Source organism: Macrotis lagotis, chromosome X (assembly GCF_037893015.1).
Source record: "Macrotis lagotis isolate mMagLag1 chromosome X, bilby.v1.9.chrom.fasta, whole genome shotgun sequence".
Taxonomy (NCBI): domain Eukaryota; kingdom Metazoa; phylum Chordata; class Mammalia; order Peramelemorphia; family Peramelidae; genus Macrotis; species Macrotis lagotis.
In genome coordinates this window covers 151596163-151668251 of record NC_133666.1, presented here as the reverse complement: position 1 = coordinate 151668251, position 72089 = coordinate 151596163, and the positions used below count along the sequence as shown (strand labels likewise).

The window sequence follows — 72089 nt, the reverse complement described above, 5'->3', positions numbered from 1 at the left end:
CCTTGGGCAAGTCACTTAACCTCATTGCCTTGCAAACAAAAAACAAAACAATAAAAACTATATTAAGACTTTGGGGCTGCTTTATTGAAAGAACAAGCCACAAATGCCAATGCCTGACCTTCTATGAGAAAGTACTTTCTAGGGTATGAACCATTTTAAGAATAATTATCAAATTGAGTATGTTTTGTGATTGGGTACCTAGCTATATCCCTATTCATTACCAGGAATCACTTGAGTATTTTTAAAACTAGGAAGGAGGAAATAATTAAGATAAAACCAAGGAATGACTCAACCAAGTTGGACTAGCACTTGTTTTCTACACCCTGACTGCAAACCTTATGTGAGATTTTTCATTTACAGTTTCTAATATCATATGAAAGGGAATCAAACATTAACTTGATTCCTCCTTCTTCTTTAAGCTTACACTGGGGAGAAGAATACTTATGCCACACATTCTACCTGTGCCCCATCCCATCCCAGGGTGACATGCATAGTCTGAAATAACTTATTCCTATGGAAAAATTAACTCTTATAGTGACCGTTTTCACCTAACTCCACAGTAGTTAAGAAGACTTTGTTGTATGAATGCCTTGATTCTGGAATTGTGAAATCTGACTGTGGCAAGGATGTGTGAGAATTAGTCTTGGACAAGAGAATTACCGAGTGATTTTTAAGATTTTTTCTTTGCTCTCCCCTTATCTCGCTGGCTCTAAAAGGCTATGTCACTGTGACTTTACTTTCCCATTACCTTTCATGTTATCTGGATTCCAACCCTGATTTCCAAGGTTTTGAGCGATAAAGTCTTATCTTGCTAGGGCTTAGGTCTCCATTCCATTTCCCAACAAACCCATAATCCTTTTTTTTTTATGATAGTCTCTAGTTCACTGAAAATTGTTGGTTCTCCAGATTTTGAGAGGTAAGATTTTGAATGATCTTCCTGGAACCTAGATCTCCTGGCTTCTTGCATTTCCTTTCCATGGTCTCAAATGAATATTGCATTCCATAAACAAGCACATTTTCAATATACCTTAATGTGTTGTTTCTCCTCATTAAAATGTAGGTTCCTTAAGGTCAATGATAATCTGGTTTATTTGTATTTACAAATGGGGCCTGGCACTTAGTACATGATTGAAAAATGTTCTTCCATGCCGACTTTCCTTTTTATCAGAGTTTTGTGGACTCAGGAATAAGTGCATGGGCATGGTATGACTTACAGTTGACATTCTACCAATCTTCAGGAGAACCAAGTATGAGATAGTGCAGTGCAGTTTACCTCCTAGAAAAGAATACCTGGGTTCAAGTTTCAACTCTGACTCATACTGGCTTGTATAACCCTGGGCAAGTCACTTAATTCTCCAATGTTTCCTCTCAATAGAGTTCCATATACATAAATGTCAGATATATATATATATATATATATATATATATATATATATATATATATATATATACGTGTGTGTGTGTGTGTGTGTGTGTGTGTGTGTGTACATATGCCTGTATTTTATACACAGTCTGTATATTATATACATATTTATGTATCAGGCCAATGATCTGATAACTCAAAAGTATCAATATTAGACAATATAGACACAGAAGGGATCTTAGGCTTCACCTAATACAACTCCCTCTTTTTTCCATAAAAGAAAAATTTGATGTGCAAAAGTACATTGATTTGCCTAAGGCATAGTAGTCATGTTACTTTTTTTCTCCTCACTGGCAGACTTACTTTTCTAGTTATTTTTCTCTTGGGCTCATTCTCTACTAAGATGAGCTTATTTTTCCTGAGCATATACCTACTAAAGCAGGAAAGTAACAATCCCCAACCCAATAGCTATTCAGGGAAACCTAGGAATTAAAAGTAAATGACAAGTAATACTATGACAAGTAATATTTCCAGAGGCTATTTTTCCATGCAGAGTGATGAACTTGGAACTGATGACCTTTCAGATTCTATAATTCTACCAAATGGGTTAACTGTCATTCTAAAACACACTCACATTGATGCATGTGTATATACACATTATCTATCTATCATTTATCTATCTATCTATCTATCTATCTATCTATCTATCTATCTATCTATCTATCTATCTATCTATCTATCATCTATTTATCTAAATATTTTCTAACAAGGAAATTCCCTTATATATATATATTCCTATACATAAAATGTTTCCCATATTACAGCCCTATGGAATCATGAATGTAAGTAGTATTATGTCCATTTTCTAGATGACTACACTAAAACTCAGAAAAATAAAAATAAACTAACCATGTGAACAATGCTAACATAACAAATATATGTCAGAGGTAGAATTTCAATCTGAATCTCCTGATTTCAAGTTCATAACAGTTTTCCTTATGTAACCTTTGTGATGTCAAACAGTAAAAAAATAAGGCATTATTTTGATGAGGATTTTAAATTGCATTATTGAAATTCTCTTTTTTTCAAATATTGAAAACAACTTGTGGGCCTATAGACTTTGAGAGTTGTATTCATTTCATTTCCATTAAAAGATCTCTTTGCTCTGGACCTCATCTATGCACTTTAATACTGAAGAAGGATGGGGAGAAGTACTAGGCACCCATATTTCACATTCTTTTGCTTGTTAAAGTCTTACTCCAGGAACAAATTATTAAAAAATGCACAATGTAGCTCATGTTCCAAAGAGGTGAGTAATAAAGGAACTCAGTGTCAAATATAAATCAATTGTAACAAAATATTTATTTCCTACATAAAAAAGAAATATTGATGGACCAAAAAAGAGTTACAGTATGCTTTGACAGAACAACTTGAAACAGGATTTGGTAACTTAATTTATATGTCCTGCAATATTTTCTTAGGATATTGATACTTGAATTTCTTTAGAACATAATGCAGTTGAACACTTCACAATTCATCTCAATTCTACATGATTGAAACAATTTTGATCAGTGTTTTTGGTGAAAAATGGGAAAGGGGGGAGGCTAGGTGGCAAAGTGGATAGAGCACTGGCCCTGGAGTCAGGAGTACCTGAGTTCAAATCTGGCCTCAGACACTTAATAATTGTCTAACCATGTGACCTTGAGCAAGCTACTTAACCCCATTTGCCTTGCAAAAACCTAAAAAAAATGGGAAAGGATTGAAATAATTTTTAAGTTTGTGATACTGTTCTCTAAAAGTATTCTATTAATTGCAGAGTACACTTTGGTTAAAATTGACTGGGAAGTAGAATGAAAAAGAGCCAGGAATTCCAGGTCTCTTGAACTCATATGGTTGCCTTCAAACCTGCATACATCAATTTGGGGGATAGATACCCCTTTTCCTAAGAAAAGGAAAGAAGAAACACAAAAGAAGCATCCTAAAACTCAAGTTCAGTATTGTCTAGAAAAGATGTGCTTTAGCTGCTCTGTGTTTACTCCCATTTGAAGAACAGGATGAGAGAAAAGGGCAACTTGCCCTTTCCCCTACTTTTTTCAGAGAACCATTTGAAATAATTTGAAATAATTCCAAAGCTGGAAGAGAGAATAATTAAAATGGGGTTGTTTCTCTTTACAACTCTTCCATACTGAACCACAGTCACAGTTTGTGCAATAATAAAGTGCCCAGTTCTAGAGTGCTGAGTTGGTACTTGTAATTGGCCCAGAATCAAGATCAACTTTTACACATATTCTTCCTCATTATACATTACATTTCTCTTCTATTTTTTCCAGAAAACTTTTATGGTTTCTTTATAAGATACAGATTTAGGAAGTGAACAGTAGTTTATAAGGATACTCTTGAGAAAAGGATTTGAATTTCAGGATCATGGTTTATAGCAGCTACATGGTGAGGATGGGATTTACTAAAAAGAATATTTTTAGGCAATGGGTTAAGTGACTTGCCCAAGGTCACACAGCTAGGCAATTATTAAGTGTTTAGGGCTGGATTTGAACTCAGGTCCTCCTGATTCCAGGGTCAGTGCTCTACCCATTGTGCCACCTAGCTGCACCAACAAGTTTTTTTTTTCATGTTTCATGGTCTGTTTATTATTTTAAAATCATGGTGGGCGGTATTCTCTCACTGTCTGATCCAACAAAGAAGGGTAAAGGAGAAAACTATTTTTAATATATTCACTGAGGTAGATATCATGGAAAGTAATCATGGTATAGAAATAAGAAAAACAGTTGAGATGCCTAGAATTTAAAAAAAATTCCAAATAAAAAAATAATAAAAGAACCTCCTTACCCCAGCCCATCATCATTTCTTGGAGTGTGATAGTATTTCGTCATAATCCTATACCACACCTTATTCAGCTGTTCCTCAATTGATGAGCATCTCTTTCATTTCCAATTTTTGATCACCATAAAAAGAGTCGTTAAAAATATTTTTTTGTCCATATAGGTCATTCTCCTTTTTCTCCTTCTTTAGGAAAGTAGTGGTATTGCTGAGTCAAAGAATATGTAGTTTTAGGCCTAGCTCAAAAATGTTTTCCAGTATGGTTGGAGCAGTTGACTATCAAATAGTAGTTAATCAGTTTACCTATTTTTCCTCTTCTCTTCTAGAATTTATCATTTCTAGTATGTATGAGGTGGTACCTAAAAGTTGTTTGAATTTGTATTCCTCAAATCAATAGTGATTTAAGCATTTTTTTTCATATGACTATAGATAGATTTGATTTCTTCTTCTGAAAACTGCCTATTTACATCCTTTGACCATTTATTTATTGGGGAATGGTTCTTATTTTTTATACATTTGTATCAATTGCATTCTCAGTATATTTTTGGGAAATGAGGTTTTATCAGAGGAACTTCCTGTAAAAACTTTTGATATTACTTTATTGTCTGATTTTTTTAAAGCAAAATAAAGTTTTCATGATTATCTCTTTTAATTGGACTTATTTTGCTTTTGGCTTATCTGAGGCTATGATTGTTACCCCTGATTTTTTTTTCTTCAGCTGAAGCATATTAGATTAGAAGCATATTTTAACTCTGTTTTTTTTCTCTTTCAAGTTGTATCTCTTGTAATCAAAATATCATTGGATTCTGGTTTTTAATCCATTCTGCTATATTCCTTACTTTTTATGGATGAGTTCATCCCCTTCACATTCAGTTATATTTCCCACCATTCCATTATCTTCTATTCCCTCTTTCCTCTCTCGCCCTTCTTAAAACTCTATTTTGCTTTTAATCATTGCTTCCATAAATATTCATTCTCCTTTATTTCAGTCTGATATTCTCTTATACTCTTCCCCTCCTATTTCCCTATTGAGTAAATTACATTTTTATTCACAACTGAGTATGAATAAATACCCTTCCCTCAGTGAACCAATTCTTGTGAGAATGAGGTTCAAGCATTGCTCTCCACTTGCCCCATTTTCTCCATTGTTTAAACTCTTTCTTGCACTCCTTTTTTTATGTGAGAAAAAATTTTCTATTCTATATTTTCCTTTCCATTTCTCTAAATATATCCCTCTTTTTTCACCTCTTCATTTTTTTTTAGATCATTCCATCTCATTGACTCACACCCATGTCTTCTATGGAAATTCCTTTTTTTACTCCCATAATAATGATAAGGGTCTTCAGTTACAAGTATGGGGGTAGCTAGGTGACACAGTAGATAGAGCATCAACCCTGGAGTCATAGGATCCAAGTTCAAAGCCAACCTCTGACACTTAATAATGACCTAATTTGTATGTGACTTTTGGCAAGTTGTTATGACACACATAACAATGGTCACATAACCATTATCTTGCAAAAACAAACAAAAAGAGTTACATGTATCTTTCCCTATATAGGAATGTAAATAATTTAGCTTTACAAGTTCTTATTATTTTTTCCTATTTTCTTTTTTTTTGTACTTCTCCTGAGTCTTGTATTTGAATGTCAAATTTTCTATTCAACTCTGTTCTTTTCATCAGAAATCCTTGAAAGTCCTGTATTTCCTTAAATAGCCACTTTCCCCCCCTGAAGCATTACACTATTTTGCTGGGTATGTGAGTCTAGGTTATAATCCTAGCTCCTATATCCTTCTGGAATATCATTTTACATTATGTTTCTTTAACAGAAAATATACTAAATCTTGAATGATCCCTGATATTTAAATTATTTTCTTCTGGCTATTTGAAGTATTTTCTCTGTGATTTGGGATTACTGGAATTTGACTCTAATATTCCTGGGAATTTTCATCTTGGGGTCACTTTTAGGAGGAGATTAGTGTATTCTTTCTATTTCTATTTTACCTTTTGGATCTAAGATATCATGGCAGTTTTCCTTAATAATTTCCTGAAATCTGATGTCTAGGCTCTTTTTTTTGATCATGACTTTCAAGTAGTCCAATAATTCTTTTTTCTAATTTATTTATTTATTTGTTTGTTTGTTTATTTGTTTATTTACTTTTTTAATGACTCCAAACATTTTTTCCCACCCACATGCAAAGATAGTTTTCAGCATTCATCCTTCTGTAGACTTTTGAGTTTCACATTTTCTACCAACCTCCTTTTCCACCCAAAACAGCAAACTATCTTATATAGGTTGTACATGTACAATGGTGTTTAACATATTACATATTAGTCATGTTTTAAAAGAAGAGTTAGAACTAAGAGAAAAACATGAGAAAGAAAGTAAAAATATAAAAGAAGTTTTAAAAAGTGAACATAGTATTTTTTGCTCTGCATTCAGAATTCATAGTTTTTTCTCTCAACAGGTCAGTCAGAATTTTCCTTTGAGCTCTGAATTGTTGAGAGTAGTTATCTCCATCATAATTGATCATCTTACAATACTGCTATTAGTGTATACAATGTTCTCCTCATTCTTCTCACTTCACTCAGTACCAGTTCATGCAAATCTTTATATGCTTTTCTGAAGTCAGACTACTCAAGATTTCTTACAGAACATGAAAATCCATAATAGTCTTAGCTTGTTCAGCCATTTTCCAATTGATGGACATCCTTTCAACTTCCAAATTCTCTACCACTACAAAAATAACTGTTATAAGTTCAATATTTTTAAAACTTCTCTCCTCATTTTCTTTTCTATTGTTTTTTTACATTTATTTACATTTATTTTTTTATTCTAATTTTGTACAAATTTTTTTTTACATTAATAAAATATTCTTGTTTACGAGTAAACAAAATACCCCTCCTCCCCCATGAATATAGATAGACTTGCTTGGGCGAAAAAAGGAAAGGGGAGAGAAAAAAATTAAAATAAAAAAAATAATAGTAATAATTGTAGATATGGCCAGGTGGCACAATGGACGAGGCACTAGCCCTGGAGCCACGAGCACCCAAGTCCATTTCCAGCCTTGTAAAACCACCAATCACCCAGCCGTTTGACATGCAAGCCACCCGATCCCCACTGCCCTGCAAAAACCAAAAAAAAAGAAAGAAAAAAAGACCCCAAATAAAATAAAATAGTAATAATAGTAGGTGTGGCTGGGTGGCAGAAAGAGCATTGGCCCTTGAGCCAGGAGCACCTGGGTTCAAATCCGGCCCCAGACACCCAATGATCACCCTGCTATGTGGCCCCAGGCAGGCCACCCAGCCCCATTTGCCCTGCACCCTCCCCCAAATAATAATAACAAAAAATGTGCTTGAGTCTTTGTTCCAACACCAACAATTCTGTCATGGGTGGATCTCATTCTTTATGATAAGTCCATCACAAAAGTTATTTTGTTATTTTTCCAGCGTTGCCATTGCTGATTGCAACTCCCTCTCTTATTTCTCCACTACCATGGACTCTATTTTTCTCTCTCCTTTCACTCTGAATCTGCTTTAGGGTAGCTGAGTGGCGCAGCAGACAGATCCCTGGTCCTCGGGCCAAGAAGCCTTGAGCCCCCATACCACCCCTTAGGACCAGAATCCACCTGGCCCTGTGGTCTTGGGCAGGCCTTCCAATCCCAGCCACTTGCAAGAAGTAAGAAAGAAAATGTGTTATAACTGGCCACTCTCCCCCCATGGTCCATCCTCTCCTCCTTTATTCACATCCCCACCCCCTTCCCCCTGCTCCCCGCTCCTTCTTACTCCAGATGTCTATACCCCATTGAGTATATATGCTGTTTCCTCTCCTAGCCATCTCTGATGAGAGCAAAGGTTCCCTCATTCCCCCTTGCCTCCCTACTTCCATATCATTGCAATAGCTCATTGTAATAAAAAAAATCTTATGTGAAATATCTTGGACTATTTCCCCCCGCCCCTCCTTTTTCTTTCTCCCATTCCATTTCCCTTTTTTTCTATTGACTCCATTTTTACACCATATTTTATCTTCGAATTCAGCTTTCTCCTGTGCTTCAACTATAAAAGCCCTCTCTACCTGCTCTATTAACAGAGAAGGTTCATATGAGTATTATCAGTGTCATTTTTCTATGCAAGAATACATGTAGTTCAGCCTCATTAAGTCCCTCATATTTCTCCCCTCTCCTCCAATCTCCATGCTTCACCTGAGTCCTGCGTCTGAAGATCAAACCTTCTGTTCAGCTCTGGCCATTCCAAAAGGAACATTTGAAATTCCCCTGGTTCATTGAAAGTCCATCTTTTTCCCTGGAAGAAGACATTCAGCCTTGCTGGGTAGTTCATTCTTGGCTGTATTCTAAGCTCTTTTGCCTTCTGGTATATTGTATTCCAAGCCCTACAAGCTTCCAATGTAGCTGCTGGTAAGTCCTGTGTGATCCTGACTGCAGCTCCTTGATATTTGAACTGTGTCCTTCTGGCTGCTTGTAATATTTTCTCTTTGACTTGGGAGTTCTGGAACTTGGCTATAATATTCCTAGGGGTTGGTTTTTTTAGGATCTCTTTCTTGGGGGGATCGGTGGATTCTCTCCATTTCTATTTTGCCCTCTGCTTCTAGAATATCAGGGCAATTTTCCTGTAGTAATTCTTTGAAAATGACGTCAAGGCTCTCTTCCTGATCATGACTTTCAGGTATTCCAATAATTTTTAAATTATCTTTCCTAAGTTTGTTTTCCATATCAGTTGTTTTTTCAATGAGATATTTCACATTTTCTTCTAATTTTTCATTTTTTTTGGTTTTGAGGTATTGATTCCTGATTTCTGGTAAATTCAATTTCCCTGAATTCTATTCTTTGTCTGAAGGATTTGTTCTCCTCAGAGTTTTCTTATCTCTTTTTCCATCTGGCCAATTTTGCTTTTTAAAGCATTCTTCTCCTCAATAACTTTTTTGAACTGTTTTATCCATTTGACCTAAGCTGGTTTTTAGCATGCTATTTTCTTCAGCATTTTTTTGGATTTCCTTGACTAAGCTGCTGACTTCATTTTCATGTTTTTCCTGCATCTCTCTCCTTTCTTTTCCCAGTTTGTCTTCCAACTCCCTCATTTGATTTTCAAAGTCTTTTTTGAGCTCTATCATAGCCTGAGCCCAATTTCTGTTTTTCTTGGAGTCTTTAGATGCAGGAGCTTGTGCTTCCTCATCTTCAGACTGAGTATTTTGGTCCTTCTTGGGCTCATTTGCAAAATATTTCTCAATAGTCTTTTTGTTTCTCTGCTTGCTCATTTTCCCATCCTGGGCCTGGTTTGGGGTGTTTCTTGAGCTTTTGGGACACTCCCACAAGGGTCTCAGTGTGTGAGGCTCTGTCCTCCCTCCTGGTCTGTGAATGACTATAAGCACCCCCCTCTGCCACAGGGCTGAGGTGGGGGGGGGGCCCTGATGTTCTATGGGGGCGCCTAGACTAAGATCAGGATCTGAATGTGGTCAGAGCCCCAGAGTCCTGTTCCAGGGGCAGAGGACAGAGCTCTGCAGTCTCTCTCTCTCTTCACTCCCCTCCCTCAGCTCAATGGGCTCATGCCCTGGGGGCTCCTGCTTACCAGCTCCTCCTGCTTCTGTTTCCTGGATCAGGGCTGGGGAAAGACCATGCTGCTTGCTGTGTGCCCTGAGGGCTGGGCTCCATGTGCTCGCTCTGGCAGAGGTCCCCAGCTGTTCCCCCACTTTGTGCCCGGTGCTCCTCGGGGTGCAGCTCAGGAGACGCCCCCGCTGCTGTGAGCTGAGACTCCCAGCGCTCTGGGGCTGCCTCCGGGAGGCGGCTGAATTTCTTTTGCTCTGGCAGGCCACCCCTCTGGCAGGCTGTCCCTCCGACCCCAGGGACTTTTCCAGGTTACCTTGAGTAGGAGAACTGCCTCACTGGGTCCCTTTGTGGGTTCTGTCTCTCGAAAGTTTAGTTAGAGTCCTTAGCTGATGAATTTTATCAGAGAGCTCCTAAGACTGGATCCCTTCTTGTGGCCATCTTGGCTCCGCCCCCCTTTTCTATTGTTAAAACACTTCCTTGCACTCCTTTTTTTTTTCAGTGAGAAAAATTTCCCTCTTCTGCATATTCCTTTCCATTTCTCCAAATACATCCTTCTTTCTCACCTCTCCTCAATCTATCTTCCAGGTATGTTGTTTTTCTCATTAGATGTTTCATATTTTTGATTTTTTTTATTCCTTTTGACTTGATTTTTATTGTTCTTAATGTCTCAAGGAACTATTCACTTCTATTTGCCTAATTCTAGTTCTTAAGGAATCATTTTTTTCCTCCAAATTTTTGTACCTTCTTTTCCATTAGATTTATTCTGCTTTTTAAAGGAGTTCCTTTCTTCTTTCTAAGGAGTTCATTGGGTCAGTTTTTTGTGCTAATATTTTTTTTTAGGTTTTTTTGTAAAGCAAATGGGGTTAAGTGGCTTGCCACACAGCTAGGTGTCTGAGACCAGATTTGAACCCAGGTACTCCTGACTCCAGGGCCGGTGCTGCTTTATCCACTACTCCACCTAGCTGCCCCTGTGCTAATATTTTCTTCAATATTTTTTTGTGGTTGGTTCCTTGGTGTCTTTTGTAATTGAAGAGGACAAAAATGATAGAACTATGTTGGGGTTATATGCCTTTTGCCTGACTATGACTGATCAGAACAATATGAACTATGAAGGTTGTTCAACAGGTTAAGCATAAAGAGTTCACCTGAACATGTGACATGCATCTCACATTTATTTTGAGCTATTGCAATTCTCATTTGCTCAAGGGGCCTAGCACCTTCTTTGTGCAAGCATGAGTCGTTCTTTACCAGTATTTCCCATGTGTCACAATCAACTCCAAAGTTCTTCAGAGAGATTTTGAGAGTGTCCTTCTAGCTCTTCTTCTGACCTATATGTGAGTGTTTTTTCTTTGTTTTTGAATTATATTTTATTTATTTTGAGTTTTACAATTTTCCCCTAATCTTACTTCCCTCCCTCCCCCACAGAAGGCAATTTGCCAGACTTTAAATTTTTCCATGTTGTACTTTGATCCAAATTGAATATGATGAGAGAGAAATCATATCCTTAAGGAAGAAACATAAATTATAAAAGATAGCAAGATCAGACAATAAGATATCAGTTTTTTTCCTAAATTAAAGTTAATAGTCTTTGGTCTTTGTTCAAACTCCATGATTCTTTCTCTGGATACAGATGGTATTCTCCATTGCAGATACCCTCAAATTGTACCTGATTGTTGCACTGGTGGAATGAGCAAGTCCATCAAGGTTGATCATTGCCCCTATGTTGCTGTTGGGGTGTACAATGTTTTACTGGTTCTTCTCATCTCACTCAGCATCAGTTCATGCAAATCCCTCCAGGCTTCCCTGAATTCCCATCCCTTCTGGTTTCTGATAGAACAATAGTGTTCTATGACATACATATACCACAGTTTGCTAAACCATTCCCTAAGTGAAGGACATTTACCTGGTTTCCAATTCTTTGCCCACAAAGAGGGCTGCTATGAATATTTTGTACAAGTGATATTTTCCCCTTTTTCATCATCTCTTCAGGGTATAGACCCAGTAGTGGTATTGCTGGATCAAAGGGTATGAATATTTTTATTGCCTTTTGGGTGTAGTTCCAAAAATTCTCTCCAGAAAGGTTGGATGAGTTCACAGCTCCACTAACAATGTAATAGTGTCCCAGATTTCCCACAACCCTTCCAACAATGGTCATTGTCCTTTCTTCTATATGACCAGTCTGAGAGGTGTGAGGTGGTACCTCAGAGAAGCTTTAATTTGCATTTCTCTAATAAGTAATGATTTAGAACAATTTGTCATATGACTAAGGATAGCTTTGATCTCCTCATCTGTAAATTGCCTTTGCATATCCTTTGACCATTTGTCAATTGGAGAATGGCTTTTTTTTCTGTAAAATTTGACTCAGTTCTCTGTATATTTTAGAAAGGAGTCCTTTATCAGAAGCATTAGTTGTAAAGATTGTTTCCCAGTTTACTACACTTCTTTTGATCTTGGTTACAGTGGTTTTGTCTGTGCAAACGCTTTTTGATTTAATGTAATCAAAATCATCTGGTTTATTTTTAGTGAGGTTCTCCATCTCTTCCTTAGTCATACACTGCTTCCCTTTCCATAGATCTGACAGGTAAACTACTCCTTGATCTCCTAGTTTGCTTATAATATTGTTTTTTATGTCTAAATCCTGTATCCATTTGGATCTTATCTTGGTAAAGGGTATGAGGTGTTGGTTTAATCCAAGTTTCTTCCATACTAACTTCCAATTTTCCCAGCAGTTTTTATCAAAGAGAGAGTTTTTATTCCAATAGCTGGACTCTTTGGGTTTATCAAACAGCAGATTACTATAATCATTTCCTGCTATTGCCCCTAGTCTATTCCACTGGTCCACCACTCTATTTCTTAGCCAGTACCAGACAGTTTTGATGACTGATGCTTTATAATATAATTTTAGATCAGGTAGGGCTAAGCCACTTTCTTTTGTACTTTTTTTCATTGAATCCCTAGACATTCTTGACTTTTTATTTCTCTGTATGAATTTATTTACAACTTTTCCTATCTCATTAAAGTAATTTTTTTTGAATTTTGATTGGTAGGGCACTAAACAGGTAGTTTAATTTTGGTAGAATTGTCATTTTTATTATATTAGCTCTACCCATCCATGAGCAGTTGATGTTTGCCGCTTATTTAAATCTGATTTTATTTGTGTGAGAAGTGTTTTGTAATTGTTTTCAAAAAGTTTCTGAGTCTACCTTGGCAAATAGACTCCCAGGTATGTTATATTGTCTGAGCTTACTTTGAATAGGATTTCTCTTTCTAGCTCTTCCTGCTGTATCTTGTTAGTTATATTGAGTTGAGCTGAGTATTTATGAGGGTTTATTTTATATCCTGCAACTTTGCTCAAATTGCTAATTGTTTCCAGTATTTTTTAGAATGATTTCTTGGGATTGAGAGTGTTTTCCTTATGTGTGTTCTCCATAAAATATTTTAGTCAAGTGTATGGTTCTCAATTGAACAACCTTGCCTTCCATTGGAATTGAATTCTCTTCAATAGAATTTGAATACTTGACAATTTAGTTTGAGAAAGGATTTCAGGGTCTAGTACCTTATCTTGTAGGGTGACATTCAGAATCTTACTAAGATAATTGAAAGGGAGCAAATGGAAAAGGAGGTACAAAAATTCATTGAAGAAAAGAGCTTCCTACAAAGCAAAATTGTCCAAATGGAAAAAAATCCACAAAAACTCACTAAAGAAAATAAAGATTTGGCTCTATAGATCTTTAGTTTGGTAGGCAGTCTGATATCTCTTCTGTCATACATTTTCCTTCAGAGTCTTACAAACACTGACTTAGCTCTGGCAATGCATATGTCAACCTCATTAACTATATATGTATTCTGCCAAGGTAAATTAACTCATCCACAGTATTCAGAATTTCTCCATCCACATATGGATGGTTTAGTGTTGGCTGGCGGAGAACCTGTTTTCTTGGTGTTAATTGTCAGGTCAAAATTAGCACACGTTATAAAGAATCAATTCATATTCTGATGCATTTAAGCCTCAGAGTTTGCAATGAGTTCACAATCATCTGCAAATAAAAAGTTGTATATCAACTCTTCCTCTATTTTGATGTTAGCTTGTAGTCTTTTCAAGTTAAATAATTAATTATCAGTTTGGAAGTCGACCTTGATGTTATTTTTGTCCTTGTTGAAGACAGTTGACAACATTACTGAAAATATCATGCTAAAGAGCCTGGGAACATGTAGATAGCCCTGCTTCACTCTCTTGATGACTGGGAAAGTAAAAAGACATTGTCTATTATCCAGAATCTGTACAATAATGTCATTGTGTAACTGGTATCCAATACTGATGAACTCCTAGCCACCAAATTTTGCCAAGATCTTCCACCAGCTCCAATGACTGACAATATCAAAGGTTTTCATCAGATTGATAAAAATTGCATACAAACCACTGTTCTGCTCTTAGCATTTCTCCTGGAGTCATTGGGCAGCAAATACTCTATTGACTGTTCCCCAGACTTTCTGAAGTCACACTAGCTCTTGGGTAGATGATCATTTTTCAGGTGAGGAATCAGGTTATTAAGGCAGACTGACAAGAATTTTGTCATGACTAGGAGAGAAACTTCTTTTGATTGTGAGAAGAAAATCTATTTTCTGTTCCTTTAAAGTGATTAGACAATGGACAAAAATTTGAACTTCTGGGGGAGATATAATATTCTTGCCATATAACTCATAAGTTTTCAGGAAGCTTTTTGCATGAGCAGTAGAACATAAATTTCATTGAAAAGCAAAGGCAGTTCATTTAGTCAAAAGGAATATCTTGATTTTTCTCCCTTTCTGAAATTGTCTAATTAAATAACAATTTGGGAAAATGTGAAGATCAAGAACAAATGCCTGAATTTCCTAAGCAATGAGATTCAAGGAAAACTAAAAGTGCACTAATTTTGTGCATAGGAAGAGAGAGATTTTGCTTTTGAAATCAGAGCCTTTGAGTTGTGATAGCAGTTGATTCTCATCATCTTTATGATCCTGGGCAAATCATTTTACCTCATTCTGTCTGAGTTATAGGATGAGAAAACAGGAGAAAATGATCTCAAGTTTTTTCCAGTTCTAAATCTGTGATCCTTTGAATTCCTCTATTCTCAGACTTCTTAGAAGACATTCTTAAACATGTAAATTTCATATGGGAAGTTATAATAGTAGAAAAATGTAGGTATAAAAGACTGAGAATGGGAAAGGGTGTTGATGACAAGTAAAGGAAATTATTATTATTGTTGCTTATATCAGAAGTTCTTAATAATTCCATCATGATCAACAAGCTGACTTTGAAGACTTGGGTTAATATCTAAAGCAGCTGTACATTCCCTCTTCCTTGTAATTTGTTGGAGTGGTGCAATGGGAATGAGTGCTGGGTTTGGAGCTAGAGAACCTGGTTCAAATTCCAGATTTGCTATTTGTTGTGACATCAATTACTATTCAAGTTCTTTTCACTGTTTACCCTTCTGTAAAATGAGGAAGATAAAGTAGTTGACTTCCAAAATACCTTTCAAATCTGTAACCCTGAAATTCTGGGTTGCATAGAGACTATAAATTGTTAACTTGCACTGTCAGCATCACCCTTAATATTCTTCTTTGTCCACCATACTCTCCAATTCCCTTCCATATTTTTTAATATGGAAATTTAAAACAATATCAACAACTTCATGAGGAAAAGCTCAGGGACCTATGCCTTAGATACAAATATGCATAAAATGCATGACCAATTCAGCACCATATGCCTTACATTATACAAAGTTGAAATCTCTACAATGAAGATCTATTTTTAAAATATCCACATATACACAGAGTTATATAAAATCATTTTAATGTATTTGATATAGAAATTATAGTTAAGCAAAGTGGTTATTACTTCACTGGACATGGTAATTTTTTCACAATGAAGGATCATTTCCAAAGGTAAAAGATGACTTAACAGGATCAGTGAAGAGAGAACATCTATTTTGTGATAACATATGTAGTAAGTTTCAATTAATCATTACCATTAAGAAAAACTGGAACAATAAATGGTCCTCTTAATTTTTATAATGACTTAAACTTTGCAAGAATCATCTATTAAGAAAAACTCATGATAGTTCTAATACTTGAGCTTTTTTGCATGACAAAGACTTTCAAGAAGAATAGGATTCACCATATTTACATGAAAGTAAGAAGGTATATAAGATGTTTTAGATTTAATTTTTCATAATGTAAAGTAAATAATCAGATAAAATGGCAACTGTAATATCTGTCATATTTTAGGGTTATCTATTGATGTTATGCCATTCTTAGGAGTTCTTCTCAGAAATCTTGACTGTGACAGCCTTGACTTCGATGTATTCATGGAGACAATACTCTCCCCTGGAGAGGAAAAAATCCAAAATTTCATTTGAAATAGTTCTCTATACAGTATAGTTAATGTCTCAGTACTATTTTTTTATTAGGGTATATATGACAGGGTAGTATGGGGTAAAAGGAAAGTCTTGGAGCCAGGAAAGCAAGAGTTAAAGTCCTTTCTCTGTTACCATGGATAAATAACTAATTGTCTAAGGATTTCAAATATGAAAGAATATAATTAAAGATGAATTATATCAGTAGAAGATATTTCTACATGGGTAATTTTCCATATTCACAAAATCCTATTTATGGACCCTTCACAAAAGCTTTGAAATTAATGTCCTCAGAAACATTTTAATCTTTTCAGAAACATCAATAATAGAAGCAATTAGAGGCATTTTATGTATTAATGATTCTTCTCTTATAAACTCCTATAAAAATTATGACATTTTTGGATACCCAAATTTAGAAATTGGAAATTTTAAAAATAATGTTCTTATTATACTTAAGTAACACATATATTACCTCATCAGACTCCAGGCTGACATTCTAGAAATGTTTCCAAAGCCAATTACTGGGACTATCTAATTATGTAAGTTACTGGCACTGGATGGAGGGTAAGGAGTGGAGTGAGTCAGCAATGCAGTCTAGAGGACAACTGGGAGGAATCAAGCAATTGTATGTTTAAACTATATGCGGTTTCACTTGATAAAGAAGTGTTGCTTCTCTGTTAATTGGCTAAGAGCTGTGACCCTATTCCATCTTTTAGAGCCCATAATCCTGTCTCCAAACTCCTGAAAAAGTACAGACTGGGACCATTTATAACATGGGAAGAGTAAATATTCCTTTCTTCCCAGATTGGTACCTGATACAAAATCCTTGACATCCTTCCTTAGTTATGTCTCTATGTGAATGAAATTATTAAATACTAGTGAGTAGCATACATATATTTTCTAGATGACTAATGAACAGAAGGAAGATGAATTTTTACAGTATTCAGGAATCATTTGACAGTTATTATGAAATTATTATGGAATCATGTGATTAAAGATGACCATTCATTTTTTTAAAGTTTTTGTACGGCAAGGGGTTAAGTGATTTGCCCAAGACCACACAGCTAGGTAATTATTAAGTGTCTGAGGTTGGATTTGAACTCAGGTCCTCCTGACTCCAGGGCCTGTGCTCTGTCCATTGTGCCACCTAGCTGCCCCCTAAAGGTGACCATTCAATAGAAATTTACCATTGGGAATTCTAATACTCTTTCAAATAAACACCACAAAATGAATACATCAAAACAAGAAGCAAATATTATGGAAATATTACAGAAGAATTAAAAATTCAAATATTTATTACTAGCCAACAATCCTGTTGGTTGGAGTGAAATGGAAAGACCTTTGCTTAAAATTGAGAAGATAACATAACCATTATGTATTTTAAAACTGGTAAAATTAGTACATTTTTCTTATAATGGTAAATTTATAAAGAAAAATATATTATACAGTTCTTTAAATGAATATGAATATTGTTCTATTTTGATTCTTATCTTTTATCCAGAAACAAATCATATATACATATATATATATGTATATATATATATATATACACACAAGTAAGAATGTAGTTTTATCTATTTGCATGCACTTTTTCATATTAAGCTGTGGAATCTAAGATTCAATGAGCTATTTGGGTTTATAGGTTCTTAAGAAAGAGGAAGGGGGGTACATGATAAAAAATAGACTTTGCATTTACTCTTGAGCACACAGGAAACATCAAGCGGTATTAAAAAAAAACCACATATCATAGTTATACCTCCTAAAATGCCAAAAGGCCTTACTTACATTTCTCGTCCATTTCCAGACATTTTGAATCCACCAAAAGGGACTTGACATGTAGGTACCCCATAGCAATTCACCCTGCAAAGATAAGAGCATTTTACATAAACATTTCAATTTAATTCAATCAGCATTATTATTTATTATATTTATATCAATAATGTTATATATTTTATAAAAATAGTTTATTTATTAGTAATATTATTTATGCTTGCATTATATATATTACTAAAATTTGTCATATTATTTATGAACATTATACTACCTCTCAATTAATTAATTTTAAATAACAAATTTCCATTAAATATCTTCAAGAAACAAAGCTTGATGAATGGGTGCATATCATTTAAACTACCATATTACTCATCTATACAATTATCAATAGCTTAGAAAGCAAGCAGAGAAAAAATCTGCTTCTTTCTAGTTTGAAAGGAAAAAAGCTGGTTTTCAAATGTCTAGGTTTTTCTCTTAATGTGATTTGAGATGTAATAGAATCTCCTAAAAGGCTCCATCAATGAAGTTTGACTTACCAGACTGTTCCAGCTTGAAGAGCAGAGGAAATTGTCAATGCTTTGTCAAGGTCTTTGGTAAAAATGCCTGCTGCTAAGCCATAGTGGGTATTGTTGGCCCTTCTGATCACTTCATCAATAGTTTTAAACTTCATGATTTGTTGGACTGGTCCAAAAATCTGCTCCATAGAAAGGAGAGAGAGAGAGAAAAAAAAAGTGAAAGGAATGAGAAAGAGAAAAAGATGGTGAGAGGGAGAAACCACACAAATATGAACCAAATCACATTGTTTTTGTTTTTTTTTTGATGTGTGTATAGTTTTCTTTTGTTGTTTTCCTTTTAGTATGGGACATGAGCTGAAGCAGGGCAGATTTGTTAAACTAGGGATTTTCCTGAAAGGGTATTTGAAATAACTTTGGGATAAATTAGTAACTATATTCCTGTGTTAGAATTATATCAGTGGCAAATAATTTTAATCAAATAGATCTTAAGTTCCTCAAGATTAGAGGAATAGCATAGTACCTTGAAAACAGTAGACATTTAATAAATGCTTGTTGAATGAATAGCCATTAAGACAAACAGTTCAGGAGATACCATGTTACAGTGAAGAGAATGCCAGAATCAGAATCAGAGGACGTGGGTTCTCATGTTGACTCTACTACTTTACTATGTATTTGATATTGTGCAAATCACTTTGCCTTTTTTCAGTCTCAGTTTGCTTATACATAAAATGAGAATGTTATAATAGATTGCCTCCAATGTCCCTAAAAATACTTTAGATTTATGATTCTATACCTAAGATACATGGTATTTATGTGAGAAATCAAATTTAGGGTAAGAATTTTTTTATCTTCCTATTCTTACTTTTTGCTTTTGGTAAAAACTGCATAAATACAGGGCATCCTAAAAGATTTAGTGTGTTTTTAAGTTGCTTCCAAAGCTTAAAACTGCACTAAGACTTTGGGGACATCCTGTGAGAGATATTTGTCCTTCATTTTCAAAGACCTTTACATCAGGGAGATGATGCCCTGACAAGCACATAATTTAGATTTGAGTGAGGGGGTACTGTGCTAAGCCACCAGCTTCACTTTGTCTTCCAGAGTCATCTGGGTCCAGTGGCAAGATATGAATCAGGACAACTGAAGATGGTCCTGAATGTGAGACAGTCAGGGTTAAGTGACTTGCCCAAGGTCACACAGCTAGTAAGTGTCAAGTATCTGAAGTTGAATTTGAACTCTGGTCCTCTTGACTCCAGGGCTGGTGCTCTATCCATTGTGTCACCTAACTGTCCATAGGGGACACCTATAGCAAGAATAAACCAACCTTCTGAAAGAAAATATTCATCAGTGTGATTTTTTTAATGAGAAATATTCTCTCAGAGCAAGTATGTTTTATGGTCTGATGGCTAGCCCATGACAGTATTCATAGCCAGGAGTCATTTCTTTAATTTTGAACATAGAATGAAGGAAATAATTTGTATAAAAAGGAATGACTCAAAAACTCAAGCCTACGTCTTTATCAGCTAAGATTCCTGAGTTCCAAAGTGAATGAATGATTCAATTAGAAGATTCATACCTTATGCTTATGGGGAATGGGACAGAAAAGTTAAATATTTAAATAGTTTTAAAAATGTAGATTTATTTATATAATACATTAATTTATATATTAATATATATTAATTTATAGGAGCAAATGCAGTCAATAAATGTTAATAGTTCAAAAATGCTTTAGGACTTCCAAACATTTGCATAAATTATTTTAGGCTGTCTCTTAGAACTAAAAAATCATTTGTTTTGGCAATGGGTAGAATAAATATTTTAGTATTTGCAATCAGCTTCATGTTTTTGGATTTTCCTTGAAATTTATATTCCAGATATACTGTAACAATTATGAAGTAACATCTTGGCTATTTCCCCCTTTTGTCCTTCTGGAACCAAGAACTGGGAACACATCATTGAAAAAAAATTGTTTGAAAGCTATTAAACTATTTGTGAAAATCAAAGAATGGTCCAGTTTGTTAAGCCTTCAATTTGGATTGGCATTTGTTTTCTGTAACCTGACCCACCCAAGCTTGAGTGTGTTTTTTCCATTTACTGTCTCCAGTTTGCTATAGAAGGGTATGGACAGTGTGAGCTGGAATCCCTCTTATTCTCTGACATAATATTGACCAAAAGTCAATTTGTGCCAGGTATTGTTCCAAATCTCATTCCCATTCTATAACCCAACAAGAAATGTGTGTGTGTGTGTGTATACAATACATACATATACATATATACATATTTATTCCTATTGCAAAGAATTATTATACCCTCAAATGGCCTTAAAAGTTCAATATCAGGGAATGACTCAGAAATTGGTAAGAACAAAATCCAACATAGAAAATCTCCAATTTGAAATGGAAGTCAATCCTTTAGTTGGCAGAATTATAGAATCTGAGACATCATGAATTTTAAGTTCACTCTTCCACACCAAAATACCTTCTATAAAAAAGTCTTTAATTAATTATCTGTAATATATTTTTTAACTTTTAACTTTTTTTTTTGTACTATCCTTTGGTTTTTGAGGTTTCTCCTTTGCTGCTAGTGGAAAAAAATGTAATGTGAGTCTTTTACCTTAGGCAAATCAATTTACTTTTGGTTACTCTATTTTCTTTATATGTAAAAGAAGGGAGTTATATTAAGAGATATCAAAGATCCCCTCCAAGTCAGAAACAATATAGATTCTTCTAAATTATCCAAATCACTAGTCAGTTACTCAGTTTTTTTAGCCAAGAATTGCCAGAAGTTGTAAAATATCTGAGCCTGGGCAATTCTTAATGTGGCCACTACCTTTTATTTCTTTTCTTTTCTTTTTTTGGCAATGCAATGGCATAAGTGACTTGTCCAAGGTCACACAGGTAAGTATTAAGTGTCTGAAGTCATTTTTGAACTCAGGCCCTCCTGACTTCAGAGCTAGTGCCCAATCCACTGTACCACCTAGCTACTCCAATCCACCTAGTTGCCCCACTACTATCTTTTTGTCAAAGAGTTGGAGACTAAAGAGGCCAAATATTGATATGCTGCCATATTTGATCACTTTAATCAATCAGTTTTAAATTATTGGTGAGTCAATGAAAGGAATTCATTGGGCAGTATCTATGATATAAAAAAGGAAATAAGATTTAAAAAAATAAAATGTGTACAAACAACATGAGCAAGATATTTTGTTTTGTGGTCATAGATTTCTGCCTCAAGCCTTTCATTTAAATTCAGATCTGGCTTACAAGCACTATGCAAAGACTGATTTTTAGTTGCCTAAGAATTCTTAAAACAAAGGCATATAAATTACTTAGTAAAGTTGTTCCTCTCTGAAAGAAAAAAAGTGCTTATATATAACCATAGTCCCTTGGAATTGAATATGACTACAATGCAGATTGATTCTAAAGGGAAACAACATGAAATCAATGGCAAAATGTTCTAAAACAGAGAATTTATAGATAAAAATCAGGAGGATTGGAATTCTGTTCCCATACTTCTGTCCACCAGCTGTAATACCTTGGGCAAGTCACTTTGCCAATACTAAACCTCAGATATCTTACCTATCAAAAGGGTAAATAATGAGTGAGGTAACACACACACATATAAATATGTATACACACACATATATGAAATCCTTGATTTTTACTAGCATTGGGAATTGTCTCCATCAAAATCAGTGTATTACCCTGCTATGACTTAGTAGGTAAATCCTGAGGAATGGTTGAATCGCAGAAGCTGTGACATGTCCCCATAGCTAGTAAGTGTCAGAAGGAAAGTTTAAAACTAGGTCTTATTAATTAGGAGTCTAACACTTATGTTATCTCAGTGTCTCTGTATGAGTAAAGATAATGAGATCAGAGATTCTATCATTGTCTGAGAAGTTAAATAGGCTATAAGAGGACAACTGTGTGACTCTTGAGAAAGTCACAGTGTTGTTTGTCTCAGTTTCCTCATCTGTGGAAACGAGCTAGAGAAGAAAATGGCAAACCGCTTCAATATCTTTGCCATGAAAATCCTAAATGGGATCTTGAAGTGTTGATGTTTGTCCTTTGTTCTCAAAGAAGCCCATAACATCAGGGAGATGATGCTATGGCAAACACATGAATTGGATTTGAGTGAGGCAGATGCTGTACTAAGTATCAGCCTCACTTTCTCCTCCAGAGTCATCTGGATCCAGTGGCCAGTTATGAAGCAGGACAATTGGAGATGGTCTTGGATGCAAGGCAATCAGGGTTAAGTGACTTACCCAGGGTCACACAGCTAGCCAGTGTCAAGTGTCTGGATTTGAACCCCCATCCTCCTGACTCCAAGGTCAGTGCTCTATACACTGCACCACCTGGCTGCTCCTTTGTGAAGTGTTGAAGATGACTGAAACTATTGAACACTACCACTACAATCTTCATCAACAATAACAACAAAAAATGAGGACACTATACAAGGGCATGTTGGAGTCAAAGGATATGAGATCACATCCCCACCAAATGCTGACTATCGTGAGATCTTGTGTCATTTACTCCCTAGGTCTCAGGTTTTTCCATCAGGAAAAATAAATGGGTATTAAAATCTTCTGAGATTCCTTCTAGTTCTAGTTCTGTGAGCTTATGATAGAAATGTAGGATACAATTAATAAGGGAGTGAAACAAACAGGTCTCTTGGAAAGAGAAGAAGTAAAAGGAATGAGCATGATGTAAAAAAAGAGAAAACAAAGGAGTTTTTCCAAAGATGTTATTTTGTAAGGAAAATGTACCCAGTGCATTTTTCTAGTGTTTCTGTTAAGTAATGGGCATTCTGTAACCCTTAGAATGCTATTTAAACATTAGTAATTATTATTATCATTGTTATTATTAGGTGGAATAGGGTAATTAAGGAGAAAGGTAAGCAGAAACTTGAATAGAAGAGAAAACTTCTTGACAGGGTGATAAAAATGCTAGTAGATATTGTGAAGTCTTCAAAGATGATCAGGTACCATCAAATGACCACAAATAATGCTGATTAGTGATCTGGTGACATAATTCCCATGACTTGTCAGGCAGCTTTTGGGAAACCAAAATCTTTGGGCTCCAGGGGGAGTATGGTTATAGAGCTGAATAGTAAAGATCATTGAGTGACAGGTTAATGTTTATTTATTTATTTATCTATTCATCTATTCAATCATTTATTTATTTATTTTGCAAAGAAATGGGGTTAAGTGACTTGACCAAGGTCACACAACTAGGTAATTATTAAGTGTCTGAGGCTAAATTTGAACTCAGGTCTTCCTGACTCTAGAACCAGTGCTCTATCCATTGCTCCACCTAGTTGCCCCAGCTTTGCTTTATTGTTGAAAGCTTATTACTAAATATTACCAAACTGATGATTAGATCATCATGAGACAGGTTAGTTTTACTGTATTGTTGTAAGTTATTGCCATAAAAGTACCATACTGATACTGTTTGGCATTACTGGAATAATTCTGTGTGCCTCGATGACATGGGAAAGACCTATATCTAAAATGTCAAGTTCACCCACTGCATTCAGGCCAACCAGAAGTCCTTTTTCCTATACTATTAGATCATTTGGTAAAGACAATTCTGAAACACAGTGAGAAGGAAATTTTCACACAACATTCCCTTCTCTTTAAACAACATAATATGCAGGTCATGTCATCATTCACTTGATGTCATGGTCTTCTTCGATTACAAAGGACAACAATCATCATCATCATTATCATTATCACAACAACAACAATCTACAGTTTATTCTGGATGGCTTATTTATTCACCAGCCTATAAGACAATGCTTTGGATCAAATGATGTTTCTTGATCTCCTCAAGATCTATGATTCTTTAAAAAAAGGCTCAACGATTTCAATTATATTGCATAAATTCAAGTCAAGACAATAATTATTTGCACAAGGTAGGTGAAAAAAATTTCTTTATCATGGAATGGGAAAAAGTTTTTTTAGCATATAGAAATATTTCCTCTTCCTCTTACTTGGGTAAAATATATTTGGAACTTCTATATGATGATTTGTAATTATTTACAGATGTTTGGGATTGCTCTGTGCTCCTTAGTGTAAATGGCAACAGCTATAATTCTATCCATGGATGAGAGAAGCTAATTAAGGTAAAATAGGAAGGAAGATTAGCAATTATTAGAGGAATCCTTCATCTTGTTATGTCTTAAAAATAGATACTTTGTGTACAAGTGTGTAGACAAAAATGAAAGTAACTGAAGGAACAGAATGTAATCAAGTCCTTTACCTCTTCTTTGGCAATGCGCATCTCATCAGTAACATTGGAGAAAACTGTGGGTTGGATGAAGTAACCTTTTTCTCCCCATGGTCCTCCTCCGCATTCCAGTTTGGCTCCTTCCTTCTTCCCACTCTCAATGAGGTCGAGTATTTTATTGTACTGTTCTTTATCAATCTATATGAAAATATGAGGGGCAGGGGAAGAAGAATAGCAGAAAGGAAAGAAAAAAACAGTGACAACGATTCTTTGAAATTGTGATCAAGAAAAAAAGATTAAATATTGCAAATATATATAAATAACCTTGCTAACCTGAAAATTAATTTTTAAAAATCTAGCTTGGTAAAGTATTACCTTAGTGGACATTAAGATTCTTATTACTACACATGTGTATGTTGAGATACTTATAATTGAAATAATTCTTTGACATGTGGCTAATATAAAGGAAAAAAAAGAAGCCTCTTCTTTAAATTTACATGTCTGGTCTTAAATTAATCCAGAATATGTCAATATAAATGTACAGATTTTGAATCATCTTGAACTAAAAGTCTTGGAGAATGAAATAATAAAATTTTGTCCAATTATAATTAAACCAAAGTCCATTCAATATGCTTTTTAAAAAAATATTTATTTAAGGCAATTGAGTTAAATGACTTGCCCAAGCTCACACAGCTAGGTAATTGTTAAATGTCTAAGATCAAATTTGAACTCAGGTCTTCCTGACTCCAGGCCAGTACTCTATCCACTGTGCCACCCAGCTGCCCCCCCCCCAATCTGCTTTTAAAATTAAGAAAAATACTTCAATTAATCTTGGTTTACTTTTATTTGGTTAAAAAAATTAGAGTCATCAAGAACTGGGTCTACAATTTAGAAGATATTTGTTCCCAATGAATTCACAGTCTCCCCTGAAATCAATAAAGCTTATGGCAAAACTCATCAAGAGAAGTTTAAAAATGGTAACTTAAGACTGGAAGGCTAGTGTTTCCAGGCCAGTTACTTAGTAATAGCCAACACAATACACACATTTACAGTCAATTAGCATTTTCGAAGTAACTCTCTCTTGACATTATTGCATGTTATTGAGGTTATCCTAAGTAAGAAGAATTAAGCAAATATTCATTTCTTTGTTAAGTACTTCAACATTTTTTGTTATGCTAAAAAAAGGTAAAATTATCAAAGGAAGGAAGCAGTCTAAAAGTGCACAATTTTTTTTGGGGGGGGGAACAATATAAGGCTGACAAAATCAAAGAAAGTATGATGTAGGAGAAACAGGACTGGATTTAGAGTCAGAAGACTCAGCTTCTAGCTCCACCATTTATTTGGCTATGACTACAAGGTGACTCAATTGGACCATGTGTCTCAGTTTCCTCATCCTTAAAATGGGATGACAACATTTGTACTGTCTATCACATAAGACTGTTATATGCTTTTAAGTTCCAAAGAAAGGGGCAGCTAGCTGGTACAGTGGATAGAGAGCACTGGCCCTGGAGTCAGGAGGACCTGAGTTCAAATCTGAACTCAGACATGTAATAATTATCTAGCCGTGTGACCTTGGGAAAATCACTTAAACTTATTGCTTTGCAAAAACAAAAAAAAGAGTTAAGTTCCAAAGTATTATATAGAGATAATTAGTTTTCAAAAAGGTCACCTTATATAGTCAATCAACCTATCCATCACAAGCACTTACCATGTGTTACTAAAAAAACAATATGGCATAATAGCTAGCTTCTGGACCTACCTGAATGAATCACTTAAAATATAAGTGCTTTGGGCAACTCTCTAAGACCAAGTAATAGAGAAGGTGCTGAGCTGCACTGATAAGAGGGATTTCCTTACCAGAGAATTCTCAAGTGCCATCAACTCAAATAGAAACTGATCCCTTTAAGCCAATATTAACTTGGAAAAACACAAATTAACATCTATATTATATTGTATTTTTATTTGCGTTGTTAACATTCCCCAAGTTTCATCTGTTCTGGTCATACTTGGGGAGTTTTACAATTTGTGGCCTGCTGGCTGAGAGGTTGATCTCTGCTTTAAACAAATGAAATCCCAGGTTTAGTTTCTTCTATATACTAAGCACTGGGGTTACAAATTTAAAATGAAAACTGTCCTTGTTCTATTTTCTTAACTGCATTTTAACAAGAAACATTAAATTTATTTTTTTCATGAATCTTGCTTACTGTACAAACAAGTTTTCAGTATTGTAGCACATGTTACTCTATTATGGTACAAATATGCCAAAGACTACATGGTGCCTTTCCCAAAGCAGGACACTTATAGATCACTCCCACCTCCATTTTACTCTCCTTCTCTGCTTCTAGTCTAGTCTAGTCTGCCCTCATGAGGATAACTAGAATAAAAATTCTCATACCTATGGGTCTGGAAACATTGCACCATTGTCTTCTGACAACCATACTATAATGATGTACAAATTAATATCTTAAGTTTTCTCTGTGCTATCCTTAAGTCTCACATTCCCAACATATGATCATACAACCAATGAGAAGGATAACATCAGCATAGATTCAGAACTTGATAGAACTTAGTATTTCATCTAGATTGGGGTTGGCCATCAACTGTGACCCTGGGCAGATCACTTCTGCTCTATGAGCCTCAGCTTCCTCTTCTGGTACTGTACTCATGAATTTTTAAGAACTTTTCCTGTTCTGAATCTTTAATTTTGTGACAAAGAATTTAATTCTAATCTTATGTACTGATTTTGTGATTGAGGAAATTGAGGCTCTTAGCTTAAATGACAGACAGATCTTGCAGATACCGAGGGGCAGAGATGGAAATCAGATTCAACATCTTTTCTAAACTCATGTCATCCTTCTCTTTCTCCATTCCTTAGACTGAGTCTCCTCCCCAATTTCTGGTATCAATGTCCTTATACTTTTAGTTTGTCAACTTAGAAACATTTGGTTCACCTTTTGGAGTCTTTGGCTCTCTTTTCCCCCCTTTCACATTCCATTTCATACTTGGTTATTATCTTCTTTCAAAATATTTTTTCCTCTCTGCTACCAATGTCACATAATGGCTTCTCTATGATCCCTCTGACTTCAGACTCTCCTCTCCAATCCATCTTGCATATAAGAAATTTGCAAACTTATTCTTCATAAAATACGACTTTCATCATCTTTAAAGCCTACTTCATCAAATCAAAACTCCTTGACCTGACTTCCAAGTCCATTTCTTTTTTGCTTAACAGATTTGTTTTGTAATTTTATTAGAAAAAAATACACCAAAAAAAGTATCTCTTCTCTCACAGCTGGCAAGTTATAATGAGGGAAGGCAACTGAGTCCTTTCAGAAAAGAAACTATTTCCCTGATTAACTGGAATTGCATAGCCCTGTTCAACAGAGCTGAGAAGCCACCAGGATATCTGGTTGCAGCCTGGGGCTATCCATCCTGCTGCTGGATGAAGGGGTTTGGGATGGCCTCCATGCCATCCTGAGGGCAAATCAATACTACCGAGGTCCCCCTGCAGACCACCAGCCCCAGCTGACGTGTGTTTTCAGTGAGCTTGTACTGGTCATTGGGATCTCTCATATATTCAACGGTGCCATCAAGTACTGGATTGAGCAAAAGGTCAAATCCTTTTAAGGTTTCACTGGTCTCTCGGCCTCCCTGGAACTTCACGTGGATGGTCTTGTCTATGTACTTCGACAGGTCCAAGATGCTCTCCTTCTTCTTCTCCTTGTCTGCCATGCTGCAGTTGTCAGGCTCCCCTTTGTGTCCGGCCTCTCAAGTCCATTTCTAATTGGACCTCACCATACCTATCTGATTATATTTCTTACTACTCCTCAAATAAGTACCACCTCTTTGTTAATGTGTACAGTAGAGCTCTTGCTTTGAATGGTCTCTTATGTTCTTTTTTCTATTTAAATCTCATTCATTACCTCTGCAGGCTTAATTCAAGTAGTCTTACACTATTCGAATAGAACTGTCAAGCCCACAAGGATTGTTCCCCTTTCTGAAAGAAATGGAGAAATCCTTGTGTTCTTAAAGGACAGGAAGTAGAAAAGAACATTGGATTTGGAGTCAGAGGATCTGAGTCCAAATCTTGTCTCTGTTACTAAGTACTTTTGTGATCATGGGTAAGGTACTTTATTTCTCTTTTTCTCTGTTTCCTAATGGTGCAGTGGATAGAGCACTGGTCTTGGAGTCAGGATGACCAGAGTTCAAATCTGACCTCAGGCAACTGATATTAACTAGCTGTGTGACCCTGGGCAAGTCACTTATCACTTACTGCCTCGCATCCAAGGCCATCTCCAGTTGTCCTGGACCCAGATGGCTCTGGAATAGTGAGGCTGGTGACTTAACACCCCCAAATCCAATTCATGTGCTTGTCATAGCATCACCTCCCTGATGTCATGTTCTTCTTTTAGAATGAAGCTCAAAGATTAATTAAGTAAAATGAGGGAGCTGAATTGGATGAGGTCTCAGTCTCTTAGCTTTTGTTCTTGTTATTCAGTTGTGTTCAGTCTAGCCCAACTCACTTTGACCTCATTTTGGATTTTCTTGGCAGAGATACTGGCAAAGACACTTGGCAAAGATATTGATTTATAATTTCTTTCTCCAGCTGATTTTATAGATGAGGAAACTGGGTAAAGTGACTTGCCTGGGGTCACACAGTTAGTATATGAGGCCAGTTTTAAACTCAAAAAGATGGAATCTTTCTGACTCAAAGCTTGGTACTTTAACTACTATGCCACATATGGCTACGTATCTCTTATCCTGTATGTGATTAAATAAAATATTTCCTAAAAAAACCCAGAACAAACCAGCTTGCAGTCCAGCATTTAGTCGGTTACATATAAATACTTATTCTCTTCTCTTCTCATCTCCTATGTGTCTTACAGTTCATCTTAGTTAGCATAATGCCATACCCTTAGCATTTCCCAACAAACACCTGTTTGATTACTTCATTATTCAACTAGTAAAATAAGGCTCTTTGGTTCCTAGCAGCATCTGGCAGGATACAAGAACTCTGGTTGGTTTATGGAATTCTCAGTGAAGATACTTCCTCCACCAATGGAGGCAAGTTCCTTGTATGTAACTTAAGGTGAAAAATTTATGTACCTAGAGAACTGGAAAGTTAGAAGGTTTTTTTCAAGTGTATGCAGACATTAAGAGAATATTGGCATCATTAAACAAATTATTGAAATCTAACACATGGGAATGGGAAAAAGTTGAGGGAAGAGAACAGGATGGGCTGTAGAATGAGTGTGGAATGAGAGAAACTAGGGGAAGATAGAGTTTTTGAGGGAGGAGGAAGAAGGAAAAGGTGGGGGAGAAAGGAGAGAATGAATTAGACCTGAATTCAGGGAAGCAGTTTGAATTTTATATTGAGGTATAAACCCTCACTGTATTTCATCCACTTCAAGGTCTCTCATCCCTTGTGAATTAATGGAAAAGTGTAAAAACAATTCCCATTTATCTTAAAGGAATTAGTCTGTTCTTCATTTGAGGGATTCTTCACAATCAGATGGGTAAGAGGGCATGTGAGGATGGTTTTATGCATACAGAGGAAGAGAATAGGGTTGAGGGACTTTAAATACATACATACATACATACATATGTATACACACACACACACACACACACATATATATATATATGTATATAATGATTAACAAAAATAGCATTAATTTAGGACTTTAAGGTTTGCCTAGAACTATTCCTATGTTTTATTATTTGAACTTTTATGAGGTAGATACTATTATAATTCCCATTTTATAAATGAGAAAACAGCTGAGAGATTTGACCATGGTCACATAGTTAGTGTTTGAGTGGAGATTTCAACTCAGGTCTTTTTGACTCCAGGCATCAAGCCCAGGAAAACAAAACATCTTTCCAATCTGTTCCAATCAAGCCTAGGAAACCAAGCAAGGACAGCATTATCTTCATTCGTTTTGGATTTAGAGAAAGGACATAGAGATAAACTTTCTTCCCTTTATTAATCTCTATTTCCTATTTTGTTCATTCTTTTAATTACCAACCTGAGGGCCTTGCTGTACTCCTGGGATGAGAGGATTCCCCAGTGTGTATTTTTTGGCACGCTCTACACATCTCTGAACAAACTCATTGTAAATAGACTCTTCCACAAAAAGTCTTGATGCAGCGATGCAACACTGACCCTGGTGGTAGAAAACACCCTGGTGTGCGAACTCCACAGCACTATCCACTATAAAAAAAAATCATACATCAAAAAGAACATATTTCCAAAAGATGTTTCTATTATTATTATTATTTTATTTTTTCCAAGAGGAGAGGAAGTGTCTTTCAGCTTTTTAAATACATAGAAGTATGATTTTTTTTGGACTTCATTGTTACTAAATATTTGTGAATGGGGATAACATTAAAACTGGCTAATGGGAAAAAAAAACATGAAATGATTGTATAAGTCTATTATGCTCAATTGAATCAAAACATTACTTGAAAAGACTTGAGAAATTATTCTCTATGGTAAAAGGAAACCACTGGAGCAAAAGCTAAAGTTTCCTTTTTCTCTTTTGCAATCTTTAATTCCTGTTTTCCAGAAAGAATATTTCAAAAATGCCTCAAAGAGTGAGTCAATATTCTTCAAATAAAAACAAACAAAACTTGCATATATATTGATATATTTATATACATATTTAAAAGTCATATGATGATTTTTAAAAAATTAAACCTATATTGGAAGACAATATAATCTTTTTTACTTATTAATTCCCAGAAACTTAACTTTGGAGTTAAATATAATTTTAAAAGAAAACTATACTGCCAAGATCAAATTATTTCCTGGCTGAATAGACAATTCATTGTATTTAGGAGATTCTCCATTAACTTTGATAGGTTAGAGGCCACTAAAACAACAGCGATAGGCACAGAGTCAAGAATACCTAAGTTCAGGGGCAGCTAGGTGGCACAGTGGATAGAGTACCTGCCCTGGAGTCAGGAGAACCTGAGTTCAAATCTGACCTCAGACACTTAATAATTATCTAGCTGCGTGGCCTTGGGCAAGCCACTTAACCCCATTTGTCTTGCAAAATCCTAAAAAAAATAAAAAAAAAGAATACCTGAGTTCAAATCTAACCTTTGATGCTTACTTGTTGTTTGGCCTTGAGTAGGTCACATCTCAGTTTCCTCAATTGTAAAATAGTGATAATAATGGTACCTACTTCCCAGGGTGGCTGTGACAATCAAATGATATATTATTTGCAAATCACTTTTCCAAGCTTTACAATTATATGTGTGTGTGTTTGTGTGTGTGTGAGTGTGTATGTTTATGCTAGGTTTTATTATTATTTTTGTTATCTTTATTGTAATAGCCTAAGTACTCAGTTTCCTTTAACTTAATGGACTTTTCTCACCTTAAAATTTTTCTGAGCTAACTTGTGGGGAAAAAAAGACTTTTTAAAGCAAGCACATCTCAAGGTAGTACAGAAAATGCAAGGACAGTATCATCTAAAAGGTGTATCAGGAAGTAGACAGCAGTATTACATCAAAAGTTCATGTGTCCTTTACCTTTGAACTTAGGCCTCCTGCTGTTATGATAAGGTCTATATGGTTTGCGTGTGTGTGTGTGTGTGTGTGTGTGTGTGTGTGTGTGTGTGTGTGCTTTTCTGTGGTATTCTTTTTTAACTTTTTTGGAAGGCATTGGGGTTAAATGACTTTCCCAAGGTCACGCAGCTATGTAATTATTAAGGTCTGAGACTAGATTTGAACTCAGGTCCTCCTGACTCCAGGGCAGGTGTTCCAATCACTGCACCATCTAGTTGCCCTCTAATAAGATCTAAAAGCACAATTCATAGCTTTTTAAATTGTTGATTAATTTCCAAAAGTAAAGAAAGTGGAACTTTTGTTTGTTTGCTTTTTTCCCCTAATATATACTCAAGCAGAATCTAAGCCACTGGAAGAGAGCAATTTCTTGGGTTTTGTCTTTTGCATCCCTAAAACCCAGCAAAGTGCTTTGAAACAGAAAGGACTTAGGATGGTAATTATTGATTTAAAAAAGTCTCAGCTCAATAATCTAGTTAGAAATAATTTAGCTCATTGCTATCTTGCATGGCAAAAGTAAGGGAAAAAACATTAATTATACTAACAGTCAGCATCAGCAAATACAATGCAAGGACTTTTCCCTCCCAGTTCCAGTGTAGTCCTCTTCAGGTTGCTCTTCCCAGCAGCCTCTGTGATTAACAGGCCAACCTGAAAGATAAAATAAAGAGGAAGCTGGTTCCCAACAGGGAAAGTTGAATGGTTCTTGGATTCCTAAATCCTGGATTTCTCAAGATTTTCCTCATTTATATTATTTGTTTGTCTTTGTAGTTACTCAGAGGGGAAACTAGACTAAATGATTTCCAATTTGAAAGTTGTATAGTTCTATGATCTCCTTTATTCTTAAGGTTCACTATCTCAATCTCCTTTTCACAATACTTCAAGGAAAGAAAACAAGAATGACTTTTGATTATTCTCATATATTTCTACATTTTATCTTGTTGAATGACAATCCCGCCAAATTTTTTTTTTTTCAAGGCAAATGGGGTTAAGTGGCTTGCCCAAGGCCACACAGCTAGGTAATTATTAAGTGTCTGAGGCTGGATTTGAACTTAGATATTCCTGATTCCAAGGCTGGTACTCTATCCACTGCACCACCTAGCTGCCCCCAAATTGGTTTCTATTGTAATATCTGGCATTTAGCAAATTGTTTTTTAAATTAAACTTTTACAAAAGAACAATTAGGTGATGCAGTAGATAAAGCATCAGCCTTGCAGTCAGAAAGGACCCGAGTTCAAATCCAGTTTCAGATATTGTATCTATTAAGGTCACTGTGTGACCTTGGGCAAGTCATATAACCCCATTGCCAATTGATGTCATAATACTGAATTTTAATAACATATTTCAATTAAACTAATTGGAAAAAATGAATCTTTTGAAATTTTTATTTTGTATGATTATTGTCCATCAATGCTGGAAAACCAAAGTGGATGAAAAATATGTTGCCCAAGTTATGTCATACACTTGGATTATTAGCCTGTCCAATAAGTCTGACCACATGTATAGCTTTAGCAGTCATCATAGATGGATAATGAGTTAGGCATAGAATTCAATAGTAGGAAGAAATAAGACTGAACTGCAAATGGGAAAATACACAGTGCTTTCAGCCATCCCAAACATCCTGTTCCTAAAATAATGTGTTGACTATCAACTTTCAAAAGAATTATAATTACAAATAATTCAAAAGATCATAGAAATACATGAGGCATATATAAATGGATTTCAGTACATCAACAACTTTGATTTCTTAGAGGTATGAAAGATTAAACTGAGGTCATGTATGAGCAAAAAAGGAGGTAATCAGGTAACAAGAATAAGAGATGATAGCTGGAATGTCTTTTTAGTGTATTAGTACCTAGGAGCCATTAAAATAATAAATAGAAGTCCTCCAATTTTTAGTATATCCCTTATGGGGAAAATGGACAATAATTGTATAGAATGAGAAGGCATAAAGGGGTTATAAATTTTACTATATCAAGGAACTACTAATACCAATAGAACAATGAAAGCATGTAACCTGTTGACTGCTGTCATAAATTACAAACATAACACTTGAATTTCCTTGAGTATTTTTTTTTGTTACATTAAACTAGTTTAGTGGTTTAATTCAACTGTGTTCAGTGAATCTAGAAAGAGACTTACTCTGGTATGGAATCCTTCTGGATGACTATTATAATTAAAAACTTAAGGTGGACACTTTACTGTAATGGATGTAGATGGTTATGAAATATACATGTGAACTCTTTTTCTTAACATAGTCCTTTTGGATGGATCTTTCCCTCTCCTCTCTCCTTTCCTTCCCAACTAACAAAATTGAATTGGATGGGACTTTAAAGTTTCTCTGAACCAGCTCTTTTATTATACAGAGGAGGAAATTGAGATACAGAGAGATTGTGGTTTGCTGAGTATGTGTAGTTGCTTAGTGACCAAACCTGGACTTGAATCCAAAATTTCTGACTTCAAGACCTGTACTATTCATAACAGGGTTTTGTAAGAAAATTACTTTGTAAGCTCTAAAGTACCACAGACATATAAAACCTTATTTACCCTGGCACACTATATAGCATTGATCCTATGAAGCAATAATCTAATCATTCAAAATTTCCATGACTTGATTTGTATTTCCATCACAGTATCCATCATTACATTATAACGCTATGTGTAAACCATTCAGTTTATGACTATGACTTTGTTTCGCTTTCACTCACAGTCATTTCTTATACATCCCTTTGTGATTCATCATTATGATCCCTCTTGGCCTTCCTTGCACTATTAGTGCTCATTTTGATGCTTGTCTATCAATGACAAATACAATTAGGAAGGGCAGTTTAATGGGTGTTAGGAAGGAAAATGACAGTACCTCCATCAATCAACAAAAAGCATAGGAGAGAGACCCTTCTGCTCCCATTAAGGCTGCATTCTTTTAAATCTAGCACAGTACCAGGTATTTAGAAGGTACTTAATAAATAATCATTAAATTACATTGAAGACTATTCTCTCTTTAGATTTCTTCCTTTAAATTGTGTTTGAAAGCATTAGATAAGAATGTAATTTAAATGGAACTTGATCCCAATATAACTACATAAATCACAATATGATTACATAAAATTGCTTTTAATGTCTAATTTGTCTTACCTCTGTGGACCCTGTGAAAGACACTTTATCTACATCCATGTGAGAAGAAATGGCTGCTCCAGCAGTGGGTCCATAACCAGGCACAATATTTACTACTCCTGGAGGAAATCCTGCCTAAAGGAGGGAAAGCCACAAATTAACCCCTGAATAAAAGGATATAAAGCTGCTACAATAGAAAAAAGCCCCTTGCTTATGATGATGATGATGATGGAATGTCAGAATGTAATCATTGAAGATAACTATACCAAATAGTAAATCCCCACCCATTAATTAATTTTCATTATTTGTTTTATTCTCGAAGAGTGAACTATCTTTCAAAAAGTATATGCAGATTGACCTATGGATGATATAGGTTTCTGGGAATTTGGAGGAAGAGGAACAGAAGGTAAAAAAAAAATTGTTTTTCTTGAAGTATGATTTCATTAATTCATTCATCATGACAGAAATCTTTGGTATATTCTAAAGACATTTGAGGTAAATATTTTACATTTCTTCACTTTCTTTTACCAGGAAGAGAGTGGACATGACAGCAGCCATGCCAGAAAGATCTGGGAATTATGAGTGATATATACATATTCTTTCTGCCTATTGATCTATCTCTCTATCTCTATCTTTTGTTCCCCAGGTTCTTTTTCTAATGCCTCATCATGATATGACATTGAATTCCCATAATCCTTTTAGATTACAACATTAAGATTGATCACTGAAGAGTCAGATTTAGTTCTTAGAGTCTTGGGAGGAAGGAACATTTCCAATCTTAAAAGGGTCACACTATGATGAAGTAGTAGAGTAAGCCTTTAGAAGACCCTGAGTTTTGTTATCTGGCTTAAAGTATAAGCCCAGGAAGACTCTACTGAGCCAGAAATCAGACCAGTGGTAAAATCTGTACCTATTGTCCAAGAATCAGTCTTTTTGGGGTCTTATTGGTTTAAGTCACAGCAACTCAAGATCTCCCACTAATTTATGTTTTGTGCATTAGTTGTATCAGTGGAGAGAGCATGTATACCAAGAAAATCAAAATATTGAAATGCTGAAGAATAATAAAAAAGCTTTGTATATAGAGACAAAGATTAAGGCTATTCAAAACCATATGCAATCTAAAGAGACTAAAAAGTGTATTAACATTGTATATACGATGCTACCTAAATCTTTTTTTTTTTTTTAGGTTTTTGCAAGGCAAACAGGGTTAAGTGGCTTGCCCAAGGCCACACAGCTAGGTAATTAAGTGTCTGAGGCTGGATTTGAACCCAGGTACTCCTGACTCCAAGGCTGGTGCTTTATCCACTACGCCACCTAGCCGCCCCCCTAAATCTTTTTTAAACAGAAAAAGCAAGAAAAGGAATTAAAATTTATTTTTGAGACATCTAGTCATAGAGAACTTAGTTCTGATGACTTTTTATTCTGGGATATATATACACACACACACACACACATATATATATATATATATATATAAATATATGTTGATATTTATATTTGAATTTTATTTTATTTTCAATTCATGGAACAAAACAAGCATTTACATAATAGTACAATAAAAATGATTACACATAAAACTGCAACTTGCTATTCCCTCCAAACATACAACAAAGTTATAATGTAAATTTTTTTCCTTTTTCTTCTCCTCCCCCTGCCCCAGAGATGGTCATTATTAGAAACAAGAGGTGTATACTTGTAAAATTATTCTATAAATCTTTCTATTTCTATTCTCTGGATACAGATATCTTTCTTTATATATCCTTTATTTTTAAGATGTGTATTTGTAGCAGTCAAAATTACTTAGTCACTCAAAGTCATTCTTAAAATAATTTTACTATTACTGTATAGATTTTTCTTTTGGTTCTGCTCACATTATTCTGAATCATTTTGTGCAAGTCTTCCCATACTGGGATATATTTATGTGGATTTCCTGAAATAATTGTCAAGGATTTTAATGTTTCCTTACATTTGGTCAGAACCCACCAGTCAATTTGAGTCAGATGAAGTAAGAGTTTCATATAATGTGAAACAGGGAATTTGGATCAGCAGAATGCTTCTTAGTGAGGGCTTTACTCCAGTTTTTTACATCATAGATTGTTAGGGAGCCCAATGAAACTTAGAAAACTTACTTCTTTAATTAATGATGCTATATGAAGAGTGGTGAGTGGGGTCTGTTCTGCTGGTTTGACAACCACAGTATTTCCGCAGCAAAGGGCAGGTCCAATTTTCCAAACCAGAGAAACCAAAGGGAAATTCCACTAAAAAGCAATAGATGAACATTAATTTCCTAATTAATATTGAATCATGTTTCCATTAAGTCCATACCTTAGTGCCTCATTCTGGCATGGAATGACTATGAATATTGGAATGAAACTTCTAGAAAGCTCTATTCAACTTAAAAGACTTTTGACTTTAGAGAAGATGATAAACTATATGTCATCCAAAGACCAACATAGTTATGTATGGAGACTAATGAGAGGATTGGCCATAAACTCTCAAACAAACAGCTGAGGAAGAATAACTACATCTAAAGAGTATTATTAAGATAAAAGAAAGGAGAACCCACAATATTAAAATCATGTTGTGAAATACTAAAACAATGAACTGAAATTCAGGCATTATGTTTTCTACACATTCAACATTTTCCAAATATTAAATAGTAATAATTATAATAGTACCAACTAATGGTCTTTTAGATTTTAAGTGAGTATAGGTTCAAAGACAACTCATATATTTTAAAAGAACTTTTAGAAAAAACAACAGCCATATGTGGGGCAGGGAAGGAGGGATAAGTTTGGAACTTTAATTTGTGCCTTTATGAATGATTTTTCTGCCAAAAGAACAATATTTCATGGAGTAGGAACCATATTCTCAATGTGATAATTGATTAAAGACCAAAATACTTCTTGTTCTCTTGGTTACTTGCTATTGTTTTCAAATTATTATATTGGATTTCAAATATTAGAAACCATCCAGGAGATCAACTAGTTTGTTGGAGGTAGAGAGTTTAGTGAAGATTATGTGGTATTATATTCATCTTTATTTATTTATCCATTAATTCATCTTATTTTTTACTTCTCTCTAAATGGCATACAGGAAAACACAAATCTTTCATCATCTAGATCTTTCAACATTCAGATGACATTTCTTTGATTTTAAAGGAAATCTCAGTAAGGATGGACTCTTACTTAAAGGAATTCTTAAAAAATTTATGTTTTGAAAAAAGAGTTTTTCAGTCTTATATGTGAAAGCAACTTACCGGAAGAATTTGACCACAAACACCAATAGGTTCGTGTCTTGTATATGAGAAAAACTTTCCATCTGAAATAAATCAAAATATATAAATAAAAACCCAAAGCAAAATACATTAGACAAATATTGTTTTGAAATACCTAGTAGAAACAAAGGCAAATATTTTTTATGTAGAAATGGTACTATGATACAATACTATATGGTATCATCTTTTTTATCAATAAGACATTTAAATTCTCAGTACTACAAATGTAAATTTGTACTACAAATGTAAATTTATTTTTAAGTGATCTTTATAATATCATATGGTACTTTATGTAGCTCAAATCATGCACCCAAATCATGTCAGAAAATGAAGAAAGATAGATTTTTATAAGGTATTTAAAAGGTGACAAATTTCAGTCCCTCTAACATTCTGAATCACATTTGCAAAGATTTTGAGAAAATCAGTGGGAAGATAACAGAGATTGGCATGGATATAGATAGGTGGTGGGTAGACAGTGAGTAAGACAAAATGCTATCCTGGAATTGTAGTATAACTAATGATTTAACAGCCAAAGAAAATTCAGAATTCTTAAAATATTTATGCTTGATTTCCTCTGTTGGTTGTGAACCTCTATCAATGACCTGTCCTAAATGATTTTAATAATAAAAACAGAAAATCATGAATATTCCTTCTCCTTTTTCTCTCTCTTATCCTCCCCTCCACCCCAGACAGCTGGTTTAAATTTGATTTAACTTCATTCCATTACTTAATATTCAATTTTGCCCTTTGTGCCAAATTAAAAAAAATCCTGTTTGTATTTCCCAAGAACCTGGCAAATTAATGACATTACACATAGCTGGTATTTAATAAATGTCTGTTGCTTTTCAATACTCATTCATTCCAATTCATTTGTACATTTTATTCCTTCTTGCACTTTATCAAAATAGAAACTAGACCCCCAAATAAGCCCCATGTCTGTATTGCACTATTTCCTTACACTTTTGTCATTCCCATTCTATGTTTCACTGCCTCTGACCTGCCCAATCCCCATCTCATATCTGTGGTTCACCTTGGCTGGGCTTCTTTATTAGTTTTTAGGTAGTTTCAGTATTGCTAGGGTTATTTTAAATCCTTGGGGGAACTTAAAGATAATTTCCATCAAATCTTCAACTATCAGGCTCATTAAACTGGAGAGGGAAGTTAGTTCTGTATGTTGGAAGTGGAGCATGTCTTCAGGACAACTTTCTTCCATTTGCTCTTTAGAAGCAGGTTTTAGACTAACAAAAAGCTGATCTCCCAGCCTTTATGGTCAAATTCTAACTTTCCTTCATTTAATAATTTTAGGTAAGTATCTCATTTCAATTTTTTTTCTAAATTTTCTAAATTCTAATTTTTTTCTAAATTCTAGCAATTTTTCTAAATTTCTAAATTCTAAATTCTACCTAAATTTTTTCTAAATTCAAGCTGAATTACACTAATAGGTATCTATTGTTCCATAGCATTAGCTGCATTACCCATTAAAAAACAAAAAAACCCCAAAACAACCCCCCCTTTCCCAAAAAAAGACATTCTTTTATAACTCCAGTCTGAGGCTTGATGGTGCAGATTAATTTTTATCTTTTTTTCTGAGTCAACCATTTTCAGCAATGTACAAAGTAAAACTAGGGGAAGATGATTGTGTTGTGTTGTGTTGTGTCAATATGTTACTGTAGTATGGAAACCATGTCAGTTAACCACCACTTGATACAAGAGCATGACATCTCAATGCAGATTAAAGTACAAACCAAACCAAACAAATTTGAATGTCTCAAACATAAAAAGCAGACTTTGAAGTATCTGACATATAAATGGGTGTATGTGTATTAACTTTTACTCTTTTCAATAATTATCATATTTCAGTGTATTTCATATTGCATTTAATATTTTAAAATATTTCTAAGCCTGTTTAATTACATAATTTTGCTGAATTTTTTAAAGGCATGTGATAAATATTTGCAGGTGACTTTTGCAGCTGAAATTCTCCATTATTAATCAAAATATCACCACAAATTTTTATTAAACATCATTGAATTGATGAGTTTATATTTGATCCTTAAAGGACTAGGAAGTCTTTGGAACTACTTGAATAGAGGAATCACTTGATCAGATTTATATTCAAAGAAAATCACCATGGCAGCAGTGGATAACATGGATTGGATTGAGAAGATATTTGAGAGAGGTAGATCATTCAGGACATGGTTTTCATAATCTTGCCAAGAGGTAATGATGTCTAAACTAAATCAATATTTGTGTGAGTGGAGAGGTGTAGGTTTGAAAGAATAATAAAAATAGAAATGGCAAGATTTGATTGGAAGGAGGGGGGAAATCTAAGATAATGAATATGTAGTAGAAGGAAGATGGTACATTGAAGTCTGTAAATGAAAAGGGTTTAGTGGCAAAGATAAAAGGTTAATTTTATATATGTTGACATTAAGATATCTTTAAAATATCCAGTTTGAAATGTTCAATATATAACTGAGGATGTAAAACTGAAATTCAGAGGATAGATTGTAGCTAGATTTGTAAAATAGGGAATTAACTGTTTAGGGACAAGGGTTTAACCCATAGAAACTGAAGAAATTACTAAAAGGGAATCTAAAGGGAGAAGAGAAGTATCAGAAGGAATCTTAAGGGACATCACAGTTAAAAGATGTGATATGGATAATTCAGCAAAGGAGACTAAGAAGAAATTGTAATATGGAAATGTTTTACATGATCACACATTTATGACATATATCAGATTGCTTGCTATCTTGAGAAAGAAAGAGGGAAGGAAGGGTAAGAAGGAAATTTGGACTTCAAAATCTTATAAAAATAAATGTTGAAAATTGCCTTTATATGTATTTTGAAGAATAACATAATATTTACACTAAAAAAGAAGAAACAGAGGGTAGTGGTCAAAGCAGGAGAGAGTAGTGTCAGAAAACCTAGAGGGAGACTATCCAGGAGGAAAGAATGGTTAATGATGTGAAACTCAACAAATGAGTTAAGGATTGGGTTAAGAAGAGAATATCAGATCTGGCAATTAAGAACACTGCGGTTGAGTGATGAGGGTGAAAAGAAATTTGTAAAAGTTTGAAGAGTAAAAGGTGAGGAATTGGGGGCAATTAGTTAAAGTTTTTTTTTCAAGGAGTTTGAGAAAGGGTGAGAGATAACTTGAGGGGATGGTAGGGAATGGTAGGGGGATGGTGGGGGTTGATAGAGGATGTACTGAAAGTGTATTAAGGATAAGGGAGACCAGAGCCTGCTTAAAGACTCAAGATTCAAGAGAGAGGGGGATGACTGTAGAATGCATCTATTAGAGATAATGTGAAGGGATAGGATCTTGTGTGGAAGTAAAAGCTATGGCCTTGGCAAGGAGATTCTTATATCCATCAGACACTAAAGCAAGGCAAGAAAGACCAGCAGAAAGGAGAAAAGAGGGTAGAAAACATTAAAAATAATTCTATTACCAAGAACTAAAATAAATTGTTTAAAAGTGCTTCTCAAATTTACTTACCAATTGGGATTGTACGCCCTTGAATCTTATCAGCCCAACTTGCACAGTAGCGTATAGCACTCACAGAGAAACTTAAATCTGCCATGTAGGCATTGGAAAAGATTTTTCCACCATTCATTGATTCTATTGTCTGAAAAAAGATCAGGTCCCATAGTGAATTTCATAGACTATTTAAAGAAAATATTAGATTAATCCTGTTTCAGGCAACAAGCTGGTATAATGGAAGAAAAAGTAGTAAATAGATTTGTAGTTGGGAAGACTTACTGGTTATGCTAATACCTAATGGAAGAATGACCCTTGGCATACTACTTAAGCTCAATGTGCTTGTGGCAACATCCTAAGATCTTTCTCCAAAAGAAGTTGCCTTATGTAGGATATTAAGAGTTAGAAGACCCTCACTCTGTAGAAATCTCACATCTTTGTTGTGGTTACTCCTGAAAAATTATCTTTAGAAGCTTTTGCTCCTGTTCTGAGAGATGCACCACTACTAAAATATTCATCAGATAATCTTTTACTCTTCACAGATTGAAAGAATACATAGAACAGAGTGATATTAGATAAGGCTGTGGTGGGTGGGGAGAAAAGATCACATTATTGGATCACTGAATTCCAGGCTAAGAGTAATTGGTGAGCAATAGAAATCATTAAGGAATTTGAAACAGAAGAATGACATTAAATAGATCTATCAGTAAAGAATATCAGTAAAGCAAATGTATGGAATATTCCTTCCCTTTCCTCATCCAACTCCTGTGGATTATAAATTCAGTAAAGAAAGGGAACATGTCTTAATCAGAGTATTATTGTATCTTTTCCTGTAACAAATACAGTAATTTGAAAATAATAGATACTTGATGGTCAATGATACACTGGAAATATATAAACTGATGTTATCACAGAATAATTTATATTCTGAAGGTTCATAATTTTCAAAATGATGGAATCTTGTATCCCACCTAGTCTTGCTAGTTTATATAAAATGTTGGCCTCAGTTCTTTGTGGCAACTCATTCTGAATGGTATGAATAATACAGACAACATTTATATAATATTTTCAGTTTGTTAGCTTTTTAAAATTTCAATTAAACACCTGGGAGTCAACTATACTATAGAGGATTGGTCGATGGACCTGGAATTAGGCAGATTTGATTTTAAACTTAGCCTCATACATTTACTAGCTATGTGACCCTGGGCAAGTCACATAACCTCTCTCTGTCTCAATTTCCACAACTGTAAAATGAGAATAATAATAGCACTTACCTTATAGGGTTGTCATGAAGGTCAAATAGGATAATATTTGTAGCAAATCATAGCTCTAAGTATGTTTTAGTTGCTACATAATTGAATATTCTTTTCCCCCCCTTTTCTTTCACTTGAAATTCATTTGATCCTCATAGCATTGTTTTGTAGACAAGGAAGATAGCATATCTGATATTTATTGTTTTATATTTATAATTTCAACACCTTGCACAACACCAAATACATTAAAAGTTAAATACATTATTGTTCTATTTTATAAATTCAAATTTAATTTTGTCCTGAGGGAAGAGGGAAAGTTTCATGGTAATGCTCTTCAAGCAAGTTTTATATATAACAAAATTTTCTTCATATATAAATAACTTTCATATCTAAATTTCCAAGACTTCCATGAATTTGGTTTTGGGAGGATAATATTTCCTGTTTGATTAACTGCCATCCTATAAATTACTAAAATGTTAAGTGTATTCCAAAGGTACAATATGAATGATATGAGTGTCAAAATTTATATTCCAAAATGCATATTTTTTCATTTATTACTTTTCCTTACCACTTCTAGGGAAAGAACAGTTTGTCTGTCTAGGAACAGAAGAATTTGTCAAAGAATTGAGAATTTATATTATGCTTTGGTTCAATAAATGTAAGATCCAACTTTTATTAGCTCTACATAGAAAGAATCCTGGATTTAGAGTTAGAACACCAGCATTGAATGCTGCCTTTAGTAATTTCTATCCAGGTGGACTTAGGAAAGTCATTTTTCAGTTGTCTTATCTATGAGGATGCTCAGAATAGAAAATTGCTAACCTTCTAACTGTCAAATAAGATGAGGCTAAAAACTTTAGATAGATCACAATCTCATTGACCCTGAGTATCTTTTCCCACAACATGTGGATAATATTAATTAATACCAACGTCACAAATTTATTGGAAGTAAGCAACTTATTAAGATTTCTGAAAACTGGATTAAATGGATGAATATCTGGACCATGACTTAAAATATAGAAGTGATGAACTCTTGGCTAAAAATGGAGAGTTCATAAGAATGAGATTTCCTGGAATCTTGGAAATTTAATAAAATGTTTTATGACTGAAAAGAGGGACAAAACTGCTTAGCAAGCTAATATTAATGCATTGAGTAGCTACACTATAACTAAAGGTAGTGGTAGTAGTTACCCACAAATTCAAAGACCCCAAATCTAAGAAAAGAGTAAGCATCAGAATCCATAACTTCAATCTATACATAAATGTTCAATATATGGGAAATAGTGAAGTTGAATAGGAGAGTTTAATGTAAGGTGGCAAATTTGACTTGACAGATATATATATATATATATATATATACGTATATATATATATATACGTATATATATATATATATATATATATATATATATATATATATATAAGCCTTAGTTCAAAATGAGATACATAGCTAAAATATGGTAATAGAATGCAACTTTTTTCTTTTTTGCAAGGCAATGGGGTTAAGTGACTTGCCTAAGGTCTCAAGTTTTTAAGGCCAGATTTGAACTTAGGTCCTCCTGACTCCAGGGCTGGTGCTCCATTCACTGTACCATCTAGAACTTTTTTTTTTCAAAGAAAGAAGAATGGCAAAAGGGGAACATTTTTGAATGAGAAAGGGAGGGCAATGGAGAACATTTTAATGATGAACAATGGAGATAGAAACAGACAAGGGTTCAAAATCAATTTAATAGATAAAAGGTATGAAGGGTATAGAAAAGCTAGATATTGCTTCTTCTGAACAAAATCTATGCTCTTTCAGGATGAAAGGTCAATCTGTGTTAGTTCTTTAATGTGGAAACCAAAAAGATTTAAGATTTTTTGAAGGAAAGTCACATGGAAAAGGGACTTGACTTGCTTTTCTGCTTGGTCTTGGAATGTATAGTTAGGTATAATAATATGGCAAATTTAGATTTCATGAAAAGATGCAGTCTTCCTTAGAACATTAAAACTAAGCAAGTATTGAATGGACTGCCTTGGGAGTAGTGGTTTACCCCTTACTAGATGTCTTCAAGCAAAAAGCTGATGATATTATTTTGGTGAATTGTAGTATAGTTAAACGATGCTCTCCAGAACTGTTCCACTTCTGGGATCAAGTGCTTCACATTGAGTTATTATTATTAATTACTATTACTACAACCATCACTACCACCACCACCATTACCACTGCTACCACCATCAGCACCACTAATCACAACCACCACACTACTATAACTGCTTCTACTACTACTACTGCTAACTGCCACCAATTAAAGTTGTCAATAATCTTTTCTTTCAAAAGATTTCTTTCTCTCAAAAGGCATTCATAATAATTGAGAAATTATATTTATTTTATATATGTATGAATGTGCGTATTTATGTGTATATGCAAGATATCATTGCAAACAAAATCAACTCATGATAATGGACATTATTGAGAACTCTACCAATCCCTTCCTTCATCTGGTGCATACTTACTGCCAAAATCAGACGGTCCCTTTCCATTAAATCAGCTAGTTTGTTCAGGAGCCGTCCTCTCTCTGAAGCATCCATTTTCCGCCATGGGGACCCAATCTGAAAAGCCTCCCTTGCTGCTTTCACTGCCTTGTCCACATCCTCCTGAAAAGTCAAAGAAAGCTAATTTTAGAGGAAGAATACTTGAATTATTTCCCCAAATAAGTTTACCATGAAACAACATAAAGTGGTAGAATGCATATGAAGACTAAGTATGAACACCAGTCAGACATGAGAGCATTCAAGGAAATGAGCAAATATTATGCCTATTTTCACTGATTTTCATATTTTCCAGTTATTGATTTATATAATTTCAAATCTCAGGATCACATAATATGAACTGGGAGGAAACTTTTTAACTTCCCTATCCTATATTTATATGAAAATTTTATCACTATTCTAAGGTTATTATGTTGCAAATCTGGAATGGAACTTAAAGAATATCTAGCCCAACTTCTTTATTTTACCAAAGAGAAATGAGGAAGCCTAGAGAATTGAAGGGACTTGCCAATATCATGCAATGGAACAGCTGGGGTTTGAATCCAAGTTTTCTGATTTCAAATACAGTTCTCATTTCATGACATATGTTATATTCACCCCTTACTCTAAACCTCTTGCTTTTTTGATAAATGTATAATTTTGTATTTAATATTTTAGGGGAAAGTTCCACCACAGATCTATTATTTATGTAGAATGGAATACCATATAACTAAAACACTGGATCATGGTTCACCTTGTATTCCACAAATTTGGGGATTTCATAGTTGTCATTATCTTTAATGAAATTAATAATTGCTTCTATGATGTATTCTTTAATCCACTTGTTCTTCAGATTTAGACGGTTTAGTTTCTAATTATTTTTTATCTATGATTCCATTTACTGTATGGAATCTTTATTTAATTATGGTCTGAAAAGAGTGCATTTAATATTTCTGCTTTTCTTCATTAGATGTGAGGATTTTATGTCCTACTACATGGCAATTTTTGTGAAAATACATGTAACTGTATATGTATAGTTGGGAAAAAAAGTTACATTCCTTTCTATCCCATTCTATTATCTCTAGATGTCTATTATATCTAACTTTTCCTAGAATTTTATTCATCTGCTTAACTTCTTTATTATTTACTTGATTGTTAAACTTATATACCTCTGAGAGGGGAAGGTTGAGTTTTTCCATAGTACAGTTTTTCTTATTTTCTTATTTCTTATTGTAACTCATTCAACTTTTCTTTCAAATATCTGGGAGCTAAGCCATTTGGTTTGGTAGTTACATGATTTTATTGTCTATGGTACCTTTTTACCAACTATAGTTTCCCTAATTATTTCTTTTGATTATGTCTTTTTTTTCTTTTGCTTGTCTGAGATCATGATTGCTACCCCTGCCTTTTTTTAACCTCCATTGAAATATAATACATTATTTTAATTGTTTTTATTTTTCTGTTTTAAGTGTTTTTTTTTTTAGTTTTTGCAAGGCAATGGGGTTAAGTGGTTTTCCCAAGACCACACATCTAGGTAATTATTGTGTCCAAAGCTGGATTTGAACTCAGGTACTCCCGACTTCAAGGCCAGTGCTCTATTCATTGCACCACCTAGCCACCCTCTGTGCAACCTAGACACCCCTTAAGTGTGTTTCTTAACTACCATAGTATTGGATTCTATTTTCTAATCATTCTGCGATTCACTACAGTTATATTCATATTTGTAATTACTATCATTGTAATTACTATCTCCATCTTATTTTCTTCTGTGTATTTTTCTTGTTCCTCCTCAAATATCTATTTTGCTTCTGCCTACTGCTTCCCCCAATCCACGTTCCATCTTATCACTCCATCCCTTTGTCTTTTCCTCATCCCTTCTTACTCACCTATTGGTTAATATAGATTTCTATATTCAACTAAGTTTATGTGTTTTATATGTATATACACATGCATACATGTATGCATAAACATATTTGTTTTATAATCATTATATATTATATATATATATATAGTATATATGTGGTATACATTTAGACAATAATATTTCTTTCTCTGGAGGCAGCATATTTCATTATAAGTCCTTTGGGATTATCTTGGATCATTTTATTATTAAAAAAGCTGTCATTCAACTCTTCAATGTACAATAATGCAGTTACTATGTACAATATTCTCCTGGATCTGCTCAAATTTGAATCAATTCATGAGTCTTTTTAGTTTTTTTAAAGCCACCTGCTTGTCATTTCTTTTCTTTTCTTTCTTTCTTTCTTTCTTTCTTTCTTTCTTTCTTTCTTTCTTTCTTTCTTTCTTTCTTTCTTTCTTTCTTTCTTTCTTTGTTTTTGCAAGGTGATAAGGTTAAGTGACTTGCCCAAGGTCACACAGCTAGGCAATTATTAAGTTTATTAAGTGTTTAAGACAGTATTTGAACTCAGGTACTCCTGAATCCAGGGCCAGTACTGTATCCACTATGCCAACTAGCTTCCCCTTTCATTTCTTATGGCATAATATTATTTCATCACAACTATATTCCATGGCTTGTTTAGTCATTCCTCAATTGATGAACATCCAATCAATTTGCAATTCTTAGCTACAGCCAAAACAGCTGCTATAAATATTTTGTCTTATTGCTTTTCAATGGCTTATTAACTTCCAGTTTTCCAATTCCAACTTTTAAGAAATTATTTTTCTCAGTGATTTGCAGTGTGGTTTCATACCTCATTTAGCATTCTATTTTTTGAAGCATATTTTCTCCAATTTTTTTGTCCCTGTTTTACCAAGCAGTTAATTTTTTTCATAATTTTCTCAATGTTCTCATTTCTTAACTTTCTATCACTCTCACTTGATTAAAAATTTTTTTATTCTTTTTTTAACTCTTCAAGGAAATCTTTTGGGGTTAATATCCAATATACATTTGTCTTTGAGGCTTTGCTTATAGCTATTTTTACTTTGTTGTCTTCTGAATTTGTTTCTTGACCTTAAGTATGACCATAGTAACTTTTTATATTCAGGATACTTTTATGTTGTTTGCTCATTATCTGAGCATATTTCTTGACTGTTCTTTATGCAAACTGTATTCTTCCAGGGTTTTATAGGGGAATTTCCCAAGCTTCAGGCTTTTTCTTGCTGCTGTTCTCATAGATAATTCTAACTAGGGTTTTAAAAGTTTTTGGTGCTTCCAAGGGGGCATGATCTGAGGAAAGGCATGGTCATCACTTTCCTTATCTGTATTCTGTTCCTTACCCATGAAGAGACACAAAAATGTCTAGCACTTACCTCTTCCCTGAAATGTCAGTCCCTCTAGGACAGAAACTTTCTTTGTTAGCATTTATTGAGTATTTTCTGTGTGCCAAGCACTGTGTTTTGTATTTTCATCTTATCAAAGTGACTTAAAGGTAGTAGATACTTAATAAAGTTTCATTGAATTGCTCCTTTGAGACTAATTCAGTGATAAACTTGTCATAGGATATATAAAAAACTTGTGCTTTAAACAAGCATATTTTATCGCCTACCATTTTATAGTATGATTGACATTTAAAGCAAAGTATAATTTAACTCCTATAGAGAGAAATTTTTTAAAAATCCAAATCAAGATTATGAGTAGTATTAACATATATGCATAAATAATATATAAGAAGATAAACCTTGGTCACAAGCTTTTATATTTAGATGTTTTATTTCATATATTATATTCTCATTTAAATTAAATACAAAGAATTTGAATGTGCTCTATTTTGGACAGAGTGAGAGAAAAAAAGGAAAGGAAAAAAGGAAGAAATAATGAAAGAAAGAACAGAAAGAAACAAAGGTAAAGGAAGCCAGGGAAGCCAGGTGGCTAGGAAGAGGGAGGGCATTCCAAAGCATTGAGGACATCCAATGAAAATACCTGAAATCTAGAAATGAAGTATCTTAAGGAAAAGCAGTGGTCAAGAGCAAAACAAACTTTTGCAGAGGGACAAAGTAAAAAAAAGAGAAGGACAAATAGAAGAAAATAGAATGGAAAGAAATTCAATGGAAACTGTGAGTGTGAATGGGGTGAATCCATCCATAAAATAGAAATAGATAGCAGCTTTTTAAATTTTTTTTTCAGTTACAAGGAAAGAAAATTTTCAATATTCTTGTTTTTCTATGTTTTTGAGTTCCACATTTTTCTATCTTCCTTCCTTCCCTCCCCCATTCCCATGAAAGCAAGTAATCTGATATAAGTTATACATATACAATCACATTTAATATATTTCCATATTAGTCAAACTGTAAAAGAATAATCAGAATTAAAGGGAGAAAACCATGAGAAAAAAAGGGGAAAAACATAAAAAAAAGTTTTAAAAAGTGAAAATTGTTTGCTTTGGTTGCATTCAGACTCCATAGTTTTTCCTCTGGAGGTGGATGGCATTTTCCATCACAAGTCTTTTGGAATAGTCCTTGGTCACTGGACACTGATCTGCTGGGAGGAGTTGAGTCCATTTATAGTTGATCTGGATAGCAGATTGGATTACAAGCCAGAGTCCAACAATTTGTTTTGTACAAGTGATACTTGAAGAAGAAAGATGCACGTACAGAGTTAAAATAAAGGAATGGATTGCATGCTCTAGCTGATATAAAAAAGCTAGAAGTAGCTAGTTGCCCAAAGGGGCATAATATTGCTCATACTCTTTGTCAGAGAAATACCACTACTATACAATGAAAAAGGAAAAGAGTCTATATGTACAAAAAATATTTATAGCAGGTTCATTTGTAGAAGCAAATAATTGGAAATGAAGAGGATGCCCAGAAACTGGGGAAATGGATGATCAAGTTGTGGGTTGCAATTTTGATTGAATACCATTGCATTATAAGAAACGATGAACAGAATGGTTTCAAAAAAATTTGGAAAGACCTATATAATCTGCTGCAAAGTGAAGTAAACAGAACCAGATCGTTGTGAATGGTGATAGCAATATTATAATGATGATCAATTGTGAAAGTCATAGTTGCTTTAATACAATGTTTTAAGACAATTCTGAAGGACTTATGATAAAAATCCCATCCAACTCCAGAGAATTGATGAATTCTGAATGCCAATTGAAATATAATTTTCTCATTTTATTTTTTGCAACCTGGCTATTATTTGCATATTTTCACATGTATAAATGATATATTGTTTACCTTCTCAACTGATGGATATAGAGCTGGAGAAAGGGAGAGAAATTAAAACTTCAAAGTAAAGAAAATGCTAAAAATAAATTATATTTTTTAAAAAAGAGAATGACAGAAAGCAAGGTTTCCTGGTAACTATCATTTGAGAAAAATTACCTTATCTCCTTCTTCCACATCACAAATTTTTTCTTCAGTAGCAGGGTTAATGACTGGAAATTTCTTGCCACTCACTGAATCATGCCATTCATTGTTTATAAATATCTATTGGGAAACGTAAATGGAAATAGAGATTATACACATAGTGCATTAGCCTTGAAAAGTTTCTCACAGTGATCAAACCTATTTAAATAATAAAAATAATAAATAAAGTAAAAATAAAAAATTTATTCACATATCTCAATGGCACTTTCTTACCTTTTTAATTCAATTATTTGGCTCAAGTATTTATATCAAAGAAGCTACAATTCTGTAATTCCAACTTCCCTTTTTAGTTTATGCAGCGTCCAACTTGACATTGGTCAAATTTAAACAAATTGATTTTTATCAAGTAGCACTTGGAATATTGTTCCACTGATAGAATTTTTGAACTTTTCTATGATAGCCCATTTTAAAGCAAAGAACTCTCACTTTTGGATTAGGGTTATGAGCATTATTTTCTATGAAACTTCTGTGGGCAAATGCAATTGGTTTTTTGACCATCACTCTCTTAGTATAGGGTGTCTCTTGCATCTTCAAGACTGGAATATGTATGGAGATCAGACTTGTTTTGATTCATATGGGGCAGCCCTAGTACATGTAGAAGGCAGAGATTAGAATTTTTTCCACATTCATTTATTCATTAATTCCCCTAAAGCTTTGAATTCCTATTTATTTATTCAATTATTTATTTATTAAGGTTTTTTTTTTTGCAAGGCAAATGTAGTTAAGTGACTTGCCCAAGGCCATACAGCTAGGTAATTATTAAGTGTCTGAGGCCACATTTGAACTCAGGTACTCCTGACTCCAGGACTGGTGCTCTATCCACTGTGTCACCTAGTTGCCCCTGAATTTCTTATACTTACATTTCTATGTTTCCTAAATTATAAATGGACAGAGAAGGTTTAACAACAGCAATCTAATTCTTAATATATCTATATTATTAATTGTTAAATCCTTTAAAAATATTTGTTAGCCTTAAAGATTCTATGGATATGACTGAAAGCATTTCTATCTTACCTGTAATAGTGCTTACCCCTTTTTGTTTTGTTTTAGTTTTTTTTTTTTTGCATGGCAATGGGGTTAAGTGGCTTGCCCAAGGCCACATAGCCAGGTAATTATTAAGTGTCTGAGGCCAGATTTGAACTCAGGTACTCCTGACTCCAGGGCTGGTGCTCTAATCCACTGCATCACCTAGCCTCCCCTTACCCCTTTTTGAATATTATGAAACACGCACTTTCAGAGCACAGATGCTCTGAAAAACTGGCAATTGTCTATCGATACATGTGTAATTTCTTTCTCTCTGTCCATATATATATATATATATATATATATATATATATAATGGAAATACACACATATGCATGCATGCATACATATATGTATGTAACTATGTATATATACCTGACTCTGGGACTTAAACTTAGGATGGTTGATTGCAAGAGTAATGCTTTTTCTTCAAGTATAGACAGGCAAAGCAAGAGCAGTAGAGTGAAAAAAAATGATGTACATCTAGATTCAGGAAGGACCATCTTGAAATCTGATGTCTAGCATTTTTACAAATTTGGGTGTCATCCTTGCACAGGGGCCATGCTAATCTTCTCCGTATTGTTCCAATTTTAGTATATGTGCGCTGAAGCGAGTAACTACCATTTTTACTTATTCAACTCTTCAAGTCTCTGTTTCCTTGTTTGTAAAATAGTCTATCATAATACCTGTAGTATCTATCATGAAAATACCTATCATTAAAGGTTGTTGTAGGGACTGAAAGAGACAATGCAGTTAATATGGTTTACAAAGATGAGAAGATTCTATAAATACCAATATTCTGTATTCTATAACTATCATATTCTATAACTACCAAATAATTTTATAAATATTATCATTAGAGTTTAACACCAAGTAGGAGTAGAGAAACTTTTAGTAGACTTTTTAAATGTACCATTCCCCATCCCGCACCACCCCTTCCCCCGCCCCAACAAATCTCATCCTTCAAACAACAGGGCAATTTATTTTGTCTTAAGTTTGTTTGTACTTGGAGATACAATTACATATGTGGGAAGTACAGTTTTTAGACCTTACAAAGGGAGCACAGTTGCCTTGTCCCACATCTAATGCTCACCTCTCAACATATCAGCAGTCATACATAGAGGTTTTAAATTCAACTTAATTTATAAATTATAGGATTATAGACAGAACTGGAAGACACCTTTGAGACCCAGATAGTCCGATGTTCCCATGAGAATTATAGTGAAGAAAACACACTTTGTAAATTAATATGCATGTTATTTAATGTGTTAAATTTAGTGGTAGAAGGGATGAGCTACAGGGCTATTGTGGCAAAATACTTTGTAAACTATAAACCATTGTTACAAGTGTTATTAATGGTTACTTATCATCATTATGCCATTTGACCCTCACAATAATCCAAGAAAGCTAGCATTTGGTAGCATTTTTATTTACATATCATAGATGCCTTGCTGGAAGGCACCGTGAAGTTTTCTAATTTAGTTCCTTAATTGTGGAGATGAAATAACACACTAGAGTGATAAATCTACTTGTTTAATTTCATATGTATATTAAATGACAATATTTGAACCCAAGTCAAGAGACTCATTTTCTACTGCAGTGCACTGAGCAAACTAATTTTTTTTTGGTTTTTGTAAGACAATGAAGCTAAGTGACTTGCCCAAGGTCACAATGTTAGGGAATTAAGTGTCTGAGGCTGAATTTGAACTCAGGTTCTCCTGACTCCAGGGTCAGTGCTCTATCCACTGTGCCACCTAGCTGCCCCCTTGAACAAACTAAAATAGAGGTATCGAATGTCTTACTCAATGTCTTATAGTTTGTCAGAGAGTCAACATAGTACATTAGAAAGTGTCAAAGCACTTAATGTTCAGATTATTTTTTGATATTTTCTCGTTTGTGTAATCTTGGATTTAACCCTTGGATTTATCCTTTGTCCTTCTCTTGGATTCTATTTCTTCATTTGTAAAATTAAAGAATTAGATCAAATCACTTTCTAAAGGCCCTTCTAACTTATGTCTCATGGTGGTCAAGTCTACAACAAAAACCCAGAGAAGGAAGCAACAATGAGACTTAGAGAAAATTATATGAAACAAAGGAGAAAATAACAAGAAATTAAAAAAAGAAAAAAGAATGGGTTTTTGGAAACACTAAACATTAGCATTGGAAATCACTTACACCTTTTAAAAACTCATCAGGGAAAATGAGAGAATGGCTACATGCATTCATCCTATACCTTATGGAAAACAAACAAAAAAAACTATAAAAAAACTTGATACCACCATGGAAACAATGTAAACATTAACAGACTGCCTTCTGTGAGGGGTGGGGGGAGGGAAGCAAGATTAGGGGAAAAAATGTAAAACTCAAAATAAATAAAATCTTTCAAAAAGAAAAAATGATACTTAAAACACAAGTGTTTAAAGTTTTCTTTCTAAGTTTTATTCTGTGCAGTTTATGAAGACTTTAGTATTTTTCTACTAAGAGTTTTCCATCAAAATAAAAAAATATAGTTGCTTATAATAGCACCAAATAAGTATAAAATATTTTCTATACCTATGTATTACAAAGAAAACTTACTTGAAGCTTTGAGCTCTCTAAACTCAGAGAAGCAAGTCAGAGAAAGGGAGCTTCAAGTTTGGGCATATATTTAACTTCATTTTTGTTTATTTTTCAAGGTGTGTTTTAATGACAAAGCATAATGATCGATCCAGTTTTGTAACTTATACAAATAAGACTGCCTAATGTAGCTCTTTAAGTCTAATCCTTTAGAATATGCTTCTGATTGATCCCTTTTTTCCGTTATGCAATTTTAGATTCTCTCAGAACTAGAAATTGCTAAAAAATTTATATAGAAATACCTCAATCTGTGTAATAGTTATATTCCTGGTAAGTTTTCACATAGAATGAATTTACAAGTATTAAGGATTATGCATTTGCTTGCACTTTAAGATTTCAGATGCACTTTTAAGTCAATTCTGATTAGTCTTTCAGTGAAAATTTTTTTTTCAGTATTTCATTTGTAAGTTTCTAATTCCCAATTCCTATCTGTCTCTTATCAGCAGATAATGGTTTATAACTACTTAAATTCTTTAGGGACTTTGGTATTTAAAGTCCACTAGAAATTCTTCTTTTTTTTTTTTTGGAGGGGGGTTTACAAGACAATCAGGTCAAGTGACTTGCCCAAAGTCACACAGCTATGTAATTATTAAGTGTTTGAGGTCAAATTTGAACTCAGGTCCCCCTGACCCCAGGTGCTCTATCAATACCCCCTAGAAATTCTTCAAAGCTAAGATCAATTTCACCTAATACTAATATATTTATATTTTTATCGTTGAGTTTTCTTGAGTAGAGAAGCACACCTGTCATCAAAGTGAGCCTCTAAGCTGACAACTCACTATATGTTATACATTGTTACAGAATGCTACCTGACCTTAGACCTCAGAATTCAATATATCAAGTGAAGAGGACATATGAATTGATGCAAAGTGAGGTGGGCTAGAACCAGGGAGAAATTTATACAATAACAATAATATGATACAGAAAATCAACTTTAAAAGATACAGTGAATAGGCATAATACCAAAGGGCTCATGATGAAACATTATACAGCTGCAAATGGAGGGCTTATGAAATCAGAATGAAGACTGAAGCATATTTCTTTTTTCCTTTCTTTTTATTCTGACATAAGACTAATGTGGGAATTTGTTTTGCCTAATAACTTATATTTGTAATTTTTTGGTTTTCTTGCCTTCTCGGGAGAGGATGGAAAGAAGGAAAGAATTTGGAATTGGAAATAAAATAAAACTTGATTATAAAAAAAGAATGGAATACAACTATGTAATTAATTTTGATATAAGGTTAGTAGTAGTTAGTGATGCCAAAGAATATTTCCATTCACTTTCAAATATGTTTTGACTGTAGACTCAACTTACAATTACAATTACAACTCACATTAATAGAGAGAAAGGATCATATAGAATTAAACAGTGCTAACATGCTCAAGAGGTTTGTGTTGTAGTTTTGAAACATTTCCTGAGGAATACCTAGAGAGAAGTGATTCTGACCAAGCTGGGATATCAGGTATCCATCCTTCTTTACTCCTTACTCCTTTAATCCTTTTCATAGACAGCACTGTGTTTAGGTATACCTTGTATACTTAAGTTTGTTTTCCTCTCTGGGATTTAGTGATCCCATTTCCCCAGTGCCTTATCTAGGTCAGCTCTAACTCGAAGAAAGTAGCATAATACACTCATAATAAATAATAAGGTACATTGATGTGATACCTTTATAGGGATCTTTGAAATCTGAAAGGCTATACCAGATAATTCAATGGAATGACCCTGTGGTTTTAGCATTTAAACATAATTGATAGATATTACAAAGGTTTTGGGTTGTTCCCAATTTAATCACACAAGAACCTCTTTATTCTGCTTTTGAAAAAAACATTTCTCATAGAAACAGTAAAATCAATTTTTATAGCAAGTTAGTTGCAAGCCCAAGAGTGGGTTAGAATGGACATCTGCGTTAAAAACAACATTTTGCTTTCCCCTTGACTCATTTGGGTTAAAACAGAATCAGAAAATTGTGAAAGGTGTCACAAATTATTTTTTAATAGAAGGTAAGAAGATATCAGTGGTGCAGGAGTTAAGAACATGAGAATTCCTAAAGCTTTTATCTCCTCAACACCCCCCTTTCCCAGCCCAAACTCCTCCTTTCTTGTAAAGAAAGTCTGAAAAACAGCCCTGCACAAGTATCTTTTTTCTGCCCCTCCTCCAATAATTAATTTTATATAACAGTTCTTTAGACTTTTTCCTGTTTTGATTAAATATAATTCTCCTTTAATATTCAAGATTTCAACTCTTGTTCTTCTTTGGAGTAACTTTCTTTGAGTTTCTTTTTAAAAATCCATGTTCAGTTCATTAATTTTTCATGAATTTTAAAAAGTATATATAATTATTTAGGAGAGAATTCCCTAGAAAGCAGTCCGACAGAAATTGGGGTAGACAAACATCTTAAACTATATTTCATTATAAATTCAAAATGAATAAGCCATCTGCATATTAAAGATTGGAGGAAACTGGCCCAAAGACTGAATCTAGTCTGTCATCTGTCTTTGTACAGCCAATAAGTTAAAAGAAAATTTTACATTTTAAAATATAATAAAATTTTACTTAAAAATGTAAAAACCATTTTTAGCTCACAATTCTTAGAAAAACAGATTGTAGGCCATATTTGGCCCTTTGGTCATAGTTTTCAAACCCTCTTAAAGGTCCTAAAATAAAAATCAGAAGTGAATAAAATATAGAGAACTTTAATCCTTAAACCAAACAAGGGATGGTGCCAAGTAAATATATGAGATAAACAAATCTGATCATTTGAAATTTTAAAAAGTTTTTGCATCAATAAGAGTATGCACTGAGGAGCTGACTGGAGGATTCAGCATCTTAATTGTTAACTTCTTGGGTTTCAATTTCTTTTTTTCTAATTTTTAGATTTATGCATTTCTTTTTGGTTTATCTGTTGACTTTCTAAGTTTGTGATATGATTTTCCATTAAAATTCTTTTTATTTTATTAACATATACAACAAATCCTCTAAGGATAGCTTTAGCACATTTCAGAAATTTTCATAGTTTGACTTATCATTATCATTACTGTTCATGTAATTCTCATTTTTTGAAATGCAATTTGGTTTTTGATCAATAATTATTTGGAATTTCATTCTTAAATTTACGTTTGGTTTTCATATTTTTCTTGTGCTACTGTAATTGAGTTATCTATATAGTATTTATGCTATTGTGGTCTCTAAAGGATATTTTTAACATTTCTGCTTTTTTATATTTATTTATAAATTTCTTGTATGCCAATACATTCTCTATTTTTGTAAAAATGTCATGTGGGTCTGACACACACACACACACATATATACATTATATATACATAATCTATATACATACCTGCACACATATGTATGTACATATATAATATGTAATATGTATAATGTACATTTCAAAGTCAGCTACCAGACTGCTGGTAAATTTTTCAACTTGAAAAGGTTTCAAGCCAAAATCAAAGAGGAGAGCCTGTGGGCACACGATTTTCTGTATATAGACGATTGTGTACTCAGTGCAGCTTCTAAAGCTGAAATGCAACAAAGTAAAAATCTATTCTCTGCTGCTTATATTAATTTTGGTCTAGCAATACCAAGATGTATACAATATGTTATTTAGTGGTTTCATTCAGAAGGCATCATTAATCAATCAACTCTAAATTCTTTGACAACTTGTTCAATTCTATGTTTCCCCTTTGGTTTATTTTTCTCTTAGATTTGTCAGATTCTGAGAAACATTAAAGTTTCCAGTTATGATTGTGTTGGCATCTAAATCAATCTTCAGCTTAGTAAACACATTCCCTTAATGTATGTCTATGTCATGCTCCTTAGAGTATATAATTTAAATAGTGATATTAGTTTGCTGTCTATGGTTTCTTTAGGCAAAATATAATTCCTCAGTTATCTTCATATTTTTCTTCATTTGTGTCCAGTTTTTTTTAAAATTCCCATGCATTTTTAGATTAGCCATTGATTTTTCTTAATTTTATTTGATGAAATTCAATTTCCATAGGCTGTCCACCCTAACATCACTCCTCCAATGTTTCACATAATTTATTGATTTTTCCTTCTTAATTTCTTCAAATTATCACTTTTTTCTTCATCTTCTTTCCCCCTATTATTTGATTAATTTCTATACTTCGTTTTCTTCATAATTTTTACCTTTCTATATATTCTCAATTTTTATTCTATGATTTGTGGTGTAGAAACATTTATTTCTTCTTAGTTTGTGTTCCTCAAAAATGAAAGTTTGTGAATTTGAGCTCTACTGTATAATCAATTACTTTATTGCAAATATCTAACAAAAAAAGAAAATATCTGAGCTATTTTCTTGTGCTTTTCTTTCAACACAGATAATAAACACTTATGTAAATATACATATATATATAAAATATAGATAGATTTTATAGTGAAGCTTAAGGTTTAGTAAGTTTTTCTATCTTCTATCTGATTTCTATATATTAAGAATTTCTATGTTATTTCTTCCATTATAGTATATATATATGTATATTTTCATTATTTATATAACAAGTTTTTTTAAATTTTTTACCCCATTCACAAGACCTCTGAATCTTACTTTGAATCTATGCTTTTATATATATATATATTATATATATATATTGCCTTTAGCATATATATATATATATATATATATATATCAATGTATTGCTTTGTCTTCTAGATTATTTTTCACTTCCTGATTTTTCCATCACAATTTTTTTTATCTTTGAGGAAAATTGCCACCTTGAATTTATTTTTTCCTAATCATTTTTTTGCTTTGAGAGTCACAAATTCTGACATTTGTTCTTTCCCTCTTTTTTATTTTGGATTTTATTTTTCTTTCAAATCATTTTGGAATTGCTTTTTGCTATTCATTCCTTTCTTGATAATCCAAAGAGTTAGGTTTTTCATCTAGCATTGGATCACTTTAGTCTTGTTAAAGTGAGTTTATTCTGTGAGGGTTTATACTTATTCTTCCTTTCAGTTTTAGGATGTTTTCCCTAGATTTTTAATTGAATGTTCTTCCTCTTTAAATCTTAACTATTTCCTCCTTTATTTTGTCTATTCTTAAATTACTTAACTTCTGATTCTTCCCATTTGAAGAGGGGGACTATAACTGAATGGTAAATCTACCTCATTTTTCTCTTTTCTTATGGAATTTATATATCACTAGCTAAAGTTCTTTTTCTAAGTAGCTGTGTGTGTGTGTGTGTGTGTGTGTGTGTGTATGTGTGTGTGTGTGCATGTGCATTTGTGTACATGTGGCATCAACTAGGTTTAATTTTCTTTCTTTTAGGTTAGTGTATAGCATCTCTTGCTGGTCTACTATCCCAGTTCTTCCCTCAGTTCTCATCCTTTCTGACTGGACTGAATCAATGCTTGTGTCTTTTTACAGTGTCAAGGGTATGCATAAAGTATGTTTTGGACAAAATTTATGTAGACATGGGTCTCTAAGTACTCTAAACCTTCAATCAGATATAAATTAATCACTCCCTTTTCACTTCTACTCCAATGCCTTGGCATAATGCAGGGTGACATGTCAGCAGGGCATGGTGTATGCCATCTATCTCTGGAGCAAAAGAGAATCTAATTAGGGGTCTGAGGCAGAAGCCCAAAAGTTGATCTAGGAATCCTTGACAACAGTGTGAAATATGAAGGGAGAAGAGGGTTGAGTGAGTGCTTTAAGGGTTATCCTTGTTCAGTGTTAATACAGAATAGTTTTACCTAGTTGAATTTCTTTTTATTAGTCTAGATCTGGCACAGAATTCTTCCCTCTCCCCCCAAGAATAACATCTGAAATTTTGTCTGGATTGAGGCAAATAGTTAGCTTAACATCTTGTTAGCCACATGATCTAGAAATAGCTTGTATTGATACTTTTTGTTAAGACGGAAATAACTAACGTTAAATTTCCTTTGAGATACACTAGCAAGGGGGAAATTACCAAAATGTTTTTAATCACCAAAATGTTTCTTAATGATCAAAAATCAAGTTTCACCAACTCTTTATGCCCACCAATCAAGGAGGTTGGATTTTTTGCTTATTTATTTGGATTAGAGAGCTAAACTTTTATTTATTTAATATATTATATTATATTATATTATATTATATTATATTATATTATATTATATTATATTATATTATATTATATTAATTATTTAAGCATGATATCAGAAAAAAGTAGATCAGAGAGTATCAAATTTGTAGTTAAAAGGACAAATAACATTTATTCCAATTCAGTCTACAACAACAGAATAGGACCTGAGGACAACAGAGGTTATGTCATTTATCTGCTTTCACATATCTGTTTATGGAAGAAAACTCTAAGTTGGGGCACTAGGGGTGCAGTGACTAGAACATGAGCCCTGGAGTCAGAAGGACCTGAGTTCAAATACAACCTCAGACACTTAATATTTATCTAGATGTGTGACCTTGGGCAAGTCACTTAATCCCATTGTCTTGCAAAAATAAAAAAAAGAAAAGAAAACTCAAGTTAAATCAGCTCTTATGTGGAATATTACACTTTTAAAAATTAAATTGAAGGTGCCTACTTTGGGGGGTGGTGGAGAAAGTTTCCTGTAATGTACAATAACTTTGGAGTTGGCAACTGGTAGGAATATAGAAATTATCTTCCTTATTATATATCTTTATTGAATTCATTGACTCCCTAAATTTGATAAAACATTATTTTCAATAATATTAAAAGAAAATTTATACTCCTAAATAAAATATTTTCAAATTTTGCAGAAGTTAACATTCCCCCCAAAGTCCATAACACTCAGTTTTATAAAAACAGAAGTGTGCTAATTTTTAAAATGCTTAAGATCCCCAAGACTGAAATGAAAAGTTATTTAATTTCAGTTTTTAGAATTGGTTTGTTCAGAAAGTAAAATTGATCCTCTAGAGTTCAGACATAAGCATTCTCACCTCTTCGCATTACACCTAAAGTCAGTCTCAAATTATACTAACAAATCACTTCAACTTTAGTGTGTTGGGTGTGGAGAAAATAATCTTTCTTCATTGGTCCTGCGATTTGACTTGCAAGCTTTTATGTAACATTTTGGAATGAACACACATTGCAGGGCCAGTTTTAGACTTATCCAACTCAAGCCATATCTTAGTTTCACTTTAGTTATGGTTCCCTAAGTGGGAAGACTGCAGACCTACTTTGTCTCTATATTCCTATTAAAGCTGATTAGGTTGTTTCTAGGGATCTGTTTCCATAGGAGCAAGTTTATCTAGTGAGATAAATTAGTATATTTATAATGCACAATACAGTATACTGGATTTCCTTCAGCTTTTCCCTCAAACCTACTTTTTGAAGTTATTATCCTTTAATAGTCCCTGCTATCCCACATGCATATATACAAAAACTACACAAAGATTAACTATTCTCCTTAAGTGACTTGCACTAGATCCTGTAAGAAAATACAGTGGTTGCTAACTCAGTTGAGCATCAGATTACAAAGTTGTATAATGTTATTTTTCTTTTTTAATATCTTGAATTCAGTAATATATTGTAATATTTTTGTATTTAGTATATTTAGAATTCACCCAACTACCAATTGTGCATAGCTGTTTATTCATATTATGTATTTTAAATAAGACTATTTTAAATGAACTTTCCCACTCTTTAAATGTGTATTTTTTATCTACCTTAGGTAAGCTAACAGATATGCAGTTGGAATCTACTAACCTTAGTAAATTGAATTTTGCAGTTGCTGAGTGGGGCAGGTATGGCCCCCTCTGCTGGGGGATTTGCTGAAGTCTTTTCCTTAGATAGCATTTCTCTCCTGGTCCTAGAGTCACAAGTGAAGTTAAATAGCCGGCAAGCTCAACAGTTTTATGCTGACTGAACCCTTGGCTTTATTTGTTCCTTTTATTATAAACTGACTGGGCTCATTTGCATACTGGAATGTGATTGGATGAACCAATTCAGAGCAAAAAAGAAAATGAAAGTACTTTTTTTTTTGGTAAGAGAAAAATCCTGATTTTAAACTTTACGAATCTATTTTGGTCAAACCTGTAGCTATGTAAGTGAATTCACAATTTAAAAACTGAAACACTTGACAAGAGTAATAGCTACTTGATTTTTGAGGCTGAGATCATCCCTCTCACTAAACTCCCATTCCCTCAACCCTACTTGTTTTTATACTGCGGGGATCTAATTTCTCTGACAGATGTCAGCAAAGGGAACAAAACAGTAGTCTTTGGTTCAGAGAGAAATGAGAGGGAAGAGATCTATGCTCCCTTTTCAATGAAAGAATAGCTTCATAACACACTATACATGTTACAACACCTCTGAGATAAATACTACTGCTATGCCTATTTAAAGATGAGAAAACAGACTTAGTGATTTGCCTAAGGTCACACAGTGAGCAAATATCCAAAGTTTCCTATAGTATATTATATGGGATTTTAGCTGGTATTTGAAAGAAGCCAGGGAAGCCAAGAGATAAGAGATGAAGATGGAGAGACTCCCAAACATGAAGGACAACCAGTTACTTTCATGGAGTTGGAGGATGCAGAGTCCTGCATGAACAATAGTGGGCAGATCAGTATTTCTCAATCACAGATTATTTTGGGATGAAAGTAGGCTGGCAAAGAAGTCAATTAAGAGGCATTTACCAAGTCCCTACTATGTGTCAGATGATCTGTTAAATGTCAAAGTCAGGCATCAGGTTTTCTTTGATCCTAAAGAAGGAAAAGAGTCTCTGCAAGTTATTGAATAGGGAAGTGACTGGATTTTTAAGAAGTATCTTTATTTCTGAAGAGGGATCAGATTTTAAAAGGGAGAAACTTATTAAATGGAGATGAACCAGAAAGCTATTTTAGTAATCCAGGAATGGAATATTTAGAGCTATGTTGACCTCACTCTCTTCCTCAATAATGGAAATCCAATGACAAGACAAAACTCCAGACCACTGACAATGGCTTGGGATATGGTGGGACGATCTTAGCATCCTTTATGTCTAACTGAACTCTTAGCACTCCATAGCACTTGCTTCTGCTACTGTCCTGACCCATTAGAATAAATTGTTCACATCTGCCTATTCCACCAATGAAATTTTCTTTTTTTTTTTAGGTTTTTTTTTGCAAGGCAACCAGGGTTAAGTAGCTTGCCCAAGGCCACACAGCTAGGTAATTATTAAGTGTCTGAGACCAGATTTGAACCCAGGTACTCCTGACTCCAGGGCAAGTGCTTTATCCACTATGCCACCTAGCCGCCCCTCATAATTTTTTTTATTATTTTTTACCTACTTTTAAATCCTAAGGCAATAGGCAAGTGACAGAGCAGGAGTTGGGGATATACTGGTTGCTGTAGTAACAATCCAAGTCAGTGGTAGTCCAGGGCTTAGGGTTTTCTTCTCACTGGTCTGAAGTAGCAGCCAGAATGAGCAACCTTTTTTAAAAAAAGTTTATTTAATCAATTAATTAATTTTCACATTACTACAATAGTATTGTAAAAGTAAACATTGTAAAAGTAAACATAATCCCCCTCCCCCCACAAAGGTAGATAAATCTCAAGAAAAATAAAGTGAGAGAAAAACTGTACTTCAATCTGTGTTCAGGTACCATCAACTCTGTCTCTAGGATGAATTTCATTCTTTATCATAAGTCTATCAGAGAAGTGTCTTTAATATTTTTTCCCACAGTTGCCATTCTTAGTTGTTTTCCCCTTGATCCTATTCATCCCCCCACTCCCATTTATTTTGTTCTTTCTTTCCTTTCACCCTCTCCCTCCTCCAAAGTGTGTTGTATTTGACTACCTTCTCACACAATCTTCCCTCTTTTCTATCACCTATTCCCCCCTCTTTCCTTGCCCATCCCACTTATTCCATTCCTTTCCACTCCTTTTTTTTTCTTCTAGGGTAAGATAGATTTCTATACCCTATTGAATGTGTATGTTATTTTCTCTCTGAGCCATTTCTGATGAGAATGAAGGCTCACTCATTCACTTTCACTTTCCCCTCCTCCACTAAGCTTTTTCTTGACCTCCTATCATGAAATATCTTAGCCTATTCTACCTCTCCTTTCCTTTTCTCCCAGTACATCTCATATCACCTATTGACTCCATCTTTACAAAATATTATGCCTTCATATTTATCTCCCTCCTGTGCCTTGTCTATATATGTTAAACTGCTTTTTTAAAGGATTACACTGCTTACTGCCTCACTTCATGTAGAAGGGGTTAGAAAGGGTGCTCTAAAAATCTTCTACTTCACTTAACCTAACCCTGATATGCTTACCACAGAAGGCAGGATCCTACTCTACAGGTAAAAATATGAAAAAAAGTACAAAAATTTTTGCAAAGATGATTCCACTCAACACTAGTATATGATGGTTCACAGGCTTTTGGAAAATAAAAATCCAGTAGAACTGAAAGACAAACAACTCTTGTGGCAATAGAACTCAGCAACTATCACATTCAAATAGCAGGTTTGAGTGAAAAAAGGATGGTAAATGAAGGCCAATTTATCAAAGTCAGGATTGTATACAAATTTTTTCTTGAGTGTTTACTAAGATGAGGAGTGTCATGAAGCTGTTGTAGGTTTCACAATCAAATCTAATCTGCTCAATTAGTCTGTATCCTCTAAAAAGGAGTGAATCAAAAACTTATTTCAATGGGATTGCAACTTGAAGGAAAGTAGTGTGGCACCATCATCACTGCATATGCTCCCACCATAAAGAATTGTGATGAGGTCAAAGAAAATTTTTATTAAGACCTGGAGACTCTCATTATCAAGGGGTCAAGCTTGTAATTCTCAGCAATTTAATACCAGAATAGATACAGACTATAAAAATGGCAGAGAGTTCTTGGGAAAAATGGAATCACTTTTCAACAATAGTGGTCACTTTCTACTGTAGATTTGTACATCTTTGACCATCTCATCACCAGCAACTGTCTTCCATTTACTAAAATAAAATAAAATCCTGTGGATACACCCTTGAAATAAACATTGCCATTTAATACATTGTCATGGTAAGGAAAAGAGACAAACAGGATATGAGAGTGAAAGCAGGTCACATGAGGGACAGAATGTTGGATTGATCATGGACTTATCCTCTCCAAGCCAAATATTCATATTCAACAAAAGTGGTGGCCCCAAGGCAAGATCACTACCAGAAGATTTGATGTCAACAGATTATATAGAGTTTCTCTGTGCTGAAGAGTTCATTGCTAACTTGGAGGCAAGACTGAGCCAAAATAGGGGCAACATTGAAGCAAAAAAGGAGTAGGCAGCTTTCAGAAATGTGGGATCCAGTACTAAATTTACTCATCTGAACCAGAGCACTCACAAATATCAGGACTGATTTCAGGAAAATGATAGGAAAATTCAGAAGTTATTAAATGAAAAATGAAAATTCCACAGGGTTTAGCCACAACCTAATTCATATATTTCTAAGAAGGCAGAATTCAGCTCCATCAAAAATAAAGTGCAAAAAAACCCTTAGAGAAATATAAAATTCTTGGTTCAGTAAGAAGGCAAATGAAATTCAGTTTTATAATGAATGCAAAAAATCTAAGGTTCTGTTGCCCTGAAGGCTAGTTATTGGTTAAAGACCTACGCAGCACTGATGAATCATATTGATAGTCATGGTCCTGGAGAAATGAACTGAACACTTCCAAAATGTTCTCGACTAATTGACAACTAATGCTGAAGTCACTGACCATATATCTCAGGTTGAAGTTAATCCCTCTTTAGTCTAACTTCTAACTGAAGAAGAGGTTGACATTAGACTCCTCTCCTGTAGCAAAGCCTACTCCTTTCTTTGCTTCAATGTTGCCAATCCTGTTTTGGCTCAGTGTTGCCGCCAAGTTAGCAATAAACACTTCAGGACAGAGAAAATCTATAATCTGTTGATATTAAGTCTTCTGGTAGTGATCTTTTCTTGGGGCCACCACTTTTGTTGAATGTGAATATTTAGCTTGGAGAGGATAAGTCCATGATCAACTGATTTCATTTTTTTTTTTGCAAGGCAGTGGGGTTAAGTGGCTTGCCCAAGGCCACACAACTAGGTCATTATTAAACTGATTTCATTTTAACTGAGATTTACAAGACAGTTGTTTACTGCTCATTCAAAACCTGACTGAAATCTTCTGGGTTATATGTCAAGAGAATATTATCCCCTAGGAGTTCAAGAATGACTTCAATGTCCACCTCCCACAGTGCTGACAAGATTCTTGTCAGAGTCCTTCTTACTAGAATGATCCTTCAATAGCCAAAGAATGGTTGATATGTTTGCTGTTGAACATCTCCAAGAGAAATTCCTAGAGCATAACAGTAGTCTCTACACAATGTTCATCTAATGATGGGGAAAAAAGTAGTTCAGAAAATCTAACTTCTGTCAAGAAGCAAATGAGGTACATTGTTCACACTGTATTTCTTCTTTGGAGCCAAGCTTACTCAGTATAATGACATACTTTTCAGTTTTTATTATTGTTGTAATTGTTTCCATTCACACTAGTGTTGGAAATTAGAGCATCTGGATGCTACCAAATTCTTGCAGTTCGAATTGATAAAAAATTTGATCAAAATTTGATATCATATGATCAAAAACATATCTATAGCTTACTAGAATAAATGTAAGAGAGAGATTGATTCTATTTTATCTTGTCCATACATTGAGATCTTGATTTTTAAATGTTCAGTGTGTTTTGGCTTTTTGTAGGTCCTCTTGTTCTTTTTCTAGGCCTTTTAAATTTATTTTTTAGAGCAAAATTCTGGTTGAATCTCATAACAACCTTATTCTGTCCCTCTAACAAATCATCTATTTTATATATCATATAAAACATTCACCATGAGAATGAGACATGGTCTGGTCTTTGTGTCACAAGTGGGACAATCCTAAAATTTAAAATTTTGTACTTGAACTTGCCAATAACTTGAACTTTTCCATTCTTCAGAGTCATTAAAAGAGATAATTAGCTTCAAATGACTGAAATATATATATATATATTTCATCTTGAATTTAATTAATTTATTTATTTTCACATTACTACAATAGTTTTATTGTAAAAGCAGCTACAATACACTTCCCCACAAAGATAGAGAAACCTCAAGAAAAATAAAGAGAGAGAGAAAAAGAAAAAATGACTTAAGTCTATGTTCAGATATCATCAACTCTGACTCTGGGATGGATTACATTTTTTCGATTAAAAAAAAAGCTTCTCCATCAGAGAATTTGCTACAATATTTTTTCCACAGTTGCTATTGCTAATTGTATTTCCCTCCATTCTATTCCTCTCTGTTCCCATTTATTCTATTCTCTCTCTCCCTATCCCTCTTGAAAAGTGTATTGTATCTGACCACCCTCTCCCACTATCTGCCCTCTCTTCTACCACCTACACCCCACATCCCCTCCCCTTGTGTCCTTTCTTCCATCCCTTTCCCTCTAGAGTAAGATAGATGTCTATACCCTCTTGAGGGTGTATGTTATTTTCTCTCTGAGCTATTTCTGATGAGAATGAAGGCTCACTTGAAAATTCCCCTTCACCTTCCCCCACTTCCACTAAACTATTTCTTGACCCTTTTACATGAATATATTAGCCTATTCTGCCTCACCTTTCTCTTTCTCCCAGTACTTTCCATATCACCCATTGATTCTATCTTTATAACATATTATACCTTCACATTCAACTCCTTCCTGTGCCTTGTCTACATATGCTTCTTCTAACTGCTCTAATAAATGAGAAGGTTCATATGAGTTGTCAGTATCATCTTCCCATGCAGGAACACAAGCAATTCAACTTCATTAAATGACTCATAATTTGACCTTCCCATCCATCCTCTCTGTGATTCACCTTGAGTCCTGCACTTGAAGATCAAACTTATGTTCAGATATGATGATTTCAACAGGAAAGTTTGAAAGTCCCCTATTTCATTGAAGATTTATCTTTTATCCTGAAAAAAGACGTTCAGTTTTGCTGGGTAGTTGATTCTTGGTTGCATTACGAGCTCTTTTGCTTTCAATAATATCATATTCCAAGTCCCATGAGTCCTTAATGTAGATGCTGTCAAATCCTGTGTAATCCTGACTATAGCATCATGGTATTTGAATTGTTTCTTTCTGGCTGCTTGTAATATTTTATCTTTGACTTGGAAGTTTTGGAATTTGGATATAACATTTCTGGGAGTTTTTGAGAGATCTCTTTCAGGATCAATTGATTCCCTCAATTTCTATTTTACCTTCTGCTTCTAGCATATCAGAGCAATTTTCCTGGAGAATTTCTTTAAAAATGAAGTCTAGGCTCTTTTCCTGGGCATGACTTTCAGGTAGTCCAATAATTTTTAAATGAGCTCTTTTGGATCTGTTTTCTAGGTCAGTTGCTTTTTCAGTGAAATATTTTATATTTTCTTCTAATTTTTCATTATTTTGGTTTTGTTTTATCGTTTCTTGATTTCTCACAAATTCATTAATTTCCCTTAGCAACATTCTACATTTGAAGGAGTTGTTTTCTTCAGAGAACTTTTTTATCTCCTTTTCCATCTGGTCAATTCTGCTTTGTAAGGTATTCTCCTCATTGACCTTTTGAACTGCTTTCTCCATTTGACCTAAACTAGTTTTTTTTAGTTTTTTTTTGCAAGGCAAATGGGGTTAAGTGGCTTGCCCAAGGCCACACAGCTAGGTAATTAAGTGTCTGAGACCGGATTTGAACCCAAGTACTCCTGACTCCAGGGCTGGTGCTTTATCCACTATGCCACCTAGCTACCCCTTAAACTAGTTTTTAAATGTTATTTTCTTTGGTATTTTTTTGGTATCTTCTTCATGAAGTTACTGACTTGGTTTTCATGACTTTCCTGCATTGCTCTAATTTCTCTTCCCAATTTTTCCTCTGCCTCCTTTATTGATTTTCAAAAACTTTTTTTGAGCTCTTCCACAGTCTGAGACCCATTCCTATTTTTCTTGGAGACTTTGGATATAGAAGCTTTGACTTTGTCATCTTCTTAGTGTGCATTTTGATCTTCCATGTGACCAAAGTAATTGTCTATGGTCAGATTCATTTTCTTCTGTTGTTTACTATGACCTGATTTTAATGAATTTCCCAAACTTTTGAGTGTTTTGGGTATACCTTCCTAGGGACCTTAATTTCTTCAAGGTCTTATGAGAGGTTCTAACTTCTCTCCTGGTCTATGCTCTGGTCTGTGAATGATCACAAGCACTCCCTTCTGTCTTGGAACTATGAGGAGGGACCCTGCTGCACTATAGCAGTGTGGGACCCCAGATTGCAACCTGGATCTGAACTTGGTCATAGTAGCAAAGTCCATTTCCAGTGATAGTGGGGAGGTCTCAACAGCCTCCCTTGACCTCCTTATTGAATATGGGTTGAGTGCTCTGGAAGTAGCTGCCAAGTGGCTTTGTAGACCACCTTTGGATACCTGGCTGAGTCTATGCTGAGGCCTGAGCTGCAATGGGCTCCAGGCTCACTCTGGTGTGGCAAAGTTTTTATGCTAACCTTTGAAGTTGTCCTTCACAATCCCTGGGTTGAGAGGTCTGGAGAGGCAGCTCCTTCTGTCACAAACACAGGCTCCCTGCAGGCTGTTCCTGGAAGGCTAGAGCTGGTTTGGATTCCCTGTTTTTGAAGGTGGCTCAGATTGAGCTGAGGCCCTTTCCAACCCCAGGGGAATAGACCCTTCCTGTGGATCTTTCAAATTGTCTTGTATCTGGCTTCAATCAGTCTTTCTATGGGTTCTATAACTCTAGAATTTAGTTAGAGTCATCAATCAAATATATTTTCAAAGTACTGTAAACCTACCTGTGCCTGAGAAAATTTTGCGTTGAGTTATATTTTTTCAGGGTTAGATATTACTTAATAACATTCATTCTTGCTTTGTTTTGATAAAGCATTTATATAGGAAAGACAGAAATTTCTACGTACTCCAGTTCTCCATGGACACATAATATGATACTGAGTACCTTCAGTGGACTTCAACATCATGGAGATTATTCCTCAGATTGTTAACAAAAACAAAGAGTCTTTTTTTAAAACCTCCATAATGCCTGGTACGAAGTACTTAATAATTGTTTGATAATCAATTTATTGTTCTTTCAATGTCACTGTTCATTTTCTTTTTCTCTTTTACTTACTTTACTTAAAAATCAAGAAGGGAATAAAACCACCCTGTTCTGGAAAATACGTGTGTGTGTGTGTGTGTGTGTGTGTGTGTGTATGTGTGCATTGCTATGTTATATAAATATACATAGCTGCAATGATTTTGTCAGAACTTCAAGTGTGGTAAAGACAAATTGGTGGAATAAAGCACTTACCTGAACTCTTCTAATATCCCCCTTCCTACTTTAAAATAACATTCAAATCAAATTCTAGAATGATAGAGCCAACAAAAGATCAGAATGAGACTTTCTTGTAACCCAAGACAAGAGAGGAGGTTGGAGAGAGAGATCTGTAAGATGGGAGAAGAGTTGATCTGGAGCAGATGTAGATGAAATGCCACTGGTTACATTAGGTAGTAATGACAGAATTAGCAGCACCTTTGGAAGTTTGCAAGCCAGAGATGATCATTCTACTTTGGAAAGAGCAAAAATTTCTAAACTCCAGAGCTAGCTCTGGAAACAGCAGTGTAAAAAAAGACTGAAGCTTGAGGCAGTCACCACCTTCCCCACATGCTGGGAAAAGAACCTAGCATTAAAGTTCTAAACTAAAAAATTAAGAGGAAAAATGAGCAAGCAATGAAACAAGAATCTGATCATAAAAATCCACTGTGATGAGAGGGATAGGGATGGCAATCAAGTCAAAATAACCATAAGCAAAGCCTCAAACAAAATTGTGAATTATATAATAGTCCAACAAGAATTCCTGAAAGAGTGAAAAAGTGATTTTAAAAATCAAATAAGAGGAAAAACTGGGTAAAGAAAAGAAAACAAAGGATGACAGTTCTGAAAAAGACATTTAATAGCTTGGTAAATGAAGCACAAAATTACTTTAGAAAATAAAACCTTAAAAAACAGATTTTACTAAATGAAAAAAGGCACAAAAACTCACTGATGAAATGAAAAATCCTTTGACTTTTCCTTTTGGGCATCTGGGTCATACCTTTTTCCAAGGTCTTCAGGGTGCCGCTGGATACAACAAGCGTGTTCAATAATGAGAGTTCAACCAGGAGAGATGAGTAACAAGTTTTATTAACAGGCCACTACATCTCTGCCTTTGCAAGCAAACAGTCCTTCTTTATGCATGTGAGACCACTCTTTGAACTTTATTGGCCTCTTTTAGGTATGCAAAACAGTATAACTCAAAGATCTT

General features: G+C 34.2%; 1 protein-coding gene, 1 non-coding gene and 1 pseudogene across 2 annotated transcripts; all 3 read right to left on the bottom strand.

Annotated features, from left to right (window-relative positions):
- Positions 1-15573: 15573 nt before the first annotated feature.
- Positions 15574-62670, bottom strand: LOC141503129 (aldehyde dehydrogenase 1A1-like). Its single transcript, XM_074208321.1, has 13 exons — positions 62520-62670; positions 51150-51254; positions 45849-45989; positions 42118-42247; positions 38601-38662; positions 37471-37599; positions 35363-35476; positions 32776-32878; positions 30691-30875; positions 24698-24862; positions 18462-18619; positions 17938-18012; positions 15574-16123 (listed from the first exon to the last, which is right to left on the bottom strand). The coding sequence occupies exons 1-13, from the start codon at positions 62607-62609 to the stop codon at positions 16051-16053; spliced, it is 1530 nt and encodes a 509-aa protein (XP_074064422.1). The 5' UTR covers positions 62610-62670; the 3' UTR covers positions 15574-16050.
- Positions 24878-30684, bottom strand: LOC141503130 (U6 snRNA-associated Sm-like protein LSm7 pseudogene; annotated as a pseudogene).
- Positions 52723-52832, bottom strand: LOC141503680 (U6 spliceosomal RNA). Its single transcript, XR_012473014.1, has one exon. It is a non-coding gene; the product is annotated as a U6 spliceosomal RNA (small nuclear RNA).
- Positions 62671-72089: the final 9419 nt, after the last annotated feature.

Excerpts from the sequence above, each read along its gene's own strand:
- LOC141503129 (XM_074208321.1), bottom strand. The coding sequence starts at position 62,609 with ATGCTATCTAAGGAAAAGACTTCAGCAAATCCCCCAGCAGAGGGGGCC. Across the intron at positions 18,620-24,697 it reads TGCGCATTGCCAAAGAAGAG|ATTTTTGGACCAGTCCAACA; the intron begins GTAAAGGACTTG and ends TCTATGGAGCAG. Across the intron at positions 16,124-17,937 it reads TCTGGAAATGGACGAGAAAT|GGGAGAGTATTGTCTCCATG; the intron begins GTAAGTAAGGCC and ends TTTCCTCTCCAG.